The sequence below is a fragment of the Pyrgilauda ruficollis genome, unplaced genomic scaffold (genome assembly GCF_017590135.1).
Source record: "Pyrgilauda ruficollis isolate IOZ18807 unplaced genomic scaffold, ASM1759013v1 scaffold55, whole genome shotgun sequence".
NCBI classification, from domain to species: Eukaryota; Metazoa; Chordata; class Aves; order Passeriformes; family Passeridae; genus Pyrgilauda; species Pyrgilauda ruficollis.
In genome coordinates, this window is record NW_024527155.1 from 7,993,909 (window position 1) to 8,065,997 (window position 72,089).

At 41.6% G+C, this 72,089-nt stretch overlaps 1 protein-coding gene across 1 annotated transcript; it reads right to left on the reverse strand.

Moving 5' to 3' along the window:
• Positions 1 to 620: 620 nt before the first annotated feature.
• LRRC56 (leucine rich repeat containing 56) lies at positions 621 to 58,559 on the reverse strand. The gene is made up of 14 exons (XM_041481287.1): positions 58,485 to 58,559; positions 57,030 to 57,168; positions 47,381 to 47,545; positions 38,696 to 38,783; positions 31,905 to 31,965; positions 14,746 to 14,842; positions 14,157 to 14,354; positions 10,060 to 10,237; positions 7,772 to 7,975; positions 6,408 to 6,472; positions 5,170 to 5,300; positions 4,315 to 4,478; positions 1,591 to 1,948; positions 621 to 873 (listed from the first exon to the last, which is right to left on the reverse strand). Exons 3-14 carry the CDS (start codon positions 47,534 to 47,536, stop codon positions 681 to 683), a joined length of 1,893 nt encoding a protein of 630 aa, XP_041337221.1. The 5' UTR covers positions 47,537 to 47,545; positions 57,030 to 57,168; positions 58,485 to 58,559; the 3' UTR covers positions 621 to 680.
• Positions 58,560 to 72,089: the final 13,530 nt, after the last annotated feature.

Here is a 72,089-nt window from a genome sequence, read left to right on the forward strand (position 1 = left end):
CAGTGGAAGTGAGACAAATCCTTCCAGGTAGCTATGGAGCAAACAAACATGTTAATATTGGGATAAGCCATTTGTTCAGCATTTGCTCCCATAGCAATGCATCCTACAAGAACTTCCAGTGCCTGTGAATAGGGTGAGCTCCTGTGAGGGCATAAACTCTCAAACCACCCAGCCTTTCTGGGCTTTTCCTCAGGCAACACACCCTTCCCTTAGAACCTGCTCTGGCCAGCACTTCCTCTCAAGCCCTTGGTTTTGGCCCTCGCATGTTTAACATCCAGGACTGCAAAAGACACATTGCTGGCTGCTGGTAGGTCACCTCCACCAGCCCACTCCACAGACAGCAGGCTCCATGCTCTGCTTTTTTTGGTGTCCCTGCCTGACTCACAGAGCTGGGCATGGTGTGGATGAGGGGAAATATGATAGGACTTGTTCTGTTTTAGTGTGTATAGGTTGCAAAAATAACCACATTTTTCTGTAATAAGACATTCATTAGCTCATTGGTTGATCAGTGGTTGCTCTTAAAATATTTCTGGACCAGCTGTATCCTGAATTGAGGCAAATCACATTAATTGTTTGAACTGCTCTGTGTTTAGCTTGCAGAAGAAGCTGCAAGACAGCATTGATCCTTCATGGCTGCACTGTGTACATGGCTCCAACACATGCTGGCAACTGGGTACCTTCTAGGACTGAGGACTTCTGTTCTGAGATGTTTTTGTGGCAGTGGATTTGTGTGGCAATGACTGCAGAATGGACCTGGCAGTCAGGGGCCAAGCAGAATTCATTGGCCTAAACCTCTGTGAGGCTTTTGTGGATGAGTAGGCAGCTGGGTACTGGTGGTTGATCTCTTTAGAAGGGCTCTCATCCATGATGGGCCTGAGGAAAAGAGGAAAACACTGTGAGGTGAGGCTGCACACTGGATTTGAATACCTGCATTCTCCTCAGCAGCTCTGAAAACTGAACCAAAAGCTGCCAGGCCTGGGAGAAGCCCCAGGCACACGAGCTTCCCTCACAAGGCACATGCTCTCTGCCTGTGCTGACTCCAAAGTGACTACAGCAATTCAAACCCAAGCCATCATGTCACAAGCCCTCTGTTGTATTTCTTCAAAGAAGCAACAAGATGATGCTCAATTTACAGCAAACAGGTTCAGAAACAAACATGTTTTAGTGCATGTGGCACTTCTTTAATCACTATTTTCCAGAGCTCATTCTAACATGAATTTGTGTCATGGAAAAAACCCAAGTGGGATGTCAGGAACCCTTCCTGGAGTGCACTGGAGGAGAATTTTGAACAAGTGCCACAAGATCTTTGCAACTGACACAGCATTGGCTCTGGGTGGGGAACATGAGAATGGAGCAGTAAGAACACAGCAAAATTCTGGGCTATTATTCAAGAAAATACAAAATTTACAATACTCAAGCTATAAGGAACATGGGAAAATGTTTCATTAGCTTTAGACAGTCAAAGGTAAATGTCAGCACAAATAAAAGGAATTCTTTTTACAGAAGAAGCAGGAGACCCCAGAGACAACAGAGAAATCTGCCTTTTCCTGCCATGAAGTCCCTCCCCCAGATGCATTCCAGTGCACATACCTGATCCTTGGTAACCCAATAGCTGCTGCTCCTGGAATGGGCCTTGGCTGGCTGGTGCAGCCCACAGGCTGGCGCTGCCCTTGGGATCCAGAGGCAGCCACTGTGCTGTGCAGGCCCAGGAGAGCGGGCTCCTTGTCCTGAGGCTGGGCTGAATTCTCTTGATGAGCTTTGGACTGGCATTTCTGTGTACATTGTCTGTCCTCTTCTTGGCTGGGTATTTTTATACTCCTGTGGTTCCTTGTTTTCCAGGGTCTTGCAACATCCACTGCAGAGGCAGGTGAAGGGTTTTTTGGAGGGGATGGAATTAGATAACGTTTTGTGTTGGAGAACACTGCACCCTCCTGAGTCTGTGATGAACCTGAAACAGAGTGGAAAGCACAGTGATTTACCTGTTCATCTGACTGCTACATGACTAACCCAGGGAGTGAAAGGTTTTGGAGGTGCTGTGTGATGGAGCTGGGCGGGCAGATGTGTCGTGACGCTGGCCATGTTGAATTGCTTCCTCTGACAGTCGGTTTGGTTCACTGTCAGCCTCCCTGCCAGCACTGCTGGTGACGTGCCAAGCGTGGAGCAGCTCACAGGCAGAGCTCACGGGGCACACACGAGCTCACCTGCCCTCCTGTCCTCAGGCAGGATCACACCTGCATCATTCCCTGCCAGTGTTTGCACTGACTTGTTCTAAATACCTTAGGACTCCTTCCAGTGATCCGAAGTGCAAGGCAGAGGAATAATCACAGATGAGTGGATCCACTTTTTAAATCAGAGGCAGAGATCATGGAATCTCATAATAAGTGCCTGACTGCTGGGGAAAATATCGCACTGAATGCAGGACTACTTTCTGGCTGTTTGTGTTTCAGCCATGTAATTCTCTCCGTGCAATATGTGCAGCACAGGGAGAAGAAAAAACTTGTTGCTGACTTATAAATATAACCAGCATGCACACATGCTTAGAACCATTCTAAATATAGCAGGGATCTGATTGCTCTTGTCTATTGAAAGAACCAACCATTCTATAAATAGCAGGGATCCAATTGCTCTTGTCTATTAAAAGAACCAACTGTACCTAAGTGCCTGATGTGCAGGGTCCAGAGCAGGAACATAATCTAAAGAATGTGCCACCAAAACTCAGGCCCAGAAAGTTCATCTCTGTGGCTCCCAGTTGATGGGGATGTATTTTACTGACTAGGTAAAGCTGACAAAAAGTTTTCATGGAACAGTTTGTATCATACGATATGCTTTTAAAATGTCTAAACTTCATATTTGTTTTTAAGTAGAGGACTCTGAGAGACTGGTATGTCTGACTCAAGAGCCTGAAATAACATTCAACGCCTTCCAAAAAATGCAGTTTATATGGATCTGATGCTGCAAACATTTTTATGTAAGAATGGCTTTGCTCAGATGACTTGTCCTTTTCTGGTCAGAAGAATCGCTTCCAGCAACAAGTTCTTCTGTGAGAAACTCACACTGGACTGGACACACTTCTGAGTGTCATTAGGATCCTGGTCAGTCACCCCACCACCTTAAGACAATTCTAGATTTCAAACCGCTCCATCATCATCCAGCAGATGTAGTTAGAAGATGGACAGCTCTATGCCCAATCATTCACTTTCACAGTGCTATAGGGCATGGCACTGTTACACCGTGAGATGTTTGTGACGTTGTCTTGTCAATCTAGAACGATGATGAGACCATCATACTTAATGTAAAGAAATCATATAAAATCTGAAAAAGATCAGATTAAATCTAAGATTGAGACCATGAGATCATAATCCAAGACTTCTGTGGCCACTGGCCAATAGGCCATTCCTTTAATTCTTCCAAACAGCTTTTATTCTTGTTATGGAGATACTGTTTACAGTACTGTTAATACACATAGAGGCTTTGAATAATTTAATGATATTTCCAGGTTTTTTTCAAAATATACTGTATTTTTCTAAATTTTAGTAGATCCATTTTTGCCCTTGAAAGAAATGTAAAATGAAAACTCACATGCTTTTACTTATGGAGAAAAAAAGAGTTGTTTTTTATTAACAATAGAAAAAATATTGAAGTTGTAATTATATATGGTCCTCTATTTGATACATGTTTGGAATAACCATTATTGATGTTTTTAATCTTAAAGACAATATTCAACAGGTTGTGAAGAGTGGGAATTCTGCTTTCATTCACGTAAATGCAATTTCAGAGAAGCCTTTGGCTTTATTCCTGAGTAGAAGAGCATGTTCCATTTTTAAACCTTTTATTGAATGCATCCTTTTGGTTGCATGTCTTTCCAGAATTCCCAGTTGCTCAGTTAAACATTAATCATTAGCTCAGTCATTATTTACATCATTGCCAACTGGGTTCAAATACAGCTCAGTAGGAATGACGATATTTTAGACTCACCGGGCACTGTCATAAATTAATGACACAAGGTGAAAGACAGAGACCTGTCCTTCTACTACACGTGATGCTAAGCTAGTATGAAATCACCTTTGCTCCTCCTAATTCCACATATTCATGCTGAAATATATCAACTGATGGTCAACACAGCTGGCCACAATGTCCTGCTTAAAAACTGGAATGGATTGCTTCGGGTCTGGCTCTGCAATGGCATTTTCCAATTGCTGCTCTGGAGCACAGATGCCAGATCCCATAAAACACTGGGATTTCCCATGCACCTATCTACAAACAGCGTGTGTTTGGACTGATGCCAACCCTTCTCCAGGGGCTTAGGTCCAGTACCTGAGGAGGAGTGGGAAGAAGGGTCAAGTGAAATCCTTTCAATGAGGTCCTCATCACAGGCCTCCCTCAACTCATTTTCTAAGATGTCAGCCAGGCTCCAGTCTTCGCCTTTATTCACCTTCAGTGCTTGGCTGGCTTGTTCTTGCTGACCTGTTTGCAGGCACCTGGACAACATCAAGTATCACACCTTTAATTAGATTTTGAGTGTGTTTATGCAGCTGGTCAAATGCAGACACTCAGGCAAACACCCTGGCAGTGGATTTAGTCACCCACTGTTACTTCACACCTTCCAGGAGATATGAAAAATAATTTTAATTGGATCAACCATCTAAGATGCCTGTGTCTGATTATCTCAAGCATCTTAAAGTTAATCAGGTGAAGTGGGGCAGATTTAAAATACTACCCAGTGAAGTAAGCTCAGAGAAATAAAACCATTTTTACTTCCAAAATACCATTACCTGTCTGTGAGATCTATGGGATCTCAGCAAGGTGGTATTTGTCTTTCAGCCTTTTGTTTGCTTAGGCCAATGTGCTGCTTGCAGAAAAGCTCATCCCCTTATTAGACACTGTCAGGGCCAAGAACAGCTCACAGTTATGAAAAGTCATTTCTTTGCTCTTGCTAAGGAAGTGAGCCCATGCTGCCTGTGCTCCAGCGAGAAGGAAGAGAGTCTTCCTCCTTGCCATCCCGCAGATGCTCCGGGCGGGAGGACTGCTGCCCAAAGCAGGGACAGGAAGGCAGGAGGCCGAGACCATCCCTCGAAACCACCACCAGGTGGCCAAAGCGCCGATTTTATTTTTGCAGCAGAAAATTAATGCCCAGTTTCTTGCATGGCAACATTTCCCCGGCGGTCTCACCCCTTGTGCTGCTCCGTCCATACTCCCAGGTCAGAGGACACCTTTTCCTGGTGCAGATATCTTCCTCCTCCAGAGCCACAAAAGTTTTCTGTCATCAGACCAGACGGTTTCAAAGGGCTCACAGCAGGTGGCTGTGGAAATGGCAGAAGTTATCTAGATATCCCTGGGAACTCTTCCCAGCTCCATTTCTAGATGTGGATTTTAGAATACATCAAAGCCCACTGTTGTTTCTGAGTTTTTAGATCATCCCTCATCATTTTCTAACTCCTCAGTTTTAAGAAGCCCCACTCCCCAGTCATGTACTATTACAGCCTGAGAAACCCAGGGTAGCAGGGACAAAATTGTTGATTTATATTTCACTGGATATAAGCCTATAGCACCTAAACCAATAAGCATATTAAGACCAGTACCACAGAAACTGCATCACTCAGTATATGACCACAGTTCGATTCCACATCCCAGTTCTTAGCACACAATAATTCACTAAAATGTTCAAATTTGTTTCAGAAAAGCTTCCTATGCTGAAGCTGTAGTAGCAGAAAGACATGGGCAGTACAAATATTTCTGTGCAGTTCTTTAACATCTGTTGTGAGCATTAAGTCTGTGTCCTGTGCATCTCCCTGATTTACCCCAGCCTGTTTAAATCTACTCACGTGTAGCTGTGATGTGTTGAACCTCAGGGCCACAAAAGCTGACCATGACAAGCCTGGCTGCTCCCCTTTACACACATGGGTATCCTCTCACTGAATTACTGCCAAAATGAGCAGGCTGACCCACAGGGCAGGGGCACCACCCCACTGCCAAGAGGAACAAACTTTGGCTTTGTGTTTGTTTAGCCAATAGGAGCGACCTTGCAGTATTAGCAAGCTGACTGTTCACACCAACATCAAACAAACACTGCTGAAAAAAGTCTTTTTCTTTATAGCTGTTGTAGAAATACTATCAAATTTTGCAATCCTGTACTTTGGTCATTGCAGGAGGATGGGAAGTCTGCCCCCAGAAGCTGATATGTGACTTTCATGTGCTCCCTTGCAGCTGATGGTCCACTGCTGCTAACACATGGGCACGTGCAACATGATGGCAGGGGACCCTCTGTCCTCCTCAAAGGCAACTGCATCTTGGGGGTTCTTGGGCTACAGAAGAGAGTGGGCTGCAACAAGCCACAGTGGGAGTTCAGTTTGTCCCAGGAGTTATGGGGGTGACCATGCAGGAATATGAAGTATACAAGAAAAACATACACCTAGCTTTTGCCTCCTCACATGGAGGGCCTTGGCAGGGTTCCCACATATGACTTGACGGAGTCCTAAGAAAAACAGGAGAATAGAAAACATTTGACTCCAGCATTTAACAAATGGTGCTGTTGTTGAAGTCAGCCAATATAATTTCCCATAGACGGGAAGTTGTAATAGTGTTTCATGGTGTAAGTTCACGGTGTCAGCTGGCATGGCCTGACACTGCTGCTAAGAGGCAGTTTCTCTGCTTCCGCCAGAATCTGTCTCCTTCTGCTCCTGCCCTGCCTCCTTGGTTGTGCTGGTGCAAATATTTGTGTGGACACGTGGTCAGTCAGATCAGGGAACAAATTCAGATTTTAAAAAAATATGATTTTTTGGGTTCTTTTCTGTTTGTTCTGCTGGATTATTTTTTCAGCTGGATCTTGATCAAAATCAGGTCAACAAGAGATAAGGCAACAAAGGGTCAGAAGAAGCAGTGAACATTGGGTGAAACTGTCTCTATCAGTAGTATTAGCTGCCTGAAATTGTGTGTAAAATTATGGTCTCATTCCCTGACAAGCTCTACTTGGTTTCCATGTACATTTCCAAATGTGCACTCAGCTGTTGACTCTGCATTGCTTTGTCTAATCCATCATCCTGGGTCCTACCCATAGGCAGAGAACTGAGGAGAGACTGGCATCTGAGAAAAGCAGCCCACAATGCCTGGAAACAAATGCCATCTTCCTATCTAATCTGCAGTCTGTGGGCTGGTGCAGTTACACTGTCACGGTGTTTCCAGGAGTCAGGGAAGGATGGGTGGTACTTCAAAGTGACTAGGGCAAGAAGGGCAGTGGTAGACCTGTGTTTTGGGCTAGCTTGTAGGGATGTGAAGTCAAGGAACTGCCTCCTCTTGCTGAGGGACCAACCTCTGGAAACCCAAACCCAAGTGTTCATTGCCAGCAGCGATGCTGTGGTAGTGTGAGACTGCAGGACACACAGTCTGAGCCCATGATCCAGGGGGGAGTGAATGTGCATCACCACACCTCTCTAAAGGACTACCTTGGACCACATTCCCGTGGCTGAACCTTGCCATGGCCTGATGTTACTCAAGCAGGACTGTTGGTATGGGCTGTGAAAAGGGACAGCAGCACATGGTGCATGGTGGGGGGGCTGAGGAGTGGGCAGCCCAGGTGACTCGCACCTTCTGCTGCAGGGGAAAGAAAGGAAAGCCTACACTATAGCAGGTGAGTCTCGTGGAAGACAACATATGCTAAACCTGATTAACAGTGGCAGGGGTGAGTGGTATTCAAAGCACCCTGGCTTTCATCAGTAATAACATTCAGAAGGAGGTGGAGGTGTGGGAAAAACAGGATTAAAAAAACATACATTACCATGTGTCAAATCACTGGAGTCATCTTTTGTGAACAGCTTATCAGGAAAAACAGTGGGATCTGGAAGAGGACAGCCACCGGCCAAGAGGCTGGCATCACTACAAATCCCTACATTAGCAGAACACTGTGCATTTCCAGGTCTGGAAGTTGTTGGGGGTTTTGGGCTGCATCCAGACTGCTTTGCTACTTCCCCAAGATATGGATCTAGAAGAGAGATTTCATTAGTGCAAGCACAGTTATGCAAGGCTTCAAACCACACCATCACTGTACCTTGCCAGTATGGTGACTGCTGCTGCGCACCTGGAGCTATAGAGGACAGAAAAATATGTAACTGCAGCTACAAGAAACATGATGGAATGGGTCCAGCTGAAGGAAAGAGGTCTTCCAGTGCTGCACAGTCATGGCAGAATCTGGGGATCTCTAATTAAACTGATATCCCTTCCCACCCTTCTTCTGCTCCTGGGCACCAAAGACAGACTGCTGGGGTTATGGGTCAGGAACTGCTCTGTGCTCACCAGCCACCCCTGGCTGCCAGGTGAGCCTGGACAATCCAGAGCTCTGCTGCTTTCCTGCCTGCATGCCCAGGATAACTGTAAGCTGCCTCTCATTTGCTGCCCACCTGCTCACAGGGGAACCATCCCAGACTTGCTGCAGGCACAGCCCAGGCCCCAGTTCTAAAATACATTGCTTAAATGCCCTGGAACAATGCAGATGGTGATGACACCTTACCAGAGCCACCAGTCAAACAGGGGAAACTGTACCAGGAGCTACAGAAATCTGGGAACGGCAGTGATAGATTTTTCCAGTACTGCCTCAGAGACAGATAGCTCTCTACCACAGAAAGAAAGGTGAAAACTGTTTTTGCAATGCTACAGGACAGGAAGGATTATATAAAAACTTGCAAAGGCAGACAGTCCTCTTACCCGCTCAGCTGCTGGCTGTTCTGGGAGCACAGCACAGCTCTAAGAGCAGCATATGCAGCCAACAACCCATGGGAGAGAGAATTTCATTCCAGTGCCCAAATGAATAATGTGCTTTTTAAAGTGTTGAGCACCTCCAAACTGAGGCATCAGCTCTGTGATAATATGGCCATATCCTTAAGAGTTGAGTGTTAGGGACTTTTAATGTATCTTGGGCACAGCTGTTAATATGAACCCATGAAACACACCATGTGAAAAGTACCCAAATTAACATTGCTACTGGAAAGAAAAAAGTACTGGGATGTCTGAACCTGACCTAAGGAACTTACTGGTTTATAGCTGCCAGCAAGAATATAAGTCTGGTTACACCAGGACACACCTGGTTACACCAGGAAATTGCATGAATTCACAATTTTGTGCTCTACCCCTACTGCTTCTGTCAGCAAACTTTGTTAACTAGTTTTCTGAACCTCAGGTGATGTTGCCAAGGCACAATTATTGAGATCAGATTTTAATGGATTTTTTCTCTACCATGACTACTATTACAACTAATGATTTGGACCCATAGGGATTCAATAAATGACAAATGTATGTACTTATTCCAAAACAAACTAAATTTTTAATGGAATACAGTTGGCAGGCAAACCACAACCTGGGGAGGGGGCTGGGAAGCAAACTGCATTGCCCACACTAATGGGAAGCAACATGAGCAGTTATAGGAAATACTTTGCAATATTTAATAGTATGTGATAAAGTGCATGTAGCATGACACGTAAAAAGATGGACATCTGAACTATTACCAAGGCTGCAGGCAAGGGGACAACAGATTTACTTTCAAACCATTTATTCTCTACTAATGAATGTAATGAACTTAATCTAATAACAAAGAAAGTGGAACAGATTTCTTACAAGACCATGCAATCTTCCTGGGATGTTGCTGCCACAGAAGGGTGGTAACCAGACTGCCTTTCCTATCATGAAACTGGAATAGGAAATCCTACCACATCCATGCTACAGGGGATTGACTGTTACCATGGAAAGAGCTGTGAACAGCTGTTGTTGAAACATTCCATTCCAAGCTTTGCTTCTTCCCATCATGCAGAACAAGCCCTAAGTACAGAGTCCCAGCTACTGCTATATTTGCTTGATGCTCTAGAAGTTGTCTGCATTTTTGATCTTGATGCCCAGCTTAGGACAACTTCCATTTAAATGTGCACTCTTATCTGCTGAATTCCAGCTTTCTTACTTCCCAGGTTAAGAAAACAACATCCTTTGTCCCTTCACTAAAAGAGGTCACCTTGCTCTTCATCTTTCTTTTTTTACACATCAAAACTTGAAAAATGAACCCCAACAGGAAGCCTGTCATACCTAATGATGAAATGTCTTTGGCTAAACCACCTTCCTTGATGGATTCCTTGATGATTAGAGAATCTTCATGCATCTTCTTGGAAGGAAGGAGAGTAGTCTGGCTTGCTGGTATTCCGTCCAAATACTTCAAGTGGGGAATGAGTTTTTTTACTTCTGCTCTGTAATTGTAGTCTGGGTCCTGGAGAAATTGAGAAAGGGGATAGTTTATTTAACAGTCTGTGGACTTCCAGTAACACAATACTGTTCAATTTCTATGACTGCCATACAATTTGCTCCTCACATAATTTCTACTTGAATTGATCATGAAAATGCCCTGAGGACTGCAAAGACACAGCCTTCACCCAAAGGCTCCTTTGCTGTTTACCCACTGATGACTTTGCCATTTGTCTTTGTTATATTATGTGTAATGTGCAAAAGCACAGAAGGCCACTGATGCCCACAGAAAGCCTGGGCTCCCTCAGCATTCAGCAAATCTGTCTCGCTGCTTTTGTGATTCCCTGGTGTTTGCCTCAATACTCAGGTGATAGAAAGGCTTGAAAACATGTTGTGAGTGTTGCTATACCTGCTGATGGAGAAAGCAAGAGCACTTCCATGGATTGTGTTTTTAGGCATACAGTAAAAAAAGTATAAGGCAAGAGTGGCACTGATAGTGGCAGAATACAAATGGACAGCTACCCATCAATCAATTGCTTCACCCACGCAAATCTTATGCTTTTCAGGACATTGCATGAAATATTAGAAACCTCCTCAAAGCCAAGTCCTCATTCAATGCAGAGTGGTCATAAACAGAAATCTTTCTGTGGGGCCTGGCTGCTTGGATGCTCCCTCTCTCTGCATCATGCAGCACTGACGTTGGCAGAGGGAGCTCACCAAATAAAATGTGTTAGCTGTTGTTAAGAGGCAGACACTAATTTTCTGAAACAAAGTCTTTAATCTTAATTTAGAAATTGAGTCAACCATTCTCAGCTACAGCCAATTCCCAGCCATGTCCTGTTGGAGTGAAGAATCATGTTACACTCATGTTACATTACAGCTACAGAGGCTGCAGAATGTATCATCAAGTTGTTGCTCTTGGTTTAGATAACAGGGGAAGATGAGCTCATCTGAAAATCAAATTACAGGGAGCAAACAGGCCATCTGAAGAAAGAGCAGTAAATTTAGCTGGACCATTCTGTAGATTAAAAGTAAATAAATAGGAGAGCTTTTACAGACCTTTAGCAAGGGCCAGACGACAAGAAGGAGCTTGAGGAATTAGAGCTGGCCATCAAGGGCACACCAAAGTAAGCCCACATATACTCTTTTCTAAATGGCTTTTCTATAAACTAAAAAAAAATGCAAATATCCATTGAAATCAAGAAAGCAACAAAGTCCATGGAGAAGCTCTCAGCAGCGAAGGGCAGGCCTCACTTTGTGACCACCTGAGAGCAGAGCATCTTCCCAACACAGAAGATGCGTCCCACCCAACACCGGGTGGGAGACTGCAGCGAACTCACAGTCTGCCTCTGCTACAGCTCAGTGTGAAATACACCATTGTGCCGATTCCCGGGACAAATTTGCATCTGCAAGCACCCAGATATTCCCCTGTGGATACCTGGAACTGGGACTGTAGATAAGGTAAAGGTGGTACTATTGTCTGGGTGTTATCTCACACTTAGGGGGAGGTTAACAAAGTGGGGAAGAATGTATCACTGATAATGGAAACAAAAAAAAAAAAAAAAAAGCAGAATGCAGAATTTACAGGCTACAAGGAAAGACAAATCAGCAACTCTGCTGAAATCAGTTCCCACTGGCTAAAAGGTAATTTTGACAGGGGAACATCATGATCATTGGCTCAAAAGAAAAGAAAGACGAAGCATGTGGACCAGTTAGCATTAGACAAAAGAGACAATCATTTAATTAACAGCATAAGATAACCGAATAGCCAATTAATGCTTAATTCCTTTGTATGCCAAAATTTGTAAAGAATGAAAAGTTTTGAATGACATTGGGACCCTACCACCAAGAAATCCAGGCTGAAGAATGATCAACAGGGACGCCACTGCATCCATGGATGGTGACAATATTCTTCTCTCTCTTCTGTTTTCTTTCTTTTTATTTCTCTACCTCACATTTACTGTTAAATAAAATCTGTATCGCTGACTTTGGCATAAGGTTTGCACTGTAATTCGGGCAGAAGCATCTCTCACTGATCAGATCCTAGCACCTGCTTGCACAGGAGTAGAGACAGTCATTCTGCACGGGGAAGAGCAGGAGGGCACACCACCACATACCACTGCTCGTTGTACTTGCATTACGGGACAACATGCAGAGCATCCCAAGGACTCATTTCACCTGAACAAACCAAGGGAAATCTGACATTTCTCCGTTACAAGTACGCTTAATGACTGAAGATGCCAAATCCTCCAAAAATCCCACTTCCATGGGATTGAAGGAATTACAAGAGAGTAGAATCAGACCTTCTGTGCTGTTAGGATACACTGCACCATTTCCATGGTAGGAAGCTATGATATGAAGTGTCAGTAGCTGCATTTATCTCCATGGGAGTAGAAAGAGTAAGCAGGCATGTCTTGTCCATCACAAGCAGGCAGTGCTTCCTTACTGCAGGAATATGTTTTTCCTCTCATGATTGCATATTCCATAAGGGAGAAATGTTCCAAAATGGAGAAATCATTTTGGTTACAAGCAGTTACAGTGTGGTCCCTTAAGGATAATTCCACCAGTTTAAACTAGAAAGGAAAGTATATAATATTTTCTTTTGAATGCCAGAGAGGAAAACTATGAAAGCTAAAGAGCTACCTTCCATGGCCCCTTTTACTGAACAACAAGCTCAAGCCAACAATTACATCTGAAAAATGCTATTAACTCATATATTTAAGAAGTGCCAAGATTTAAAATATATGTCTATTGCATGATTGAGTTTTAGTGTTAGCACCTGTTTTCAAGTCTAAGCCCAGGAAAAATACCAAACCCAACCTTTTAGGCAAATTAACAGCATCAACATAACTTCTTTAAAATACACAGAAAAGCTATGGAATATGTCACAGTGGGACAGCATCAGCTCTGATTGTGAACCTACATTATCAGCTGTTTCTGGTGCCATTGGGAACTGCACCATCCTTATTGAGACCTGTGTTTTACATAACTCTGTGTGTGTCCACAGACCTTCCAAAAGACCTGGATGGCAATATGTTGGTGTTTTAATATCCCAAGAATGCTTTTTACGAAGCAGGAGAAAGTCAAAGAGAGTAATACAGCTCTGAGGCTGTTCATGTAGAATTAGATCTCCCTTGCTTTGCTTGTTGAGTGTGCTGAAACCCAAATCAGATCACGTACTACTGTGTTCTCATCTTTGTGACACAGAGGCTCTTTCATGCCTTCAACAAAATACCTCAGCAGAAACTGTTCCATCATTTTAGTATGTAAGAGGTGAATCACTCTATTTTGCATCTTCAGCTTTTTCTGACGGTCTTTTTGGTCATTTGATTTTAAGCTTTCAGGGGAAAGGGTAACAAGCAGTTCCAACATTATAGCTTGTCCTAGTTACCTCAAGCACTATTTTTCTGAGGGCTTAACATCTGAGCATGGTGGCATTGGAGAACTTGCTTTTGGACTGGAGAGCCTCCAAAAGAAATGCCAACCCCTCAAAAACTGGTGTCTCACCACAGAATCACTGAATGGTTGGGGTGGGAAATGACTTCCTAAGATCACCCAGTCCAGTCCCTCTGCTAAAGCAGGTTCACCTGGAGCAGGCTGCATAGGATCACATCCAGATGGGTTTTGAGTATCTCCAGAGGAGGAGACTCCACAGCCTCTCTGGGACACCTGTTCCAGTGCTCATACCCCAAGAGAAAAAGTTTTTCCTCATATTGCTGGGAAACAGGCCTGAGTCTTTACTAGCAATCTTGTATTTCACTTGTAGTTATCTTGGAGGCCACACTGATGAGACCACAAAATCAACAGAAATTAAAGGTGGGAAATGCATCCCATGTCAGAATAAACATTGTTGAGAATGATGCAATAGGAAGATGCAGAAACATTTCTTATTTCCAACTCACAGCTAGAAAGTACTGACAAAAAATAACACAATATGTCCTCACCTCTGCAGATTCTGCATTTGGCTTCAGGCAAATAAGGTTGCCCTCCACTGTCAGATGGCTTAGCTTGCAACAAAGTCGCAGGTACTGCACCTGGTTGATGTCCTCAATATTGTTCCCTTCCAGGTCCAAAACCTCCAGGTGATCCAGCCAGGTCAGCTGGCTCAGGTCAGAGATATTGTTATAAGCAATGTAGAGTTCCTCAGCAGAAGTAAACAGAATAAACATGTAAACCATGGGCTTGCACAAGTAACATTGAAGCTTTGCAAAATCTTTTCTGATACTTGAAATACTAAATGTCACAGGATGAAACTAGCAAGGTAGTGAACATTTTATGGAGTGTGGCTGCTGGAGCCCTAAATAAGAGCTAATTTAGCCATATACTGCTTTAGGCGAATGCAGGATCAGACCTGAATGTTACACCTCATTTGAAAAATGTATATTGTAGCATCTTTTAAACCAACTCATGCAATTCAAGGCATCAAACCAAAGCCAGTCTCAAAAGCAAGAGGTGAGGAGAATGAAGTCTAAAAGTAAAGAATATCAACTGAAGATAGATCTGAGATTGTCATTTGGACACATCTATACTTACTTTTAGAGAGCTGCAGGAAGAGATCCCATCTAAATCTGAGAGCCCACACCGAGCCATCCACAGGACACGGAGATGGGACAATGACGTTCCAAGATCCCTTATAAAAAACAATTCAAGCTCTATTTGAATGAATGCAAAAATTCAAGACTTGCTTTCTTTTTTCCTAAGACTAGGAAACTGCTACTTCCTTCAAATCTCACATTGTTTACAAGATACTCCATTAAAAATGTTCACCCTTGAAGGTGGGGAATAAAATGATACCCCTCTTTACTTATCCCACTGTCATCTTTGTTCTTGTATGACAACATGTCACCCCAGTCCTGTTTGATTAAGATTATTCCAAGAGCTACATCATGGTAATTCTGCCATAAATCACAGGCAATTGTTAAGAATTAAGCAGGGTTTTCTTATGCTGGCATCACTGGCTGTACTCATACAACCCAAATTAACATATCTGAGCTCACTGCATGGTCAGTCTCACTCTGTCCCTCTTACAGAGTTATCGCTCTTCTGATTTTGCAGTTGAAAGGAATAACACTTCTGTGAAATAACATTTTTTGAATCAGCAGAAAATTATAATCTTTTCCATCCTATTTTCCCACCCTTTGGGTGTAGGAAAATATCAATAAGGTATCATTTATGTGAACTTTAAACTTTCTGGTCATAACCCAGAAAACCACACACTGAGCTGCTTGAGTCCACACACATGTACCCACTGACATTACAGTGCCGCACAATACAAAGATAACACAAAAAGGTGACAAATCAAACTTGGGGCCTTAATCACCTGCCATCTTTGGTAACATTAAGTTGCATAAAGCCACTAGTCTAACATAAACTAAATACAACATTTTATCAAATCCCAAACCAACAAAAGCTCAGAAATTTTCGACTGTAGCCTGATATTAGAGTATCTGAATAATAAAGAATGAAACAGTGGGTAATTAAATTCAAAGAGTTTATCAGAGGAGGTAGAGACTAGCATGGAGTCCACAGAAACACAGTAATGGCTGAGTTTGAAGGAAGGTCATCTTGTCCAACATCCATACTCAAGCCTGGCAAGTTTCTCAGGACCACATAAAAAGCTAAAATAGTTCTTAAATAGCTATTATTGGACCTCAAAATTTTGGATTAGCTATCTCTCACAATATTCATTCTTATAATACAGACAGTAGTAAGTTTTCGACAGAAAATTGCAGAAGATAGAAGTCATGGGGGTCCTTGTAATCTTGAAATATCAAGGTAAGAGTTGTACTCATGTCTTCTCTTTGTGGATCAAGACCAGCTTTGTGGAACAAGACCAGCTTTGCATTGCCCTCTGAGAGCCTCATGCAGCTTTGATACAGCTTTGCAGCAACCCCCTGTAGTCAAGCTACCTGCTTCAGGGATACTGGGCATCCAGACAGTCCCAGAGGTCAGGAAGGAGTGCTTTTATGAGTGGGGATAGACATATTCTTATCTGTATTTTTTTGTTATTTTTCTACCACTTGAATACTTGGGAAGGGCCTTATCTGGAGAAAGGAGCCTGTGCAAGCCTGAATAATGGGTAAGTGCAAGGAAAAATATCCCGAGGTGCCTCTCGTCTGTGAGGGGCCAAATACAGGGTTGAACGGGAGTTTGTAGGTGAAACTGGGGGCTTTCACCCCTCTGCCTCCTAGGGACTGGTATGTCCATGGGCATCATTCAGACCTATCTGACTTCATCCATCCTCTACCACTGCAGGGGCTGCAGGCACTGGGTGTCTACGTACCCCTTCCCTGGATGCTGCCCATTTAAATAAGCTCACAATGGATACACCACACAATGTGTTCATGTAACATTTTACAGCTTTTGAGGTACAAACACTGCAGCTGACTCAATGGCCAGAAGTAAGCAAAAAAGAAAAATCTCAGTCTCACTGAACATCTCTTTCCATTGAAGGCTACTCTTCCCTTGAGGAGAAAATCCTCAACTGATATGAACCACAACACCTGTGAATTTGTGCATCCAGTGAATTTTGTGCATCCAGGAGGCTTGCCTCTAGTGACATAAGGATAAATAAGGATAAAGAAAGCCAAATTCATATCACCACATCCCTGGCCTTGCACGAGATCTTCCAAGGTCTATTTACATTGTGTATATTTTCTAAATAAAACAAAAACTGGTTCTAAGGCTTCCTTAAGGAACAGATGCCTCCCAAAGTAATATTTACTGAAAATTTATTATTAGATTTGCAAGCTGCATGCCTATAATAAGAAAGAAATTAAATTAAATTACAAAACCAGAACCTACCATGAAGCAAGGCCAACACACCCTTAAACACAAATATGGCATTAGGAATAATGTGAAAGGATTGCACTGCTCATTTCATGACCCTCTTCAAGCATTGATTAGATTTTCAAATTTTGGGCTAATTTAGGTGCAGAATTTTCTCTTCTGTAAACTAGTGAACAGAGATAAAGGGAAGTAGTCACTCATTTTTGTGTCATTGAAACAGTGTTTCTGACAGATGCTCTGTTTATTACGCCAGCAAAACTGAAGACAATCCTAATCTGATTACTCTACATATGGTAGAGTAAGATATGGTGAATGGACTTTATTTCCATTTTTAATTTGTCTTGAATTTTTAACTGAAGGGTTTTTTCCACAGAAGGAGATTGCAGCAATATGCTTGTTCCTAATGTTTCTCTGTCAATATAAAGAATGCCAAAGCAAAGCAGAGGATTAATTCCCAAGCAATTTTGACACAGGTCCCCAAGAACAAACAGTTATTCCCTCAAAGTCCTTGATCACTCCATGCATTTGTGGAAGCAGTTCCCTGCTCACACTCAGAAGTCTAGGACTTCCAGAGTTAAATCCTATTTCTCTTTGTTTGTCAGAGTTTTCTGTTCCAGAGCTGGCTGTAGTTAAACCCAGTGCACACAGACAGGGTCAATCCCTACTCACAGTGTGTGCCAGTTCATGCATGGAACTCACTAGGAATTGTCAGCTAACAAGTCCTTAAAGCATTCTCCTGCTGTGCACACCATCAGAAGACCCTAACTGAAATGACTTCTAAAGCCTACTTACCTTACTCTTCACAATTTGTGCTACTAAGTTTAGTCTCAAATACATTCCAGTTTCATTCATGGGTTGCAGCTCTGACTCTCCTACAGCTAACTGGCATGAGTCAGGGGTAGCACTTTCAAGGTTAATACTAATCAAAGTTGATGAGGATTTGTATTCCAGACGAAGGAATTAGGTTGTACATCCCATGTCTTGGGTACTTGCAGAAGGCAGAACCACTGATGTTTGCAATGCAACCCAGTGTCTGATAACAGGGTCTTGTTATTTAAAAAATGCTTAAAACAGACACTTCAGAATAGAAAAAAATATGGAAGCTAATAGGAAGTGGTTTCTTACAAGGCTGAAATTGGGTGTCCCAAAGCTCATCTTTAACTCAATAAACAAAATACTAAGAAAGCATGAACTTTGTTGCACTGTTTGGTATGACTTGGCCCAGTTTTGCTGTCTTGTTTCAGGGAAGAGACTTAGCAGCCCAAGATATCTCTTCTCCTGCCCCTCAAGAAGGGCACTCCAGCTCTTACAAAGAGCAAAGGACTGCCACCTATCCTTCCCTGCTAATATAGAGGCAGTGAGGAGAAGAGGCAAAAGGACTTTTTCCCCTTTGGGCTCTACTGCAGAACCAAATTCCTCTTGCTGACACTGGGGTCATGCTAGCTGCTAGAGGAGCCTAAAATTCTGGATCATGCAGTCACATTTTGGCCCTGCAGATCTTTACTCCTGCATCTGTAATGAGTCATCCCCAGTCAGAGATGTTATCACAGCAAAGTACATCTGCAAACATTTTATTCAGTAACTAACAAACTAATCTTTTGGAAGCTGCATGACTCATGCTGCAGCATCAGAGAAAATTCCCTTGTTAATTACTATAGAGATAATTGCCCTTGAGAGCATGGCTGCTGTAAGGTGAAACAGCCATGTAGCTCAAAGCAAGCTGATCCTCACAACTGCACACACCTGCGTTTCTGAAAATTCTTCTGAAATATTTTGGCTGGTGAGATGAGAACTTAAGAGCTTGCAAGAGATGGGAGTGTCTCCTCTGGGACCAGCTCTAGAGCATCTGGCACATCCACCTTGGAGGGGGTGAGAGCAAAGTGAGGAGTTGTTTGAGCACACATGACCACCATGGGTGTGCAAGTGTACACACAGGCATGTTTTCATTTGTGTTAAGTGCAGAGGGTGAGATCAGCCCAAACTGGGGAGATACAACTATTGACTTTTATTGAAATGGAATTAATGGGAATTTGCACTCTGAAAATGATTTACTAGGGTAGACTATTTTAATGTAATAATAACCTCTTGATAACAATTTATCAGGGTAGTAAGAGAGAAAATCCACTATAATTATATCTGCAGTGTAACAAAACACTCCCCCCAAAAAAATCATTGCCCAAGGCTCAAATTAATGAGACATGTGTCACAGATGAGGATTCTCCTGCATTGGGCATGATATAAACATACAGAAAATTACAGCACCTATTCCAAAACCAGAAAGTAGAATTGAAAAGTTTGATGGCTGAAAGGAAAAAGATGAGACTGTACAAGGCTGGTGGCAGTTGGTCATAAGATGCAGCACAGGAGTGCTCCAGTGATGTGCAAACAACAAAGAGCTTATAGAAGGAAAGAGAAGACAGTGTAGAGGAAACATAGCTCCCATTAATACAATGAATAATCCCAATCCAGTGGAAAAGTGTCCTGTCCCAAGTGATGTGGCAGCTGGGAACTTCACAGGAAAGGCATAGAATTAATAAGCAAAGCCATTATATATCCTGCTCACCACTGCTATGATTCATTCAAGACAGGTATGAGGCAAAGAGATGGGGCATGGGGTGGGGATGTATATATCATAACCTTTGATTGTGATAAACAGAGGACTACAGCCCCTGAAGCTGCCAAACCAGAGTCCTCCTGAGTAATTACTCCACATGTGCTCCTACACACACACTTGCCTGCAAAACACACACTGAATATCAGATCATGTTTTTAGGATCCCAAAGTGCCAAGAAATAACATAGACTCCCCTAGTTTCACTTTTAACCCCAAAATTTGCATTTATAATTGATTTTGAGGAAATAATATTAATAAACCAAAGGGTTTGAACCCTGGGTTCCAACTATCTCAAAATAACTGCTGCAGGGATGGGAACTCATCAAACAGCCCAGTGCTTCTGTGAGGGTCTTGGCAACACACTTCCATCTTGTGCACAACCATTTAGTATTTTTTCCCATGAAATCTGATGCTCCCATCTTGTCATCACTCCCCCAGGCTGGGGAGAGAGCAGAGGGGCAATGAACAGTTTGGCTCACAGCACCTAATAACAAGTTTGAGAAATAATGTGTTCTTCCATTAATCCAACATCCTTGTTCTTCAGGGACTGATTTGATCCAGCCAAATTTTTACTGGATGAATATCAGACCTAGAGAGCCAAATCCTGCTCTTGGTTTCACGACAATAAATCCTGAATTGCTCCACTGAGCTCAAGCTACCCAGTAAACACTACAGCAAAACCCTGAGCACATTTGTCAGTTTGAGCCCTGTCGTTTGTTCAAAAGTCAGTTTTGAATCTTTTAGTGAGAAATAAAGCACTAAATCCATGGAACTTGCAAGAAGTATCTCAAAGCACACCTGCATCAGTGGAATAAATCTTCAGAAGCAATATATCTAAAATAGGCATTGATGCAGATTTTATTTATTTTAAAGATGGCTCTGTAAATGAATGCACTGGTAAATAGAGAAATTTAGATTGTAAGAGAGTGACCAAACTACAGTCTTACAAAATAAAGGAATAAAAGAATCCCATCTCTGATCTACAAAAATCAAATGGAATTTATCAAGCCACACTGTGATAACATTTATATGGTCAATGTCAGCACACAATGGTTTGGTTGTACAGATAATTCTGACATCTGAGACAAAAACTTTTAAAGCCTGAATGTTGTTTAAATCAGTAACACATGCTCTAATAGGAAGCTTACATAAAAGTTTCATTGTGTTCACAAATAGCTGTACTCAAAATTGTAAAAGTGATTGTATGCACGTGTTCCTCGTACTTGATCAAATCCACGACACAGCCCCCAACTCTGCAAGCAGTGCTGAGGCCATGTCCTTATTGTCCCTGCAGTGTCCTTTCACAGCTGAACAAATGTCCTGTGAATGTGGTGACCTGCCTTGCTTTGCTGTATTGCAGTCTTTGTATTCACTCTTCCAAATTCAAGCAGCAATATGCTGAGAACTGTTGGCTTGGTTCTCCTCTGTCCCACGTCTTACACCTCCATGACACACAGGTTGCCTTCAGCACCTTATGCTCCCTTGTGCCAGAGTGAACCACGGCCCAAGGTGCAAGATAACAAGGGTCTTGCCTCATCTTTTGCAGCCAGAAGGCCACTTTTAGGCTGAAATACCATGGAAATGTAGTATCTAATAATCTGGTCTCATTCTGCCTTCTGAACTGTGAAAATTCTCAGTAGAAGGAGCTCCTATTCCTGTTGAGACACGTTGTTGGAGACTTCAAAAAACAAGCAAAAAGCGAGTTTGCTAGGTAATTCTTAAATACATCAGAGGAAGGCTAGCTTGTTTTAGGCTGAACAGAAAGCATGCATTTACCAAATGTCTTCTTAAATAAAAATTGTGTCTGTGAAATTCTGTTTTCATAACTCCCTTTTACATGCAAATGAAGAATTTCTGAATGAACAAAAAGTTATTGTTGCCAAAGGCCTTTGCAGTAGCATGTCTCTGTTGTCCCAAATTTTTGAGGCAACCTTACTATGAATAAGAAGCTGTTTTCAAAATGGACTGCAGTGGTAATGTCCCTGGCAGTATTTCTCCCAACAAACAAATTTCACTATTTAATTCTAGGGTTGTGGGGGTTTCTTTTGTTTGTTGGTTGCTTGTGTGTTGAGTTCCAAGTTTGGAAATGGTCAAAGATCTTGTGTATTGTTATTTTTAGCTGTGGATCTCTGCTGAACACTTCACTGACAGCAGAATGGGTGTCTGGGAGGAAATGCAACTGCCTGGTGCTGCACCAGGGGTAAATAGATCTGGGAGAACATTCAAGGTGTCACACTTCATCCAGCCTGTAACTCTGCTTTTTCATCTTTGTTATGCCAAAGGGAGAGACACCTGCCACAGCTTTTGTGGGCCTACTAAGAAAAATTCCACTTACCAAGGAGCACGTGCTTTTGGCTGGCACTTTCACTGAAGCAAAAGCCTGGAAACAAGGACAAGAGACTACCTGGCTACAGCAGCCAAAACCACAAACTATCCAAGGCAGTTTGGCTGTTTTCCAGGACAGGAGCCCACAACCACTCTGATGGTCCTGATAAGAGTACTTGAGCTCTGCCATGGACACATCTGTGGCCGTGCTTCAACCAGAGACACTGCACAGAAATCCTCGTTGCTCTAACACCAGTGCCCACCACCCCTGCCTCCACCACTGCCAGGCAAGGATGGCATCTGGATACAGGAGATGACAACAGATGAAAAACCCAAACCCAATGAGCTACATCTCTGGGCTATTCCTGATTTATAACTTTTTCACTTGTCATTGTTGCTTCTCATTGCCTCATTGAAACCACTGTAGCAACTGCAATATTACATCAAGCGCTATATTACTTGCAAGAACTTTCTTTTCCATGTCAGATTATATCTCATTTAAACAAAAAGTGCTTTGTGAGACCAACAGGAGAGAGACATTTAGAAGTGGGAATGCTGATACATACACTTCTGTAGATCATCATACTTGTGCCTAAGGTAACCGAGATGCTTACTTCTGTTAAAGTTAATACACATGAAATGTAGCTTTAATTTCAAGTGCTCTCATTTTTAGTTGCTGTCAAAAAAAAAAACCTAGAGCAGAATAATGGGCTTGATCAATGCTGATGGAATCAGGAACAGCAATTCCTTAACACATGAATATACAGCATATCTGGGAAGGATAATGTAATTTTGTGTTAATTTTCTTTTGATCATTAAAACTGCTTGTCAGCTTAGTTACTGCTGTAGCATTCTCACAACGAAAGAGCAGTTGCTTTAACTCAGCTCCCACAATTTGAAAGGAATAGAGATTGCCAAAGTGTGCTCCTGTTGAACAAGACTTGCCCTTGACTACATTTTTTCCACCCTACTCCAGCTCCCACCCTTGGCATAAAGCTGCACCCCAGAGAAACTGTAGAGACCCAACACACCGTGGCTGCCTCCCAATGGGTGCACTACGTCTTCCACAAGACCAAGTGGATTTTCAAATAGGAATAAGTTGAGACACACAGTAAATACAACTCTCACACCCACAGATCCACTGCCCCTCAGTTTAACCCCAGAACTACTGACAGTTCCTATAGCTTTGGCAATTGCTCATTCTCACTGTTGGAAGCTTACACATAAAAAAAAATAAAGGATAATGAAACTGTGGTTACAGAATGAGTTACTTACATTGAACAATTGAATCCCACAGTACTTTGAAATTTCCTGCATAAATGATTTTCAGTCTCCCACATGTTGCATGCCTGTTTCAGAGTATGTCCCAGGTCTGAGCTTTGGCAGAGTAAGACAGACATATTCCAACTTTGCTTTAATATAGACCTCATCCTTCAAAATCAACACTTAAAAACTTCTAATGCTTCAGGGTAAGCAGAAGGAAAATTCTGTAAAAAATTCAAATCGTCTGACAGACTCAGTGGTGTTAAGACACATACCATCAAAAAAAGGAAAAAAAAAGGAAAAAGTCCCTGAAACATCTTTTTCTGTGTATCAGAAAAACTGGAGTTGTAGATTAATTGACCACACACAACTACAGAATTGGATCAGCTTGGAGTAGCTATTCAATTTTTTGCCATGGTAATGGCTATAGTTTCCACTGTAAAAAAATACTTGACATATTACAGAAGTGGGTTGATATGAAAACCTAGAGAGAAAATGTAATTTAAAGTGATTCAGGCTGAATATACAATGGTGGAAATGCAGGTTCTTGAGATCCTTTAGATCAGGCACATTTGCACTAACGATTTCCTTTTGGGGCTGATGGCCATTTCTTCTTTGTAACTTTTCCTTTCTTTCTTTTTTTTTTATCTGTGTATAGATCTAATGTGAAAAAAAAAAAAAAGAAGCTTGCAAGAAACAGATACAGGTACAACTTGGACCTGTCAATGGCAATTGATTTCCTCCAAATTTCTTTCCTCTCTAAGCCTCTAATGTTCACTACAGATCTTGACAGACTTGTCAACATGTGTCCCGTGTCAAGACTTCTTCCTTAAATAACAGCTTCAAGTGAGATTTTCTCTGCTTGTACTGGCCTCCAGATGTTATTTCACAACAAGCAAACAAGATGCAGAGCTTGGGGGACCTCAAAGCCCATCACAGGATTACTGAGACAGACAGAGCCTTATAGATTTCCATACTGAGGCTGCTACTACAAAAGGCAGAGACAGCATTTCCTTCACAGCACAACAGCAGACATCCCAAATCTGGTGCAGGTGTGTTAATTGGATGTAGATCATCTTGACCTTGCTCTTGAGGCAACTGTAGCTGCAACACTAAGCAGAGTAAACCAAACCTCTCTAAATTCTTGCCTATGGTGAGATAAAACAGTAGAAAGTGGAGTGGTAGGATTGTGAGGCTGATGAAGTTCAAACCAGGAGATGCCACAAATGGTCTTTCAAACACATAATCTTTCATAGAACTTCTGTTACCAAAAGTGTGGGTGGCAGGTCTCATTATCAGACCTTTGTGTTCACACAAGAAGAGCACACAGTGCAGCTTATGGCAAAGGGTGAAGAATGTGCAAGCATTACACCTGCTGATGAAACCACAACTTCACCTCCGAAAACACAATGGTATTTCAGTATTTATTTCTTGCAGCTATTGATCCAGCCTTGGATGCATCTGGGAGATCTCGTGCATCCTTTAAAGATCTCATGATAGAAGGATAAAATTCTGCCACACGGCAAATGAGGAACATAGCTAGAGAAAAAGATGAGTGAATGTATTTTAGGGGAAAAATAGCAACAAGGCCCTTTGAGTGCAGCAATGTGTCTGCAGAAAATAAGAACAACTAAATCAACTCCTCTGTGGAGAATATTCTATAGAAATTAAATAATGACACTGATTGTACACTGAAACTCTATCTATTTATTCATTTTTATTCCTCTCATTTGGCAGTTACAACTGACAAATACAACCATTAGCATAATTTTCCCTCCAACCTGATTCCTTTCTTTTCTAAAATCAGCATTTATCTTGCATTCCAAGAAAGTATTTTCCCACTGAACGTAATTACTTTCAATTAAAAAAAATAAAAAATCAAACAAGTTGCGGAGAAGCAATTCCCTTGTAGGAGAGAATCAAAACAACCTACAAACCCATTAAACTAGTGCTGATTATTTTCTTATTGCCACAAAGTCTTTCCACAAAGACAATCTTTTCACAGCTGGATACTGCTCAGGAAGGAGGCACCCAGCTTAAGCTGTTTTTGTGTCATTGTGCCACAATTAAATTCCTCTAAGGATCCAAACATCTGGGACTCTGCTGTGGGAAACCCAGGGTTGAACCAGTAAGGAAACCCTGTCTGACTGTGTGGGTGTGGGGTGTGCAGAAGCCAAGAGGGGCACTACTGGGGTCACTGGAACTGCTCACTCTGAAGGGGCCTCAATGGCAGCAGTGACAATTTCGGGTGGTGTGAGTGTTTCTGCCAGAGTGACTCCTGGATGGTCAGATAGGAAAGCTTCCTTAACAGTTCCACTGGCAATGAGCTAATTACTGTTGCTTCCCACCCCTGTTCTTTGGTGTTTGTCACACCATGATTATTACAATTTTTTTTCTCATCACTGGATAAAATTAATATTTAGGTGTAAATTTTCATATGTGAACCCTGACACTGACAGCTGAAACAGAGCAGCTGCAAACTGCCTAATAGCCAGGCACATAAGTACTTATTTGCTGGCAGAAATCTGCTACTTACTACTGACAGTTTTATTTATCATATCCATCCAGAGCATATAAGCAAGAGCATGATACCATTGGGCAAAGCCTTATACACAACTCATTCATAAGACTGTATCTGCTCAGGATAAAATAAGCAACTGAGATGGAAAATACAGCATATTTACACAGCTAACCCAGGATGCTGCAGAAACAACAGCTAAGCCAGGAGCTGAGCTGTACTTCTTTTTAAGACCTGGTTCAGCTGGATAGGTGCAAGGCATGAGAAAACATCCTGAAAGCAAAGCCACTTTTTACCAAATAAACTCAGAGTGGAGTGCCTGTTCAGATGGTGGGCAAAGAAGGAGTACAATTATGGGCTTGTCTTACCTTGCAGGAGTTCACTGGCAGCCTTCCTGCACACATTAGCTATTATTTATTTACTTTGCTTTCTCACTAGCCATGTTCACAATGCACAAAATGTTGCTGTGGTCTATGGTGATCCTCTGATGCTTTTTATGCCCTGCATTGTATGGCAGTCACAAAATAGAAACATGATAGAGGTGTCCTGGGGGAAGAAACCTGCTGCCATGGAACTGTTCAGATGACAATGAGAGCAGATCCTCTCTGCTCTGTGAGGAGAGAGATGCGCTGCACCCTCCTCACCAACCCTGCCACAGTCAGGAGACTCAAACCTGGAGCTGCAAGGGCAGGCCCTGCCTCATCATCGCCTTCCTTACAGGGACTCCCTGTACCTGGCAGAATGAAACAGAAGGCAGGAGAATTTCAGCTGGGGAAGGCTTCAGGAAATGGGGTGCTGATGCTGCGAACCATAGAAAGACACTGCAAGGCCACAGACTTGCTTTGGTGTCCTCTGTGCTTGCTGCAGAATGGAGCCTGAGCTCCATTTGTGCATTTGTACAGAAAAAGTTCAGCTTTCCTTGCTGGGGAATCAGCCTGTCAGATTCCCTGATATCTAAGCTCACAAAGACACATTTTCTTCTTTGGGTACCTCACCTGGTGAAATTAAACCAGAGGTCTACCCAGGACAGATGAAATTAAACCAGAGGTCTACCCAGGACAGATGAGTGGTCAAAGCAATCAGATTTCCCTAGGGCTGAAGGCAGACAGGCTGATTGTGTTTTTCTGAAAATAATCCACTCAACTAAAAGATGCTGTATTTCTGTCCCAAAATCATTACTTTTTATCAATAATATGAATATCCTTAAAAACATCAATGCTAAATAAAACTTGAGGTCACAGCAATTTTGCCCAGGTTTGTAATACTCCCAGGGATCTGCAGGCACTAATACAGAGAAGACTCATTAATACAGAGATTAAAATTCAATTTAAATGCCTTCCTAGCTCCTGGAAAGCACTCAATGTCCTCAAAGAACATGTTCTTAAGATAGCAGTTTTAACTGCTGAAGGACTTTCAGTCCATCTACGCGAAAGAATTAACAGGAACACTTCCCACAGAAACTACCCTGAATGTGAAAGTAAATGCTTTTCCAATCCTGAAATATGAATATGAAAGTAAACAGTGATGTTCTGGGTGCTGAAACAAGGATATGAAGGGATTCACCCCAGCCAAATCAGAGCAGTGGTCCTCTGACTGCATGGGTAAGAACAACCAAGAGCAAGAGCACCCTGATTCCTTGCTAGACACAGTAAGAAACTGCTATAACACAAATACATCATTTGTTGACAAACATTTGCACCTGTAATGCAAACTGAACTGGTTTTAATGATTTTTTAATGCAAACTGAACTATCCAGAAGATAGATGGTGCCTAGACATACTATCAACAGTACACCAAATTTTGGGGTGATCAGTGTCATGTCTCAGTCCCATACAATGTAGTGTAACTTGATCCAGATCCAGCAAAGCAATTGGAACAATGTTTAATTTTCAGCTTGTGAGCAATGCCACTGAAGGCAAACTACTTGTGGCTTTAAAAGCAGAAGATATTTTATTTCCTTAAACTCTTTCTTGGGTAAAAAGGAGGTTTATTGCTAAGTTAAAATACCTAAAGATCCTGACTGAAGTCTCAAAAATACTTTTAAACATGACCTTAGAACCCTTACCCTGAATTAAGAAAGAATTAGTTTGGCTCTGGTTTCTTAAAGTCATAAAATGATCAGCAAAATCTTTACTCAAATCACTTGGCTCATATTTACAGTTATTTTTTTCACAGCCAAGAGGGCTCAAAACATTTCAAAATGTGAATACAGAGACTCCTGTATTGCTAGTCTTGTCTCTGGGAGATGGTGTTAAAAAAACAAACCAAAAACCTAAGACTCATAAAAGCATAAGAATTGTTGATTTTGAATGTACTCTGCACCTTGTTCATTTAAACCTCCTGAGGATTCTACTGACTGAAACAGACCAGGATTACTTCTCTCTTGTTCTGGGAGATGCTTCTGCAATAGTGTAAGGCCAGTTAGAGAACAGCAGCAGTGAAATGTTAACTCAATCTGGATGAAGAAAATCTGCTGTCCTTTCCCTATATCCTCCATACTCACTTTTGTCCCCACACTTTGCAGTCTCTGCATTTCATCTCACTTAAAACATGACAGCCTCTCTCTGTCAGAAGCAGTTGCTTGAGAAGCCCTGAGAGTAGATCAGTCTCCTGCTGGCTACAATGTGTGGTGCTGAATGGGAGGAAATGAACTTCAGCTGCTGAAACAGCTTCTTCTGGAAACTTATGGGAACCAGGTCTCAGGATTCCCCTATCTGATTTAAAAGCCCTTTCGTAAAGATATCTATCTAAACACTTTTAAACAGATCTTTTCATTCATCCCTGAATTTAGAATAAAACCAATCTGATAAAAAATACATAGGCTACATGCCAAAGCAGAAGTAGTAATTCATTGGCCTTGGAATATAGCTCTTTTTCTGGGAGCATTTCAAAAATGAACACCATGGCCATCACAAAAAACCAAAAAAACCCCAAACAAACAAAAAACCAAAAACCCCCAACCAAACAAAAAAAAACCCCAAACCCAACAAACAAAAACCAGAACCAAAACAAAAACCCAAAACCAACCAAATAAAAAGCAAAAAAAACCCCAATCAAACAAACAAACCCCCACCCCCCCAAAAAAAAAAACCAAAATCAGCATATTTTAGCAGGCACTCTTCAGAACAGGCTTGACTTTTCATCCTCAGTTATCAGTTCAAAAATCTAGAATTTTTCAGTTGCTAGCAAATGTGTGAAGGTCACCAAACAAGGACATAATGAAGCTATTGCGATGTAGAAAATTAACAACAATATGAACTATTTTATTTCACAGTACCCTGGATTTTCCAGAGATGCTCCCTTTAGCAAAGGACCAGTAGAAAACCAAAACCCAGAAACAGCCAAGAAAGAAATTTCCTTTCAACTGTTGAGATCAATTATCTGCAAATAAACTTGGATATATTTTCCTTTTGGATTAAATTAAATAGTTAATAATGGTATCCTTTCAAAGTTTCAAGTACTCAAAAGTAATGCAAGCTTTAGGAGGATTGGGGATGGATCATGAATTTACAAGTAAGGTAGCTCAAACACATACCACATCAAAGGAGTCACAACTTCTTGAGGGACTACCAGGAGAAGCCAATATCCAATCTCGCTGACCTAGCAAGCCTTGCACTCCCATAGAAAACGGTAATAGAATAACACCTTCATTCCTCACTGCCAGAACATGACTCCTTTGATTTCCATTGAGTGCGTGGCAATGCACACCTCAGCATCCTCACAACTTAAGTTCCTATGTGAGGTTGATAAGAATAAATGCCTCAAAAAAAATCAGTAACTAAAGTCAGTATGATAAACGTTCATTTTGACACCTACCAAACCAATTCTTCCATTTTCAAAATGAAAAAAAAAAAAAGTTTTAGTTCCATTTAGTTCCAAAATAATTAGGTAATCCTACTCCGCAAGACATGATGAAACAAAAATAAAGTGACAAAGCACGAAGTCTCCCATCTTATTACCCACTCATGCATGCACACTGACAGCCTTTTCTTCATAATGATTCACCAGAATATGCTTTTATAACATAAAATAGAATTAAAATAATGTCTGCTTTTAGCATCCCAAGTATATACAAAACACCCTCTATTTTTTTTTCTGCTTTTCTATTCCTGCCTTCTTTTCAGTAAATAAAACCAATCTTCCAGTTGGATCTTACAAGACATTGCCTATTATCTGCTGAAATTTCATTTTCAAATTACAACCACAATGATTCTGATCTTATGGCTGGCAAAATCTGTGGGAATTACTTTCAGTAAGAAGGAAGAATAATTTTTTGTGTCATCCTCAATAGCCCCATTTGCAAGAGTTTGGTTGAATAAAACAAAATAATCACTTTTTGGACAGAATTCAAATATCAAGAAGATTAATTCAGAAATAAGATTCTGAATTTTGGAATAAATGGCAGCAGCCTCTGGAATGGGAGCAGCTATGTTACAATAGGCATAGCAGGCATCACCACTGCTGTGGCAGCAATGCTGCTCTAATGGGCATTAAATTGACATGATGCAGACATCGAAAAATGAAGTTCAGGTACAAGGCTGTGCTTGCGTGGGATGTGCCCTTAAATGATCTGTGTTCATCAATGACAGATTGTCAAAGATGGGAATTAATAAAGCAAAGCTACTGCTGTAACCATACAGTCTGAGTTCATCTCTGGGAGAGCCAAAAAAATCTTCCTCCTTTCCCTATTCCCTGACAGCTGCATTTAACTGCCACACAGAAGGAGCAGCAGGCAGCTTCTCCTGGGCTGGAGTGCCAGGGAATCATCACAGTATTAGACCTGATATCCAAGCCCAAACATATTTACATTAGAGTAGATCAAATCAAATCTCGAGACCAAGCATTCCCCGCATCAAGGTCCACAAGGGTGTCAGGTCAGAGAAAATGGTTTGCCAGAACTTTTCATGACAGAAATTAGTCTCAGAATACAGAGGTGCAAAGCCTGCTAAAACCATGAGTCAAGCAGTTTAGTTTTCCTGAACAGCATTCTTATATTCAGTACCAACAGAGATGATCAAAAGGTTTTCTGTTGACACATTTTAAGAGAATATGGAATTTTGATCAAATCAAAACCCACTTTTTATATTTTTTTCTTTTTAATAGAATACCTCTTAATATTGTCGAAATTTAAATTTTTTCACCCACTACTTACTCCTCCACTGCAATAATGGAGCAATTTCATGCTTATAACAACTGTTGGTTGCTATTAAAATAATTGCAGCAATGTAGAATCACAACTTTTACATGTTATGGATTAGAAGACAAAAAAACCCAAAATTTAGACTGCAGATACTTCATCTCATCACCAGAACAAGGGTAAATAAAATCAAAGTGTAGCAACTGAAGTTCATTAGATATTTTAGAGAGACCAAGAAGAATTTATTGCCATTTCTTATGACAGCACCTGTTCTCTTAAAAAGAATTGGCAAACCCACTACTTTTTATCCCATGAGTTTAGTAGATACCCATACAAAGCCAGAGGGCAGTGCTATTTAAAACAGGGCCTTTTACACAGCCCTTTTCTGATATGAACTGTATTTTTCTACTTTGCATTAATTAGCAAGGGTCATACAGATATCAGCACAGGAGAGAGAAGACAGCTCTGCCTCCTCATTGTGATGGTTTTCACTTCTACCTTTCCAACCAACCACCTTCCCCCAGCTGTCTGGGAGAAAACGTGATGTTTTCCTGCAGCTCAGCCAGCCAGGGAGATGCAGGCTTCACAGCAGCTCTCATAAACCTGATTGCATTGACTTCAGTAAAGCCAAAGTGATTTTCATCAGCTGAGGAACTGGTCTGACCTGTACAGAACAGGCTACTGTGCACAGTAAAAGCCCAAAGGCTGAAACATTGAAATCCAAGCACCTAGACACAGATAAGAGGGGAACTTTTAGCTCCTTTCAAATGTGCAACAAATTTCCATGGACTTCAGCATAGCAGGAACTTCCCTGGTGGCAAACTAGGGCTAATTCATTGGCACCATTTCAGCTACACTGATTTATTCCAGATCAGGTCCCGTCCTTAAACTTCTGTGGTAGTGGAGCATATATTCATAACCTAATCTATTATCACAGCAAGGAGAAATGGAAGGAATGAAAGCAGCGCAAATGAAGATTTTATCACTTAAATAAAATTGAGAGCTGTTATTCTTTATATTTATTTCATAGAATCATTCATTTCTTACCTCACAGATACAAGCAAGCTATTGTTCAACTTCAGTTCTCTCAGATTAGGCAGATGCACACCTGTGAGAACAGAATAAAGAATCACTTTGCTGATCTGGGATTAGAGTAAAGGAAAATTACAATAATTACAAGTTGAAGCATCTAATTTTACAAGTATTTCTTAGCTGTTTCTGGCAGGCCTGTGCTGGACTTCTAAGAAAATCAATGAGATTATTTAACTCAAAAACTATTTCATCCTTTGCATTTTTGAAACATATATGTATTGTCTGCATGACTACCCAATTACAATTTTTGAACCCCTCATTGGAAATTCTGATATGGCACCTTGCCGGATAGACAAGAAACTGGCTTGATGTGTGACTGTTTTCTTTGGTCTGATTCCCCATCCTGATTGACTTTTAACTGAGTGATAGTCTGCAGAGCTAAGGGATACTTTAGAGTATAGCATTCCATGACCTACTTAATGGCAAGTAGTGATGTACTTACTGGATACACAGCCAAGAAACACTTCTTCAAAATATAACTTTGAATCAAACAGCAAACACATAATGATCCATAGTCACATCATCATCTTTTATAGTACACAGGTCCCCCAAATGCTACATTTTACAAAGCATTGCTTTCTTCCTTTAATTTTCTGCATACAATTATTTACCATTGTTACCATTGAATTGTACAAGTTCCATACCTATAAAACCCTCAGTATTCTGTTGTTATTACTTTAACTAATGTGCTTTTTTTTGCTTTTTTCACTCTAAAGGTATCTCTGAACCAAAATCACACACCAAATCCCTCCAAGCTACAGAATAATTTAGACATAAGCACCATTTCTTATGGACAGTAGCAAATGTTTACCCATTCCCACCAGCAGCGTTTACTCAAGGTTGGTGAGCATCTCCCAGCATAACATGCAACCATGTAGAAGTAATACCAACTTTAGACAAATTGGATCATTGCTGAAACATTAAAATGTGTTCTCAGCAAATATTTTTATGAGTTCTCTGAGTAATCACTGTCTGGCAAGGGTGATTTACCAATGTCCAGAAGGACACCAGTTGAGTGCTTTGCAAAGGATAAAAAAAGAAGAAAGGGGAGTGGGATCTCAAAAGCAAACAAAGGAGGTCATGTTGTTCATTCCCTGAAGAGAACAACAGCATTTATGTCAAAAACATTTTAATAAATCATGTTTTAATAGAAGCATTATCCACATCTCATGTTATTTTGGAGTGATCATAATGCACATATTGATCTTCATGCTGTACTGCAAGTATTTAAGTTCATGTCTTTGCAAAGCACTTTTGAAAATACAAAAAATTCAAAACACACTGTGCAATTTTTTAACCTTGTTTTTCAAGCATTTTCCACAATCCACAAAAATTAAGAACAAATTAGAACACACAGTCCTCGTTCTGCAGGGTATGCTTTCTCATGTCAAACAAGTTATATGTTTATATGGCATATATGGCAACAAGATAATTTGGAGTCCTGGCAGAGGAAATATTAGGATCTCTGTTAATTACTCACAGCAGTCATACTAATTACTGAGCAAAGACTCCCTCAGATATAAATCATGGCCTAAGAAATTCCCCCCTGAAAAAAACCCCAAAAAACTAGACTCTAAAAAATTTCTATCCTGATCTGACAAGGACTGAGAGATTAAATGTGTTCCCCTGAAGTGTTAAAGGAAAAAATGAGAGGGATGCAGTAGCCTCCCCAGTCCCAGCTCAAAACTGAGCTATAGTGCCATGGATTCAGTCAGAGATGTAAAAGGGTTACCAAGCAAAGGCTGATGCAAAGCATTGCAAAGCAAAGGAGTTTTAAGGACTAGTGTTAAGCAGAAGATTTGAATGAGGAGTCAAGAGAAATGGAGAGACTTGCCCAAGAAAAAGCTTTTCACTGAATGCATTTAGGGCTGGCTCAGGAAAGAAGCAACCATTAAAGGATCCAAAGAGGCCAAGTGACAGGCTGATAATACAATTTTCACATCTGGTTAGTTCATTATTGTAACTTGATCCTCCATCTCAGATTTTTTTTGCACTTTGGTGCAATCTACCCCTGGGAAGTTGTACAGTGTTACACTTTAATGTGTGGTTTACGAGCTTGAAATAGAAGTATACAATGTGTGGTGGTGCAAAATTCTGCCAGCAATATTCTTCAATGTATTCCTGCAAGTCTGCAGGTTCTTCCTTGTAAGTTTTATATCAATATGTAATTGTTCTTTGGTGCTAAGAATTCATTGTTCCATTGATTTTGCTGGTTTTAGAGTCCCAAATACTTATAAATAGATTAGAGGCCAGAAGTATAAATTAGGAAGAGAAAATTGTAAAATGAAGGTGACAAGATACTTATTCCAATGTAACAGTGTATTTCTAATTTTCTTAATTTTAACCCTCATGGCTTCTTTCCTCAGAGCAAGGACACATGATACTAACATACAAAAATACTCTAAAATACAATAGTATTTATTTGTAATATTAATTTTAGAAGTACACGCGGTAGAGTCCTTATCCTGAAACTGCCTTCCTTTGTGTAGTTTTGATTTTTAAAAACAAGAATGGTCCACAGAAATGCTGATGATTGCAGGGCAAGGCTGACAATTCAGAATGACGAGCAGTGTAATCTCATCTGTCTACGATTCCCTTTCACTAAGGACTGGTTTTGTTACATGGCTCTGAAATTACTAACCAACAACAATGTACTAGTCTTAAACCATTCTACTCTACCAGTGGAACAAAACTAAATGAAAGGGCAGAAAGAAACCAAAGTGCAAGTGAGGTGAACAAAAGTGATAGACACATGCACTCAACAACAAAGCCTGAAGTGCTGCACTTCACAGGCAGGGTGGCAGTGTAAATGTCTTTCCAAGGTGCCTTGGTACAGCTGGTGACATTCAGAAAACTGAGTGGGAGCAAAGAGAACGCGGCCCAAATGCTGGTTTTATGATATTCTACAAGTTACAATACTTCTAACACTTGCTGTTAACATTATGAAGTATTCTTTAAGTAGCATCATATATCTTTGTTTTTCTATTGTTAACAAAAAATCATCATGGCTTGACTTGTGTCTTTTGGAATATGGACTAGTGAAAAACAAACAAAAGAAACTACTGACACCTGCTTGCATTGGCACCAGGCAACCATCGTGCTTTGTTGATCCTACAAGACAAAACAGGCATATCAAAACAGGCTGTACTCTTCCAGCAAGAGCAACCTGAGATGCAAATTAAAGAGTCTGTTTAGTTCACTTGAGCTGCGTTTGATCAAGTAAGATACATCACTTTGATGCTATTTCTACACATACATTTTTTTGCACATTCCTGAGGTGAACTGGGCAGTACAACTGCAGGTGAGACCACAGCCCTTTCAGGCACACCCAAGGCAGCTGCAGTTGAGCTCCCTGAGATGGGGATCTCACAGAAAACACATCAGCGCAGGGTTTCACATAATCACACTGCCCCAGTCCGTACTTGTGACTCCTGGAGACCCTGCCCAAGCCCTGCTGTAGGGCCTGTCCAAGCCTTGCTCAGCGAGTTTGTCAGCACCAGCTAAGCCAAGACCATCCTGGGCAGGAACACTGTGCCAGACTCGCTCCTCCAGCCTCTGTGCTGCTCCCTGGCCGTGCAAGCGCCTGCTGCTGCCATGCTGGCTGCCAGCACAGGTGTCCCAGCTCTGCACCCAGACTGCCAACAAGCAGGACAAGAGGAAAGAGAGATGATGACCCTGCATGAGAAATAGCACATAGCTACTCCTGAACCCTTGGCAGAGCTTTGCCTTGATAAAGTGCCTGCAAGGGAAGTGGCAATCTCCAGACACGTAATCAACTTAGTCTGCCACCAGCAGGCAACAATTCAATAAGGACCAGCGAACAGCACTGTGGGTAACTTGATTTGGAGCTATTAAAATTACTTAGAAAGAAGAGGACTATGTAGTGTCTTAAACGACTCTATCCCACCGTTATTTTCAACAGGAATTTCTATGAGCTGGTCATAAATGAAATTCCATACCTGTCAGCAATCAAAACTGAAGGGATCAGCTAATGAAAAGGAAATAGTCCCTCTGAACATAAACTGAGGTCTGCATGCAGCTGAGAAGCACAGAAATCAACTCCAACATATGCAAAGCTGGATACAAGACTTGCCAGGGCGTTCAGGGTTTCATCTGTCACTCAGCAAGGTGCACTGAAAACAGCTAGAGAATTCAGCAATTACCCCAAGCCCTGCAAAGATTCAGATTTAAGCTCTGGCATGAAGCCTTAATTTTAAGACTATCACATGAAAATATTTCAATATCAGTCTTTTCATGTTTTAGTGCACACCTTGTCCCTAAGAAAAGTAACTCGTCCTCCCCACCATGTTGTGCCATTTTGTAGAGGCAGACTTGACAAACTAGATAAGGTTAACAGGATGGTGATTTAAAGTTTAGCCCATCCCAAAGTGGAATGGTCTCAAGAAAAATATCAAGCAACAAGTTTTAAATCACTCTGGAAATCTTTAGGCCCTGAGTGTTTGTGTTACAGTCTGTAGCACAGGCTGTGAACTTTGAAATGTTTCTCAAGTGAAAACTGTGGTGTAAATTTGGGATTTGAGTGCTGCAAGGTTCCAGGTGACTCAGAGTTATGTGCAGTCTTTAACACTTTCACCTGGCCATTTAAGACCTTGCCTGGCCTATTTTATCTTTACACATAAAACCAGTTAAAACAATATTGTTTACTGAGTGTGGACTGATCATCCAAAAAATTTGCTGATGATGAAGGTGCTCTTACCCACCTTCCACAGCTAAGGAATACAGTGAGAACAAGGTGAAGTGGTTTCATATGTGTAAAAAGAAAGCTTATTAGCCAGGTTTGAAATTCAAAAGAAATACCAAATTACAGAGCAGTCCAGGCTGGAGGGAACAGTTGGAGGCCTCAAGCCCAGCATCCTGCTCAGAGCCAGGTTGTCTGTGAATCAGGGTGCTCAGGTCTTCACCCACTTGAAAACCTACCAGGATGAAGTCTCCAAACCTCTCTGGATATTCCTGTTGCTTGACTGTCCTAATAGGGGAAAAACTTTACATCCTGTCACTCTAGAATGCTTGTGATTTTAGCTGGTCTGCTTCTTACCCTACTGTTTTCCTCAGGCTATTTCTCCAGACCCCTGTGCCCACAGACCAGGTCAGCAGCAGAGTTCCAGGGGCAGGCAGCCAGCAGGGTGCAAGCAATGAGCCCAACATCTTCAACAGCAGTCTTGCTTGCAGCATTCACAGTGGAGGTGCAAACTGCTCTGCAAAACCCCTAAACATTTAGGCCCTACTCCATGTGCCTAAAAATCATCTGCCATGTGAAAAAAATTGAAAGACACTAAAGTAAACTTTCTGCCCTAGCCACCTGCTGACATTTGCAAAGAGATTTTCACAGGAAGAAAACTCAGAAACGCACCTTAAAAAGAACAGAAGGAAATTCAGAATGGTCTTGATGTTCTGTTATTCTCAAAAGCAGTGGGGACCTGCAGGTGCTGGTTTTTATGGCCCTCAAGGGCCAACTCTTGGTGTGAACAGTGGGAGATAAACAAGATGGAAATTATTTGCGTCATGGACATAGTGTTCTGTATTTTGTATTCTGTAAAGGTTGCAAAAGTCTAACCACGGGTAGGATAAGGGATTTATTCCAGTAATGGAAAGGAAAGGGAAGTAGAGAGTGATGAAGATGAAACATTTTGCTAGCCTGCCACAGCTAATGGAAAATGGCATAGGAATGGGAGCACCACTTTTGGGCATTATAGAAATGGCATAATGAGATTTCCTTATCAACTGGATTAGTTGAAACATGATTGAATAGATTATGATCTCTGAAAGAAATGGATGGAACTTACCTTAAATTATCAAGTGCCTATGAGAAAGAGACTTATTCATGAAATAAATAGAATAACCAGTACAAAGGGGCTATATGTACAAAAGACCCCTTCACTGTTCTTGCTCAACAATTCTTGACAAATAGACATCAAAAGACCCATTAAAGCTAATCAGCTTTACATTAGTCATTTGCATATGAAAAATTAACTGGTTGTCTGAAAGTACTGGTACACAGTTTTGGGCATGGGGCTCCTTTTTAGCACAGAAAATATTACCCTGCACTAGTTACTCAGCTTCAATGTAGCAGAAGATAGACTTGGGTGTGGTAGGAATCCACATGATAGAAAATGATTGCTGGTGCTGGAAAACAAAAGTAAGGCTTTATATTCTCAGTATTAACTCTGATATAGAGGGAATTCCTTTGGTACTTCTCACTTCCCTGGTTCAGTGATGATGACATAAAAATGAATGACAAGTGTTAGGGCTGCTTGGGGCTCATCAAAATGATGTATCTGCAGGACCTGCCTCCAGCTCATTTTCCAGCACAGCTCAGTGAGGCTGGGTGCAAAGACAAGCTGCTGGAAGCAAAAGCCACCTGATACCACTGGTAATTCCTCAGTCACAGGGAAATCTCACAGTGGAGAGAGGCTGACCTTTGGCTCCTGTTTCACTAAAGACAAGAGTAAATGCTCATTTAGGGCCTACCACATCATACAAGAAAAATCTGTACAAACTAATTGGCTTTAGACAGAAGTCATGTCACTCATTGCCAGAGTTTCCAGTACTATTCAGAGCCTCACAAAGAAGACAGAGATTAAAAAGTGTGAGGTATGAGGAAATCCTGTTTCAAGAGCTCTTGAGAAGGACAGTACTTTTCACTGGCCATTGTTTAGTGAATCCCCAGTCAAGACACCATAAAGGAAAACTCAAGATGATGAACAGAAAATAAAGCGTTTTCTTACCAAAGTTCCCCAAGCTGATCTCTCTGGTGTCTACTCGCATCTCTAGGGCCTTCACTTGCTGCAGATCATCTACCCCTGCCAAAATTTTCTGTAAAGATAAGCACAAATATATGTGTACTCTTATGCAATAAACCAGATATCACAGCAGCAAAAAGGTGTAGAAAGAATTTCAAACAGTGTTTTGTCAGCATGGCTAGATGTGCAATCACATTGAAATGAATGCAATATTCAAAGATCTTTCTTCCTTGTAGCCCCAAAATACTCTAGTCTCCAAAAACTTATACATTGCTTAAAGAGTCAAGGCTCAGGGTTAGATTTAAGCTGCAAGCTAACAACAGACCTACATGCCAGCTAGTTTCATTTAAACAGTATGCCCATGCTTTAAGATTTGCACAAGTCTTGCACTAATCCTCAGCAGACAGAAAGTGTTAACTTTAAACATCACCTGTAATTCAACAGGTGCTGGTAGTAAAACTAACAAAACACACTGTTCACCCTTTAACCAAAAAAATAAAAAGAAACATGCTTTCAGCTCAAGCCACTCACCTTTCTGACAGAAGACTACACTAATTACAAGAATTATTAATTTATTTGAAAGTATCTAGGCAATGCAAATAGAGGCCTTCCAAGTCCTTCATTATTTTTACAAAATTGTAGTAATTGGATGAACCATTGCATTTAAGCAAGGATGTGTGTGTGAATGCAGACTCTTTCCTAACCTTTCCTAACATCCTGAAGTCTGTGTTGATACATACACGTATATTTTGCAGTGGACAGGTAAGCAGAAGGAACAAAACAAGCAGAAGCTATACACAGAGGAGAGAGGGAAGCTTGAGGACTGTCAGTGAAAACCACAGCAAGGCTGTGAAATCTTAAGACGCCAGGCTGCAACTCCACAAGGAGCTGAATCAACCTCACATTACCACTGCTCTTATCCCCTATTTCATCCTGCTATGATCCAGCTTCTCTCCCCAGTTTCCCTCATTCACAGTGCATATCCCACCACCTCCTTTGCATCAGCCTAGTTGCAAGAATTCAACAAAGCACACCAGAAGAATCATATCCTTTGTTCCTCATGGGTTAGTCTGAAACAATCCTTGAGAAATGAGAAGCAAGGTTTATTTGTCATGCTAACTGCCTGAAATTTTTGATGCTATAGTGGTGAAACTTCTAATTTTCACCTTTCTGTGTCAAAAGAGTTAGGATGTGGGTCTGAACACGTCCACTTCAAAGAAATGTCTGACCCTGGCATCAGAGTTTCCTCCTCAATGATGCAACCAAGAGCAGGGGTTGAAAGTATTGTCACCAACCTTTTGGGCCATTACTTAAGGTGAAGGCAGAAAGTCATTCAGTAACCACCACACACAGGAGACAAATTTTCTCATTATTGAAAAGCTATAACATTCTTTAGGTTTTTTTAATAAGGGAGAACTTACTCATTAGAAGGGAATGTGTAGGATGACCTCTGCTCATGAGTTTTGGGAAGAAAAAAAAAACCCACAAGAATATCCAGTTAATTTTGCAAGGAAAAAATGGTGGTTGCAACATTCCTGCTCATTAGGTAACATTTTTACTGTGCACAAGTGACTGCAACTTCCGCTGATGTTCCACATCCTCTTACAAAGGACTAAAGCCAGCGTGAGTGTAACTGAGATGGCAATTCAAAAGGACATGGTTTCCAGAAAACGCTGAGCATTCCTTCTTGAAAAGCTGTCCCACTTTATAAGCTCTTAATTTGTACTCCTAAGAAACAGAATTATCCAATATCTTCAACTGCTTTTGAACTATTTTTAAAACATTATGTTTAAAATTACTTTTTGATCTTATTTAAAAAAAATTTTTAACTGTGATTTTAAACCGGCTGAACATAAGAAAGGTTCTAAGGCTCCATCCCCACATGCAGCCACCACAAAATGTGTTTTGCTCTTGCAAAGGCAGCAAACTTAACAGCTACAGACAGCTTTCTCCCTCCAAGTGAGCACAAGATCCCTCATGGCAAGGCACATTTTGCAGTAACCCTTTTCAGCAGATGACACTGTCTGTCACAGAGCACGAGTTTATGTGTGAAACGAGAGCTAGCTGATGTCCTGGCATAAAACCATGCACTCAGATTGCTGGATTTGGATGCAAGCTCACTGTCATTAAAGGAAGAAGCTTCTGAAAAATACCTCCCTGCTTGGCATCAAAATAGTTTAAAGAGCCTATATCAGAACAGGAAGAAGTTTCAGAACAAGTAATAAGCTTAGGGTCACACACTTTGTCAGTTGAGTAGCAACAGGTCCTGATACCCCAAGGATTCTCTGCTCCTTTTTTTGTCCTTTCCTCCTTTGCTGTCTGCAAGTTCCCTGCATGCTGTCCTTCCCCTGCTGTATTCCAGACAGCCTCCCTTCACAGTTCTGCTATCTGATATTTTTTTTTTTTTTTTCAAAATCCAAGTATAAAACCCGCATGAAGTTATATGCTCTCCTTGTCTAGGCCTTTTTCTCATACCAGGGATTACCAGTGTCACTCCTTGCCCTCCTTTTCCTCTTCCTGATCCACTATTTGTACCTTTGCCACTGTCTGAGAGAGGAGCTGCTTAGTGCACCCGTGTTCTGTACTGCAAAAGGCAGAACTGTGACTCCAGTGCTGGAAAGGGTTATTGGCTGTCAGCACCAGCTCTTTGAACTATAGATAGCTGCCTTGAAGCATGTGCTAACCAGATGAGACAAACTCCATATATCCTCAGTGCCCACCTCCCTGTTCTGCATTTCCAAGAGTCTCTGTGACAATCACTGTCCTTCCATCTGCTGATGGTGAGGAGATGCTGGGACAGCTTGAAACCAATTTGCTGTGGGATGCACAAGATAGTGTAGTACATGAAGGAAATGGGAAATGCTCTTGGGTGGAGGATATGAGCTCATTTAAAGGCACTAAAGCACTGAGACCCCAGATGCTGACTGCAAGTGAGTCAGCAAGCAAAGGACAGAGCAGCAGTTCAAGAGGAGGATCCATGGGGAATGGTTCCAGTGGAAGACTGTTAGGACATTGCTACTCTCCAGACACCACTCCTGGCATGCTGGTGTACCTGCAAGTGTGATACTTCTCATGTCACAGCTAAAATTCTGACACCAGGGATCAGGGACGTTCAGGGAAGGACGTGGAAACATTTAAGCAAAGATTAAACCTATTTAGCAGGGTCTTCTATTTATGCTGCTGTTTAATGTCAAAGCATGGGAACCTCCATTAAAACTTTAGAGGAGGGATAATTTAGATGAATTTTGCTGTAAGAGAAAAGAACATGACCCATCACACTGAAGGGGTCATCAGCTTGGACAGAGAGATGTCTGATGTGAAGCGAAGTGATGCTCAATGCTCTGTCTCTCTTCATTCCTAGGGCCATCCTAGGTCTAGGACAGGCTCCTGCCCTAATTCAGAGGTGTCCCACTGTGGTTTCAGGCAATGACTGCCTGGTCATAGCTTAATGGGCTGTTCTGACAGCCAGAGACAGAATGTCTCTGCCTGTGCCCCAGGAATGCTTACAGACATGAAGGTGCTGTACATCTAGATGTTTCTTTGGCTGTTTCCAGCTGCTCAGCCTTCATGTAGAGCAAACAGAAAGGGATCAAGGATCTGTTCTAGGCAAAGAGTGAGATGTATTCACAGTTATTTCAGATCAAAAATATACCTTGAAAAAAAACAATATAATTCTAAGCTGAGTGCTGGTGTTCGGAGAAGACTGTGCTTGCCACCCATCTGCAGCCCTGCGAGGTAGGTATCAGTTAAACAGAGATGTTTTTTGAAAAATCAAACATCAAAATCTTTCTGGCACATCATGTTCAAGAAGGTGGCCTGAAAGGTTGATCCTGAGCAGCAATTTGACACTCCACTGTAAATTTGTTTATTTGAAAGGACACATTTCCATGGTAAAGCACTGCACAAATACTTGAATATACTTGGAATACAGGGTAAGTAAAACAAAGACAAATAAAGCTCACTTCACATTTTTTCACCTTCTTCAAAATAGGAGTAAAACTATTTTTCATGAAAAATCTATTGGTAGGTTATCTAATTTAGCCAGTATTTTAAGAAGCAAGTCCATGATGTTTCACAAGCCATTCCCACCCCGCAAAATGTCTGGCCAAATGGGGCCTGTGCACAGGCTTGGAAAGCTGTTTTTCTGACTGACAAGAAAAGCCAGTAAATATTCTGTAGAAAATTGCAAGTGAGAAATACTTCTGAGCTTGCAGAGCTTCCCAACTGGTGGAGCAGTCACCTGGGGATGCTGGGAAATCCAGTTCAAATCCCACTTGCAGCTATCTGTAAATTCCTTAATTGACAAATAATATCTGCTCAGTCAAAACTGGCACACACAACTGATGTCTTCTTTCTTCTCTAGATTTTTCACATACTCTAAGAAAAGTAGGCATGTTGCTGAAGAACGAGTTGCATGCAGCTGTCAGAGAAATATTTCCAGCTGTGCATTTATTTTGCTGATCCTGGTTAGTTTGGCTAAGACAGGAATTCCAGAGTGGTGAGCTTGTTCTCTTTGAATACTACACCTGTATGCAAATTCTAAATTCATGTCCATTCATGTGTTTATTGCTTTTTTTTTGGTCAAAGTATAATCCTTCCTCCACAGAAAAAAAAAAAAAAAATAGTTGCTAAAAGTATGACAAAATATTTCTTCCAAGAAGAAAAATATTGACAAATTAATAGGCCTTAAGTGATGCAATAAAAGGGAACAGAACTTCTCTGTGGCCCCACATGCAAACTTGCTTTCAAAAGGGATAAATGCTGCAGATGCCCATAACTAAAATATTTAGCGGTATTTCACTACTTTCAGCATATACATATAAATACATTCTTCTCTCAGCTCAGATGAAGAGATTCATCCATAATGAAGGATTCAACAGATCCAAATTCAGTCCAATTCAGTTCCTTCCATTCCCTTACTCTACCTAATTTATCAAGATTCTGCACATTCTTGATGTCCAGTTATTTTCCTCAAATCAATTTAACTTACAGCTGTGAGGAAAACTTTCTGCAAAAGAAAAAAGGAAACAATTGAGCCACTTCAGCAAGAATCCAATCTGTTGTTCCAGGACCCTCCAGCATTTTCTTTTTCCCTTGAGGATGAGTGCATACCACATGAAATACACCCTAATGTCCTGAGCAACAAAACTAAACACCACATCCGAACACGTGTTCCTAAGTTTGGAAAACATGATTAGTTGGAGCAGGATCAATAAAAAGCAAAATTAGAGAATACTTCCTTTCTTCTCTAAAGATCACACATGAACGTGATTGGGTTTTATAATGTGACAATGTCTGGAAGATCATTTGACCTTGTAAAATGAGTTTCTTCTGAGAAGTGGAATGCTTTTAGTGGAAGTCAGGAAAAGACCCTTTGCAAACAGCACGGAGAGGATGGAGGTTGATAGAACAAAATAAAGATGTGATTAAAGACAGGTGGCGCCCTTAATTTCAGTTTCTCCACATTTAATGAAAAATCAGTGTCACAGCCCTAACAGCATTAAAAATTAATTGCCCATTGTTAGCCAGTTTTCAGAACAAAGTGAGAATTTGCTCACCCTGGTATTCTACAATATCTGACAACCATGCATAAGGATGGGCAGAGCAGGAAATAATAGGAAAATAACTAGGAAAATATAGAGCTGAAAATATTAATAGGACAGGTACAAATGCAAAAGCAAGAATGCCTATTCATATCGTGGAAGATTAAAGAGTTCACCAGAAAATTGATATTGATACTAGCAGAAAGAATAAAAATGACATCTAATGATACCAAGCCTTGCATCAAAAGCTTTTACCCTGTATCTTGGATGAAGGACATTCAAATATAAAAAGATGTTACACAACAGTGCAGCAAGAGAGCTGGCAGCAAGAAGAAATTAGAAGATGTGGTTAAGATAATAGAAATATGGAATCATACAGGATTTGAAGTGAACATTATGCTGAAACAAGACTACATAAGACTACAAACTCTGTGGTGAATGAGCATAAAGTCTAAATGAGGGGATGCACAATGGAGAGGAAGAAAATGTGTAATGGTCCAATGGTTTTGTAGAAGTTGTGTTTTCTTTTACATGGTCCAAGAAGGCAAAAAAAGAAAGGGAAAAAAAATCAGTCTAAGCCAAACTTTCCTCTCTTTGGAGGAAAACAATGCAGCAAGTGGATAAAAAGTGAAGGAACACAAGCATCACAAGTTTTAGAGAGTTCTTAATTCAGACTGCTAATGGTTTCACTACAAAATAGACAGCCATACCTCTGGAAAAAGGGCAAAATGACTCAAATGTGCAGGCAGAAATCAGGCTGCAGTTCAAGGTGCCAAATCTACACAGAGTCTGCACAATTAGACTTTGCAGCTTCCCCAAACTCAAACCAAACTGGTGCAAGACAGACCATTGTGAGGACAAGGAGTAAAGCTGAGTATGTGCCTCAGGAAAAAAACCTTCCTCAGGAACATCCATAAGGTGTCCAAATATTTGCCTACACAACACTTCAGAAGTGTGGCCCATGCCCTTATTTGAATGTAAAATAATTTTACTCTAATGACCTGTATTTTAAAAGTCTATTAGTTTCTTCCTCAGAGCACTTCAACAGATATAATCAAAAACTCCTAAAATATACACATCAATAAAACAATCAAAAAGATACAAAATCATAATAATCAAAATTTCAAGCAATTTTATTGATTGAAGCAAGACAACCTTTCAAACCATTTGACTGTCAATGGCATGTGGGTCCTTAAAGAATTATGCATCTGAAAACTTGTTTTGTATTAAATGTTTGAACATTCTGAACATTTGCAAATCCAGGGGAAGTAAATTTATGGCATCAGTGGTTTCCATTTGATCAACACAAAGGTCAGAGAATAGATAGATGGGGTATGTTATTAAAACAAGCTATAAACACTGTAAATGTTTCCTTGACAATGTCATGTAGTTTTTCCTCTGAGCAGGAAGTATCCCAGCTATGCCAACACAAATGCTGGGTTCCAGGACAGGAAATGACTGTCCAGAAAAATTAGCAGGACAGTGTACTTCATTTAAAAGAATCTTTGAAATGAGATTCCCTACAAATGTTAAAACCCACAATCACAAAAAAATGCAAAACTCCATTATTTAACCTCTTATCTGCATTTTTTTAAAAGTTTCAGAGTAATAAACAGCAACTTCATGGGATGTAAGTAGCACTGCCTTACATACACTTTTCTGCTTATAGTTTGCTGTGAACTAAAAGCAGCAGAGGTTCAGAAAGAGAACTTGATGCCAATGAAAGAACTTCATAAGGGTTTCATTCAGAGTTGATTGGATCAGAGGGCAGCTGTTTTGGTTACTCTAGTGTGCTTTGGTTCATGCCCTAACAATACAGGCTAATCTGAGAGGCTCCCATCAGATTTATACAGGCTGTTGTAGGCCACAAACACATTAGACTGGGCCAATTCTATGCCAGGTTTTAAAAAAAGACCAAGAAGTGGTCAGAGGGTCTCAAGAGCCCAAGGAAAGTGAATGGCACAGACCATACAACCATGCAGTAAATTTTCTCCAGAATGCTTAAAATATCCACTCTGCAGAAAGGGGGTTTTGCACCTTCAGCCATTTTATAAACACTAAAAGACTTGTTTAATTAGTGAACAATAGTTCTGTCTAATCTACAGCACATGGTCAAAATGGTGTCTGGAATGTGGCTGGGGAGTGGCTAGGGAGTGGTGCAAACCCACAGCTGGAACATGCTCCTGTGGAAGCTCGTGTCTCTCAGTGGTGCAGTGCATACACAGGGGATTACGGATGCTTGCAGTCACCAGCCTGGCTGCTGGGAGCACCTGAACCACGGCCTTGGCAGCCCCATCTGTCTTTCACAAAGGCTCCCCAGCAGAAGAGAGGTTCTTCTGTTAGGTCTGGAACACAGAAAGACTCTCTCTTCAAGTTCTGCTCTCAACTCTCCCTTCCTTTAGTGTGGAAAAGTGATGTTGTTTGGTCAGCTCGTACACATCCCACAGGATTTCACCCTTAATTAGTCCTGAGCAAGTACAATACAGCATGCAACCAAGTATTCTTTCACAAATATTTCACAAAGTGAATTCCTTCATGAAGATTTCAGCATGTGACTCTCTTTCAACAGGCTGCATAGCAAAATGACTTCCCCCAGTCTAAAAGGAACATGACTTTCAAATATGCTTTGAAATTCCTCCCACTTCGACATGTACAGAAAGTACTTCTGTCATTTGCAGAATATTTTAATTGGCTTCTTTGCAGGACAGAGGATTTCACTAACTCACAGGAAAAAAATCTTGTGCTTTTAAAGTTACATTTCTAATCTCTAGAACAAGATTAATGAAAATTCCTTTTCTAATGCTACGATTCAACGTACTCCAGATGGCATTAATGAGATTTGCATAGACTATAATTATGCTACCTGTACTTTTCTTCACGCTGCTTCAAGAACCCTGGCAATAAACACAGCCACAATCATGCTGGGAATACTTTTCATAGGAAACAAGGTGAAAGGAGGACAAACATCTGATATACTTTCATAAGACAGAATCTACTTTACACAGAAATCTAAATGTCAGAGAGGCAACAATCCACAATCAGTACAATAGCAGTTGGAAGGTTAATACAGCTCTGTATATGCCAGTTTGCCTCTTCCACTTCATTAAAAAGTTGGATGTCTACTCACCAGTTTCCTGGGGGAAAGATGTTCATCCATAAGCAGCTCTCCATCATCTTTAATCAGCAGACTGGGATTTGGGTTGCCTTGCCAATTCACATCAGTTTCCTGGTCTTCAGATGAGCCTGGATGAGACACTCTGTCAGGATTCCACTTCAGGTCCATCTCAACATGCTTTGAACAGAAGGATAACAAGCAGTTGGATTTTTCTACCTGTATTTATTATTTTCCTGTCAGCAAAACCTATTTTAACTCCTATTGCAAGACAGAAAATGCCCATGGAGATACAGTTTTCTTTAATCAGCACGATCCCAAAGCTATGCATTATATAACATTGTTCTTCCTTTTCTTCACCCTCAAGAGTGAAGAGTCCCCACACCTCATTCAGCTTTGAGTGTAAGCTTTCATAGCAAACTATTGTTTGCAGGTACACAAGAAGCTGGGCATGCCTACAGCTCTGTACAAAGAAAGCTAAGAACAGACAACTCTGGACACCTTTCCAGCTTTCTCACTACTCCACTCATCCTTCTCCAGTGTTAGTGAGCTTCCCATCCACACAGGTTCCCTGCCTACCCATTTCCTCTTGAGAAACATGAACAACACCCAGCAAAACTCTGCTGGACTCCAGACTGCAAGTGCCAGTACCAAAGCACAACACCACCTCAAGCATTTTGAGCTCTGCCTGCAGGTAGCATGGACAAAACTTGTCTGTGTTTGCTGCCCTAAATCAAACATCCCAGCACTGTTACTGACTCTAGGTCAGGCAGGCAATGGCTACTGACTTCTAGTTCTAAAGACAGTTTCTTGGAGAAAATGTGTTTGCTTCAAGTGAAGAATTAAATACAAAGTTTGAAGATGAAACACTTCAAATGTGGTCATTCTTCAATTCCCAAAGATATCACTTTCACACAAATATTAACAACTAACTTTGAAATATGAGAGTAAGCATATGTACACCCGTTAGAGTAAAAAAGCAATCAGCTGTACCCAAATGGTACAAGCATTACTGTGATTTATACAGCTATTTACTACTACTTGGCAACAAGGAAGTATCACAGCTGGAAACGCTGCTGTAACAACAAAAGACTAGACTAGAGAAAAGCTGTCTTGCTCTGCTGAAGGGACACCTGCAGTTTTGTTCTGCTCTCCACTGCGAAGCAATATTTATTCTTAGTGCTGGAAAAGTAATTAAATGATCAAGCTAATCATAACTGGCTGACAAAGCATCAGTGGTGGCCAAGACCTGAGAATTACCACTTTCCTTCCTCCTCATACTAATAAACAGCTACACAGAGGAGTAACTTCTGTTAGGACAAATAGGAGCTCTGTCTGTTCAGCTGGTCATCTCTGCTTGAGAGGACTGAGTGGGTACAAGGTGAAAAAGCTTTGGATCAAAAAGACTTCTTCTTTTGACTGCTCAAGTCCAGTCAAAATTCTTCACTTGCACAAGAAATTCAGAGGACTCTGTACTGTCAGAAAAACACAGCAGCCCTCGCCCAAACAAAAACACCAACAAAAAACTGATGATACACCAAACGTCACCCTGCAGAATCTATTACACTCTGAAGGGAGGAACCAAACCCTCAGATTCCTAAGTGCTCCCTCTGTGCACTCATCAGGGCAGGAGAAGCCCAGAGAAAGCAAACCCTACTTTTCCCAGGTCACTGCACCTACCTGGCAAGCACTCCTACAGGAGAAGCTGACTGCTCAAATGTGCTACACCTAAGCCACAGCAACATTCAATGCCTGAAAAACATGCTCAGGAACAAATTCTTCAGAGTCACAGAACTCCTTTCAATCTTTCTTACTGGCTTATAAAATAACTACCATAAAGTGAATTGGGTAGTGATATTTGCAGCTAAATTTGCAGCTGATATTTGTAGCTCTGTAAAACCTCAGTATGCCCATAGTAGTGTAAGAACAACTTTCATACTTCAGCTGATTAGGAGGGAAAAGAGACCTCAAAAACACTGTGTCATGCATTGTAGAAGAGAAGTTACAATACATAAATTCCTATTACTGTTTCTTTTTCTAAAGAATTCTAGAATTTCTCAGACTTTTTCCCTCTACTTTCTTTAGAACAGGTCAGTATGATTTAGTCAGTATAGATTTGCAAGAGTCATTAGTTGTCCAAGAAAATGAAAGAATCTTCTGTGATATGAAGACCTTCTGATGTTGTCATTATTTTCCTAAGAAGGAATTATTTTGGTCAATAACTGATTTGGAGTACAATATTCTTGTCACATAAATTCTGAAATCCTTTGCCAATTGCACAAGACTTGTGTTGGATTGTGTGCAAGTACTGGTGGTTCTTTCTAATTCAAATGAGGATTGTTATAATCCAGAGATAATCTTGCACATTATCAGAGCCAAGTGGAGCAGTAGTCAGAGAACACTGATGTAATGTGTGATGTAAAATGAGACACAGCAGGATTTTGTAGATGCAGGCTGAAAAGAGTTAACACATTCATGTAAAACAAATTACTGTTCTCACTCTGTTGGGCCATCACCATCACATTTCAGAACATCCTCAAATCTTTGAAACATGTTGATACAGCATTTACTTTAGGATGACAAGAAGGAGATCAATTTGTGGCTTAATATCTGAAGTAATACTTTGTTTTATATTTCCTGCTATTGATCTGCTCTTGTAATTATTGTAACATTGGATTAGTGAGGAGAAAAGCATTTTCATTACAAATTGTTTGGGATCAAGTTGAATTATCGTTAGCAAGCAAAAAAAATTTTTTTACATGTTTCTATCACTTCAAAGCTTTCTCCAGAGACTAAAGAATCACCTTCTGAACATGGATCAAAAGAACATGTTCAAAATGAGATTGTAGAAAAATTAAGAGTGCAGAAATCCTAGTGGTGAGGTTAACATGTCCAAAATGAGATTGTAGAAAAATTAAGAGTGCAGAAATCCTAGTGGTGAGGCGCCAATATTTAATAAAATCCATGAACCTCTGAAATATCCAGCACGGTGTAGGAGCAAGAAGGGGGCCTGGCACAACCTTTGTCCTCCCAGAGACACAGGAGTCACATTGCTCATTTTTATCAGGTCCATCTGATGAACCCACAGCTCTGCCAAATGCACAGGACAAGCCAACACTGACCCAAACTAGTGTTAGCCTCAGTGGGACAGTTTACAGGGACTGCAAAGACTTGTGTGTCACTAAAGAGGTCTGAAAAGCCGAACCTGAAGATTTCCTTCACGAACAAGGTGGTTTCAGTGGATGCACGTTGGATCCACGTGCTGAACAGAACCATTCCCACAGTGCTTCGTGGGACACGAAGGACGGAAGCTAACTGCACCTAGCACAAACCTGCAGTGAATCCAGTGGGACAGCACAGCAGTATTGATAAGCACATGAATGTGTCAGGGGAAGAGAAAATGGCTGGAAAATAATGGGATTTTGTACTGCACGTGAACACTGAGAAGAATAAAAGATGGAAAGAAACCAAAAAATTAGTTTTTACAGATTTGCATCAAAAGTCTTAACTTGGCAGGCTCTTACTTGTGTGGATAACTAGAAGGAAACAGTCATTGAGTGCAGGAGAAAGCAATGACCAGAGCAGTAAGATGGAAGATTTTGAATTCTACAAAGAGTTAATCTGCTAACCTCCTCAATGCTGCCACTCTCCTTACCCAAGTGAGTGTGTGCAATCATGGTAAGTTATTCAATTCACAGACATGTTGTGACAGTTCATTAAAAACTGCAGGACACTTTCAACATATATAAATACCAGTAATAAAAACCATTATTAAAATTAAATGATCCTTGGAACAACATGTTATTTAAAATCCCCTCAGAATACTGTAATTTGCTAGGAAGAAATTGGCAGAGAATAGTTATTTGATGTTCTTAGGGTCTGACAGTCTGGTAAGATTCCAAGATTTTATTTTCCTGCTACAAGATATATCGAAGAGTCAGTGATAGGATGGCATATTCTTCATTAAATATATATTAATACACATTTCAAATTCAGCAATTGCCAGAAATGTTTGACTCAATATTAATTACAGCTTCTTAAGACTGGGAAAGAACCTCTGAACTGTGTGACTAGGCATGATAATTTCTAATGCAGCCTTCATGACATTACCTAAACAGCTTGTCCAAGCAATTATGTTACCATTTAAAAACAAAACAACCCCCCACAAACAGCAGTAATTAATCAAAAAATCACTCCAGGAAAGGCATATACCTCTATACATTAACAACCCATACAAAAAGGAATCTCTTCTGCCTCAGGCCAGCATTCTCTCCTGCTCTGTGGCTACTCATGCCTTCACTGGACACAAAGTGTGCCATTTCAGTGGGGGCACTGCAGTCTCTGGGCCCTTATCTATATTTTTGGTCACCAGCCAAAACATTCTCTAGGAAAAAAAGTCATTTGAGAACCATTGTGCTATCTATCCCTTCATGACAGGAAGCTTGTACTGCAGACTTCCATTTCTCTTGACTTGCATAATATAATTTTTGTCTGTTTAATTCAGAACCACAAATTACAGTAGTGCCCATACTGTTACCACTGACACAGAATGAAAACAAAGAATTCTGTATTTACTATGGATTTGACAAAAGGTTTGGTTTACAAGTCCCAAGAGAATTATGAGTTCCCTTTCTAAGTGTAATTTTGCACAAGTGCACTGCAGATAACCTCTTCTGGAAAATAACTGTTTAGGCAGCTGGAATTTACTATGATGTCATCAGGAAACTACTGTTACAATAATCCACCCATAATGGCAAAAACAGTTCCTGCAACATTCATGAAATATAAAGCATCCTGCAACACATCAGTCTATTTTAGCAGGTGCAGCTTCTAAAAAGCTGAAAAATAAGACATCTGTCCTGTTATTAATATGACTTTTTTTTTTCCTTTGTGAATGACTAAACAATCTGATTTCAATCTTCTGGTTTTTTAAGGAGAACAAGGTAACAACTACTTCAGTAATGCTACTTTAATATTAAGGGATCATGCAAACACTACAAAGAGCATTCATAAATATTCCCCTTCTGTGCTCCACTAAAGAAAAAAAAGCATTTAAGGGAAAGCTGAAATATTAAGATAACAATATCCCATTTAATATAATTAAAAATCCACTGACTTTATTGACACTGAATGACTCAAATGCTTACAATGATATTTTTGTGTAACTGTTCAGTCAATTTGAGGCCTTGGTTCAAGCATCCAAATGTGCATATAAAGCAAGTGTACTGATTTATCTCATTTGTTTACCTTCCTTATTTATGGGTTTAAAAGCTATAAGAGTGTTCTGACACTTCTTTGCTATTAAATAAAAATCCTGCTCTACAATTACCACAACCATGGCAGGTAAGCCTTGGGATTTATGTCCCACAGACTCCTCAGGGAAGCCTCTTGGGAGCTTTGTGGACATTGTAACACTCCCATGCATGGAGCTGAGATCATCCTCTGCTGTCACTCAAAGCAGCAGTGATCCCAGAGAAGAAAATGCACGCTACAACCCAGACACAGCTGAGATAAAAGATGCCTAATATTCTTCAAAAAGTAAGTAACAATAAAAAGGCAATGCCTTTAAGTGTCACAAATTTCTCCTTTATATATCTACAGATTCCATGTAGATATATTAAAAAAAATAATTTCATCATTACAATTGCATAGATAATACTCTTCCCCTGAGATCCTGCTGAGCAGGGTGATGAGAAATGTTTTATCATATGAGCTGGCAGTGCCCCCATATTACACAATTCTGGAGCTAGCTTGCCAAATTTTTAAGGAAACTTCCCTGTATGACCATACAGGAGCCACTCTGGCATTCACATTCCCACTACCCCACACTTTCACTACTGGGACCAAAGTCCCTTCACAGTGGGTGGCTCCAGTGACCCCAGGGGTGCCCCTCTTGGTCCCTGCACACCCCACACTCACACAGTCAGACAAGGTTTGGCTCAGCCCAGGGTTTCCCATGGCAGAGTCCCAGATGTCTGGAACCCTAAAGCAATTTCACAGAAACAGCTCGAGCTGCTGCATCTGGGGAGGGACCCCCAACAAAGGAACCCCCAGGTTTTGTATCCTCCAAGCCTGTGATAGTCTGGGGTCTTCCTGCTGAGCCCTCGGCTCCTGCTGTGTCCCGGTGTCCGGTCACCTGGCCACTGCCACAGGTCCCCGTGTCCTCTGCTGTGCAAAGCACTGTGTCCCCCACCCAGGGCACAAACCGTCAGCTCCCACTGCAGCTGCACACCCAGCTACCTGCTCTAAGTGTATTCCTCAACAAAATGTCCTCATAGCAGGATATAAAAGCAGATCACTCTCTATTATATGTTCTATTACATTAAAAAAATATATAAACTGAAGTCCAATCAATTGGTTTTAGTTTTTAGAGTCCTGTGGTGGAAGGTGGTCAGTGGTAACTTCTGGCTGGCTACAAATGTTCATTGATTCTCTCTGTACTGCCAGTCTCCAGACAGTGGATAATATGGATTATCTAAACCCTTAGATACTGCAAGATGCTACAGATTGAGGGTTTTCTTCATATATAGGTGAACTTCCTAATGTAAGAAAATGTCTCTAGACTCTCTTCTGCTATCTGTCCCCACAATGAGCCCTAGAAAAGCAAAGCAGAGAGCAGGATGTGGGGATAGCTGGTGAACAGAAGGGTTATGGAAAAACAGAGCTCCAAGGTACCAACACCTTCACTCAGAAGGTTTCCAAATGCACTTAAATTGTTTCAGTGGACTAGATAACAGTAAGTCCCTCACCATTTTATCAAGGTAGCCAGGGATCAGGAAACCAAATTTGACCCTTCATGGCCATAAGCTTTTATCCAACAGTGTCCAGATGTTAAATAAGGGAGAAATTAGGCTGGTCTAGTTAAAATCCTCTTGTCCTTATGAAGAGGTCCTGTTATGGATAGCTAATGACAAGGTACACAGCAATCAACATATCTGTGCTTGTCACACACACAGATCCTGCCTTAAATGTACACGTCACTGGAAGATGTACTTACCTTCCTTGCATTTAAAAGGCATAATTCAGCAATTACTTAAAAGTTCAGATGCTAGGCATGCTGTTAGACGTACTAAAAAAGGACATAAGCAAAGCAAGGTTTTGCAGAATCAGTACCTGTTCAAGATGAAAAAATATATTCTAACCCATGGACTCAGAACGGAGTGACAGTCCAAAGCTGCAGCTTGGAAGAAAAACTCTATGGTTTTGGTCTTCATGGCAGCTTTAAGTATCCACCATTTATAAGAACTTCCAGATTCCAGCTGAGAAAACAGACCTTTTTTTTCCCCCCAGCTACTATTGCATTGCTTTCATGAGCCTTTTGAAACATAAACTTATGTGCAGGATGAAAATGCATCATATATGGCATTTCTGAGTTTCAACATACTCTGGTTGTCCTCAAACAATTTTCAGTCCATTTTGTTTGGTAATCAAGCTATTTAAAGCAAGACATTCCTTCCTGGCCTGCAAAGCTGATTGAGGAGTGGCTGGGAAGTTTCTGATTTCCAATGTGTTGCTCACATGGGACAGATTGTATAAAGAGATAGATTCTAGATTAACTTGTAGAAAAACACTACACTAGTGTTAACACTAGTGGGAGGTGCCACAGGAGCTTATTTAGTAAAAGACATTGCCAAAATTTTAGCAAGGGCAGAAGACTCATAGAGGAAAGGAACCTTGAGAAATCAGTTTGGGCTACTGATGAAGTGGCATTATAACTGTCCTGCTGGGCCAAGGCAACTACTGTAGTCAGAAACAGATCCTTTAAAACCACTATCAGAAGCAGAGACAATCCAAAGTGGTCCTTTCCCCTGCATACTGCTGTAATTTCTGGCAATCAGTATCTTCCCAGTCCAAAAAGTGAGTAGTGTTCAACAGCTGGGGAGGTGTACGGGAAACAATTGTGTGTCATGTCTCAGAACATGACAAATAGCCATCCAATGACTAAAGAAGACACAGAAATTTCATCAGGAAGCAGTTTTAAAAACGGAGAAAGTATATTTTTGCATTGTATTTATTTAAATTGTGGAAGACAGGCATAGGTTGCTTGGAGGCAAAATTAGAAATTAGGTCAAGAGCAGTTAGAACTATGGAGGATACATCCAACTGTCCATGCCATTCATTAAATTATAGCTTTCTTTTGCATCACCTCATTTCATTTCCCCTTCTCTCCAAAGCACTTCATGGAAGGAGTTTCAGTTCTGCCATTTACCCTCCAGGATGATCAGCTTTGCACATCAAATTCAAGATATGGCCGTAGAGACAGTACATGAACCTCCACTGTTTTCAACCCTCATTCTCAGAAGTTTTAACACTGTTTGTCTGTTTGACCAGCTGTAAGATTATATTTTCAGATAACAAACACAATAGCTAAATGCCCTTTCCCAAGTATCAATAGTTTACTTAAGCCCCTTCATTCTAAATATGTTTCTTTCCCCCGCTTCAAACTTGGGTGGGTACTCCATTAAAAAAAAAGCAAAAACATGCCAAATTGTCACATAGGAACATTAAAAAATGAAAACCGAGGTAGTTTTAGAACTCCATTCCAAAAAAAGTTTAAAACTAAAGACGTAAAACATGCAAGATAAACAGCCAGCTTGCTATACTTTGAATATTGCTTCCAGATGTGAGAAGCTGTCATCAAAGAAAGGTGTGCTCTCTAATTTTTTTTTTTTTAAATATGAGATAATGTTTCTGTGAACTAGCCAGAGTTCAAAATCTTTTCCCTTTAATACAGACACGTTAGTATTTATTGCATCTGCCATGGCAAATCTGGTCTTCTGATTTTTATTATAACAAGTACTTGTGGCCCTACTGATATAAAATAGGTTTTGCTTCCAATTTTTTTTCAAGCCCACATGTGACTCCATAGAAAGTATAAAAACACTAACCACTAGAATAGCAAACTAAAATTATGCAGATATCTCTAAATAATTAATTTCTGTGAAAAGGTCATTAATTTTCCTATTTTAAAAAATAACCTCTTCATAGTTCCTCACAAATAAATATTAATCCATTCCCATTAGAGACAAATGTAGCAATCACAAATTTATTATATGTTACATAATGTTACTATTTTGCAGCACTTTTATACTACTTCAAACATTGAGGATAAATTATTTCTTTAATGGTGTCCCCTAAAGAACTTCAGTCAGAAAAGCACCTGCATCATCACCAACAATATAATTCCAGTCCAATGCTAAACTCACATCTGGTTTCACACGGAATCTGCATCCTGCTTTATATGGGATCATGTCCCTTGAATTGTGGGAGAACAGGCTGATGGCATCCCAGGCCGTGGGCAGAGCCTGTTCTTTTACTGACAGCAGTGTACAACTAACAAAATGAGCTTTCCTCAGGTAGATGTACCCATCTATCAATCCCTGGAGAGGTCAGACCTACAGGAGCACAGTCATTCTCAGTGTTAAAGCCAAGAGAGAGAGCACAAAGTCCAGAAAAAAAATCACCACAACCTCCACAACAAAACCTGTTAATGCCAGCAGCTCTGAGATCTGACATGCCTGAACACTGTACATTTAATCCATTATTTTAGGCAAGCTGAAACCAGACAAAATAGCATGAAGAAAGGTAATACCATTAAATGGGAGAGTAATTTTAAAAGGTTCTAAAATATTTTCAGTAATTTGTACATTTTAAATTACTTTACCTTTTCTTCCAATGCCACTGCTGTTCTGCATCATTTCCCATTCCTCTCCTACAGAGATTTTAATTTAGTAGTCACAGCTGTTTATCTTCATTTATCTTGACTGACAGGTGCTCATAGTGTTATTTAATTGTACCATGTCCTGCTAAAACAACAGTAAGAACACAATCTTCAAGAGAACAAAAAACAAAACAACAAAACAAACCCAAGAGATTCTGAGTACTTAGCAATTAATAAAGAGAAGTACTTTATTCACTGTAGCAGCAGAAGTCCACGCTAATAGAGCTTAAAAGTGGAACAGGACACAAAGCAGTAGAGCCTAGAAGAGCTTAATGAAAGTGTAACTCCTTAGAGTTCCCAAAGAGACCATGAGAAGGTGAAGGACTTGATAGAGAAGGATCTACATAGTTGGGGAAAAAGAAGTTTTTTACTGAACAAAAGGAACACTGATTTTCTGGTAGGAGTAAGTTGACTCTGTGTTAGAGAAAACATCGCCATTGGGGTAGCATGGGATAAGAGGTTAATGTCAATATTTAGCATACTTTCACTGTATCAGTTGTCAGAAAACACTGCCATGTAAAAGCAGTCAAAATGGAAAATAATAGGTGAGAAGGAATATTTCTATCAGGAATCAATAGCTATAGAAGACAGGTGCAGAGCCAGAGAGCACAGGCCTCACAGACAAGACAAAGGCAGAGCTGAAGGTGTCCAGTTAACTAATTACTGACTGCTAAAAACTGTGAGGGGGTAAAGAGAGTTTCTTGCTGACAGAAACCATTTTCCATGACACAGAGGGGTCATGAGCAGGGCAGGGACCACACCTGAGCCCTTTCTGCAAGAAGCTGAAGGAACCTTAAACCTTTATGTTTGGCACTGGCAAGTCCCTTCAGCCCTTCAAGAGAAGCCGAGGAGGCACCATGGAGGAGCAGGTTCTCTCAGTGTGAAACACCTGGGGATACTTCTACAAATTACACCTGCCCGGGATTGTTTATCCATTGACTTCACTCTCCTCAGGGCTCCACCAAAACATGCAACTTAAACACGCTGTTACATCTACCAGAACATAAACAGAGACTTTCAGCCTCAGACCTCAGGCGCTTTCCACACCTACATAGGCTGGATTGCTACAGTGACGCACATGCTTTGGTGGGGTTTTCAAACTCTGGGAAGCATTGGAGGTGTCCCACACCAGGCAGTGTGTCCCACTCCAGCCTGCGTGTCCCAGCCCGGGCAGTGTGTCCCACTCCAGCCTGCGTGTCCCAGCCCGGGCAGTGTGTCCCACTCCAGCCTGCGTGTCCCAGCCCGACACCGCGGCCCCCACAACGGCCTTTTCCCAACGCCGCTTAACCGCGGTGCACAAGCCCTGGGAGAGGAGAGGAGCCCAGCCCCACGCCCACCCCACACACGCACACAGACACCTCCGGGCTCCCTCCTCTCCCCCCACGGGCCGGTTCCTACCTGCCGGCCGTGCCGGGGCCGCGGGGAGAACGGGAGAGCAGCGGGGAGGGAGCGACAGCGGCCGCCCGTCGCCCGGCAACGCCGCGGCCCCGGCACCTGGAGCGGCCCCCGGGCCCGCCCAGCCAGGCATCCAGCCAGGCATCCAGCCAGCCAGCCAGGCATCCTCCCATGGCAGCGGCCCCGCCCGCTGCCCGCGCCGGGAGAAGCCCTGGGAGAGTCTGGAGAGCCTCCCGAGGCAGGAAGGGCTCGCGGCTGGGAGTAGCAGAGCTTGCAGTGGGAAAGGCGGCAAGGCAAATGGGGGGAACAGGGTGGGCACGGAACTGAGGACAGGAACGGGACGGGAAAGGCAGCAGGACCTGTGTGGGATTTGGGTGACAGGTGATCGCGCGGCTGAAGGAGGGGTTGGGGACATCTCTGCTCCACACGGCATCCTAAACCTTTGCCGGCCCATGGAAAACTAAGGACATCATCATTCACAAAGGTGATCACACACGCCTGCAGTGCGTACAAAAAAATGCAGCTTGTGGCAGATAACAAGGCTGGTTTCACCAAGTGATTTTACGTCAAAAACAAAACAAAACAAAACAAAAAAAAAACCCCAAAACAACAACAACAACAACAAAAACAAACAAAAAAAAACCCCAAAAAACCAACAAAGAAAAGCCCTAAAACAAACAACTAAAACCCAAACAGATTCAAAGAATAAATTTCCAGACCAGAATTGTCAAAAGATCAGACATGTAAGAATGAAGTTTGTAATAATCTGGATCCAACAGATGTGGTTCAACTTTTGTTGGTGACATCATTAAACACCTCAGTGCAAGAGGGCAGCTCTTACCATTTTCACTCACAGAAGATATCTACATTTCCACATTTCAATACAGGATTCGTAAATCAGGCACCTAGTAAGATGTGATTCCTATCACAACCTCCTAGGTGCTCAGTGTTCCCACACGAAAAGCTGCTGTTTCAGGGGTTTACCTTCAGGATGGTCCCCAGCGTTTTCTGGGGAGCAGCCCTTAGCAGTGTTTCTCTCAGAGGCAGGAAGGCAGAGTCCTGCCCGCCATGTAGAAGCGGCTGGGGTTTTGACTGCACTGCTTGCTGCAGCTCACCCCCTCACACCTTTGTGAGGATGTGGGAGAGCAGCAGCTGCTGGTGGATTGCATCAGCGTTTCCTCTGTAACTACATTCAATTTACTCTAGGGTTTGGAAAACACTTAGACCATAGGTCAGGAAATGTGTTGACTCCCCTCTTGCAGGGTCTGACGGTCAATTAACATCAGGGAGAATCACCAGGGGCCGGATTTTCCAAGGTGATGAGCACACTCAGCTCCACCTGCTGTCATTGCAATCCAGCTGCCCATCTTCACAGGAAGGAAGGCAATGGGCCTTGACGTGCTCCAGGAAGGTAGTGTGATTCAGTGAAAACAATACTGAATCAAGCATCTGCCCCTGGAATTTTATTCCCAGTTCTGCCGTTCTTTTTTCCCCCAGGTAACTAGCTCAAATCACCTTGACTCAGTTTTCCAACATGCACCTTCTTGGGACACGCTTCCCAAAAGTTATCTGTGGAGCACATGTATTGTGTATGCACGCATCTGCATGGCAATTTTCTTCTTTTCCTTACTTTGCTGGAAATAATCTACTTATGGCCAATGCAGTCTGAACTATGTGAAACCAATCGAAGAAATGCATCTTTCCATCACTGTGGAAGAGAAAATCCTGGCACAGCTTCAGGGTAGATACAGAAGCTTTATGTCTCTTTATTCAGAGTTACTGTAATTGTGCTGGCACCATTCCCAGAGCTGAGCTAAGGTCAGTGAGAAATCCGTAAATTAATAACTGTGGAGCTGATGTGATGTATATCCAGGAATCATGTTGTACATTCATGAAGCTTTATAGGAAATAAAAGTAATGTTTCAGTTTATCCAAGAAAGTTTTAGAATCCTAGTATTGACAATTAACATACCTTGGACCTAACTGGAGACAGTGGACCTGATTCTGATCTCACCTTCACAGGAACCCCAAAAAATGTGTTACTCTGGATTAATTCCATTGGTGGAATTAATGAACAGGAATTGGGTGAAGTCTCTCTGAAAGCCAAGCCTAGATAAGCATGCTTTTCCTTTGGAGTCTTATTTTACAAGAAGAGATTTGTCTGTTCTTCTGGTTTTATTCAGTCACAAGCAACATCCAATCAATCCAGTCTATAATTAATGTTATTGATCAATAGATAGTTGCTGTTGCTACTTGCATAATTAACATTTAAGAATTTCATTGTCCTACAACTCAGAAACACAGAACCAGAGGGGACTTTGTAGTCAGAGGAAAGTTTTCTGCTAGTGCACATAACTCATCAGACTCATTTAGATATGTATCAGTATCTCCCCCTTTCTGAAAGATTGTTCAAAGTGTCTCTCTGAAGATAGTTCCCCTTGCAGCCTGATCTCTTACCCTCATTAGTAAGCCCTGTAATCACCTTTTTTTCTTGTGAGAATCCCCTTTTTAGCACAGCTAACAATTTAATAGAATCATAGAATAGTTTGAGTTGGAAGGGACCTTTTAAAGGTCATCTGGTTCAAGTAGGTTATACAGAACAAGGATATTCATCTCCATTTTATACAAAAAGACAAAAACCAAAATTAATCTGAGATTAAGTGGAGAGCTCATCCTATGGTACTGTCGCCCCCACCCAGACTGCAATTCTTCTAGAAAATTTTCCCATCTTCTTCTATTGCATGATAAGCAGAACACTGACAACTTTGGTAATTCTTCTGTTGGTTAAGAACTAGCAGCTACTGTAGCATTTAAAAAATAAAAAAAAAACAGCTCAGGTCTGCAGAAACAGCTTTGAAGTCTCGACTGTGGCATTAACCTCATGATTTCATGTGATTGAAGTCACTGTGTTCAGGAGATGATGTAAGAACAGTTTCGACCACAGCAGGTGTTTAGAAGTTCATTCTCAGAAGCAATGAATGAGGCTGAGAGACTGATCCAAAGATCCAGAGGATGACAGGAGTCTGCAAATTGAATTTATTTTTCTGTTACTGCACCTGGCATGAAAAGAAAGGGCAATGAGAGAATCCAGTTAATAAAACATCTTCTCTGATTCAATGAATCTGGGCATTTGTTTTTGCTCCTTTTCACAGGCTTATGTGAATTCATAAACTGCAATCAGAAAGGAAAGCTTCATCAGGAAACATTTGGCATTTTATACAAAGCTGTATCTTTTCAAACTGAACTAGACCTGGGAAAACATTTGATCACAGTTTTTATAGAGTATTTTAACTCACACTGAAAGATGGGCATTCATAGTTTTATGTTGCCCTTGCTTCTTTAAACAAGTGAACCAAACTACTGATGTCACCGAAGTCACGCAGAGTGACAGAACATGTCTCCTCTCTCTGCTGCATGCTCGCTCAAGGAAAGTAAACACCCTCCTTGGTTTGGTAAATTTTTGGGCTACTAGAAGGCAATAAAAACAGCAAATGGTACCTTGTCATGGTGCAGGGTCTCTTAGGGAAAAAGTGAGCTCAAGACAGGCTTCAATTGTGTTGGGATATCTCTTTAGCTTAAACCCTGACTCAGCTCTGCTGGGAGGAAAGAACCCTGGCAGAATCCCACTTACTTTAAAGCAATACCCAGTGCAGATGCCACACCAGAGGGATCTTTCCTTCCTTTGTGCTATTGCTTTAGAAAAGCAGATTCTGGTTCATGACCAAGAGATTCTACTCAGAAGTACTTGCATTACTGTGCAGTCAAGATGATTGATTGGGATGAAAACATGGGGTAGCAAAGGTGAGACAGGGCAATGTATTAATATTTGAGCCACTGAGCCAGGACTACCTAATTCCAGAAGGGCTTATTTCCTATTTCTGCCTTAATTATACTGAAAAGTTGTAAATAAATAAATTAGTAAATGTAATATTTTTCTCCCTTTACATTTTTATGAGAAAAAGGAAATAAAAGCTTATGTGAAAAAAATACTGAGAGCCAGAAAAGTAGGCTTATACTCCCTTGTTTATATAATTCTGACTCCAGATGAATAAATGGTAACTTGAAATGCCTGTGTATAAATTATTATTGTTTTGTGCCTCTGTTCAAGGCCCTCTACCTTTCTCAGTTTCTTTTGGGTCAAACTATTTCCTGGTTTTGGAAAGCTCAAGGATGCTGTCTGCACACATATGCTTTTCCAGTGTATGGTATCCTGTCCCATGGTATGGGACAAGTCCAGAATTTCTCTGCAAACTTCCAGATGGTAATTTTTATCCAAGAATTGGTAGGTATAAACTCCAATGTTGTTACAACTGTAGTACCACTATAGGGCTTCATTCAGTTTAGGTGTATCACTGTGCTTGTTGTGGTAGGAATCCTCTGCAAGAGAAAGTTTTGCTGAGAAGCCTTAAAAATGGCAGGCTTAAAATCAGAATATAAAAGGAAGAGCACTGGCTGCAGGATTAATGCCCCTGGGACACAGAATGTCTCTTCCTGATGATATTTATAATCCACACCTGGACCACATTGTTGGTGGTCCTTGCATGGGATGAATTCCATGGTCAATGATTGAGTTACAACTTCGTTTTCAACATTAAACTAAGGGGAAAATGAATTGATGTTGGAAAGGAGTTATGGTCAGTGACTCTTTCTCCACAGTTTTTCTGGAGCAATGTTTGTTCTTTTTCATCGCTTGCTGCAGTGTAAAGGAACCTGTGGCCTCACTGCGCTTTTTAGGTTTGTTTTTCCAAGCAGGATTTAGCTGTGAAATTCATCTAGCTGTCTTCAGACAGGGGAAGCAGCAGCTTTTCATTGTGTACTTGCTTTTTGTGCCAATGCAAAGCCACCATAAAATGTTACCAAATCACAAAGGGATTGCTAATTTCACCTCCCATCAGTGTGACAACATATAATGTGAAGGAGTGGAGAAATTGGGGCTTTAAAAAAATGTAATCAGGTCAAAGCACCAGTTTGCATTCCATTACACCACTAGTTTGCATGCACTTTGCACAGTTCAAAGCTTACTCTGAATGCAACTCATGTACACCGGGGCTTTCAGCCATCACAGCAACAGCACCGCTGCGAGCCACGCTACTGACAACAGCTCTGGCAAAAGTCCTCAACAAATCCCTGTCCTGCAGGGAGGGAAATAAGGTGGCTGGAGTGCAGTCTGCAGATGAGGAGGGAGGAGATCAGCAGGTAGATAAATGGGGCCAGGCAGTTCTGCAGACTGGAACAAACACTGTATTCCCTGTGCATCCCTGTGCTCACCCATGTAATCCTAGGGCCAGCACCTGTAGCCTGAAGACACTGTCCTGGAGCCTAAAGGCTCCCTGTCCTAACATTCTAAGAGCAAAGTCCTCCTTTTGCCTCAAGTGCCCTGCCCATCCCCAGGATTGTTTCAGCTCCACAGTATAGGAGGCGATTTGTGCTTCCTTCTGGCTCAGCATCAGTGAATGAACTGAGCAAAGGCAAAAATGGTCCTCTCTGCTCTGTCAAAGGAACCTTTGACCCTACACATCTGCTTCTACTGCAGGCAGCCTGGAGTCAAGTTCAGCAAATACTACACAGGAATGAAAAGTGATGCAACACACCACCATACCATACTGGCATTTTCCCTAGAATTTAAGCAGCTCAGGTTGCCTTTTCCATGGATAGCCTCTTTGGAAAGCCTTGGGATTCATCTCTATTTGGGTCATTGCCATGTATAACTTCCTCTAGACTACTAGAAGGAATCCCATCCTCATGGAGAATGAAGAATGTTTCCCTGTCCCCAAAATGACAGGAGAGACCTGATTTCCAGGCACTCTTTTTACAACCTTGGCTCTGATTCTACATAATGTGTGCTTAGAAAAAGGACTGAGTACTTACATTCCAGCAGCTAAGTTAGATTAGTGATGAGAAAAGATGTATTATTGGTATGCTTCTGTATGTTTTATGCACTGTCTAAAAGTTTCAGTAAAAATTCAGCTTCATTACCTAACTCAGCATGCTGGCTGAGACCCAGACAGATGTTCAGGTAGTGTTTCCAAGTACTGAAAGCCGTAAAACACATCCCAGTCCACAGAAATCTCACACCTACCTCAAAAGCCTTGCTTAACAGCCTTTTCAGGGCTGGAATTGTCTGGTGACAGTACATGGCAGTGAACATGGCATGTCGTCTGCCACAGGGGACTCCAGTCATGTAGACCAGCTCTTTGGCCATGAAAACCTGCATTTATCACTGCTCTTTGGCCTGAATTCCTGCCCTTTTGGCTAAGCACTCCATCCTCTTTTCTTGAAACACCTTAGAAGAGACTGTGGGTTAACCCTTATATTGGTTGAACAGAAATTCCTAGTGCCTGAGCTGGGTGGTGGGCATATGCCTGAGCATTTCCTTTCAGAAAAAGACAGAAATTCAGAACAGGAATCCTCCCATGTCCACAAACTACTGCTACTTGTAGGAGCCATGAAGCTCCTACAGTACTGTGACTCACCTTCATTCACTTCCTTCACAGTCCGAGCAAAGACCTTTCATTCCTAGATTTTCCCACTGTTAGAAATGGAGATGAACTTTTGACAAAGTGAGAAGTGTATCCCCCAACAACTCCTGACACATCACCACTGACAGAACCTATATTCCTTGGAATACACACAAGCTTCCCCTGTCCTGCCTTACACTGGTCACTTCCTATGCCATGCTGTGGTTGTACTAACACAGACACATTCCAAGTAACCTTGTGTATCAACCATTGGCAGCTGGCTAATATCCAAGTTATCACTTGATTTCCCTGCATTGCAGATCAAGTTACAAGTTGAGCTGCTGTTAAAAATACATTTCCTTCTCATTCTCCTTAAAAGCCAGTGGGAACACAAGTGTCTAGGACACAACTATATATTCATTGTTTACTGGTTAACTCCTGGCTTTTGGAAGCAGATTTTCCAGGCGTAGATCACAGTTTCCTCTTCTAGAGAATTGGGCAGCTGGACATATGCCTACAGCTGTTTGCACAGGTCACTTCTTTCTTCTTTGAGATACTCACTTCACAACACATGAGCAACACACAGAGCCCTTGGCAACCTGGAGAGTGAAATACAGAGACCTGGGGGGCGTGGGGGTGAAGGGGAGGGAAATAAATAACCCCACCATGGGTGTGATGTCAAATCTATTGAAGTTAAAGGAAGTGATTTCAACATGCACCATCTACTCTGCAAAGAGGTGCCAAAATAATTCTAAGCTATTGGGCTTTCCAAAACCTCCACAAAGGCCATGTTTATAAATTGCTGTTGTGTTGATGACAACCATTGTGATAACTCCTGGTCAGTAATCATTAAATAAGATCCTTGTTCCAGCAGTGTGCTTGGCTGCAGCAAGAGCTGTATGTAGGTAGCAGGGACTAGGGGTAATAACAAAGCTCTGTCTGGATAGAGAGAAAAAGGAGAGACAATACATAAAGGAATTAGCCTGAGAAATATTTCAACCATGGTTCTGTAAACATCACAGGTAAGGAAAGATCTTAAAGTAGGAATTGTCTCCAATTCGGACATAGCAATATCTGAGTACTTTTCATCCAGCAAATTTGTAACACTGTTTATGATGGAACTTTATATAATTTTTCCTGCTGCAGCAGGAAATGTTGCTTAAGCCCACCATTTTAAAATGCCTCTGCCATGTGGAGATGAGCAGGTGACTCAGGACAAACAAGCAGACCTCATCTTGGCCCTTGGATAGGTGCTGTCATATCACAGTACATTTGTGAAATCAACAGCCGCAATATGCTTCTGGATAAAAGCATGCCAGCCAGACGGCAGATCTGCTTGCTCAGTCAGTGCACCTGGCATTACAGCCTGTGCTGCACTGCACACCATCTATAGATACCAACCATCCATGAAGGGAGCAGCTCAAGGAGCTGGGACATCCCTCAGGATGGGCTCAGGATGGGACGTGCTGCTTGCTGCTGTACCAAAGCCAGCTGAATGACGTCTCAGAACAAGGTGCAATTTTTGTGTCAACAATAGAATCATTAATACATGTGTCTGCAGGCTTCAGACCAAATCCCTTGGAACAATGCAAAGGGAGTTAAAGGGGTATTTTTTGTTGAACCTAAGGCTGAGCTCCCCTGCTCCAGACTGCAGCACACAGACAGTGGGAAGTGCGTGTGGACAGACAGGACTTTGCTCTCTAAACCAGGCTGGCTCCTTGCCCAAGCCTCAAATGCAGCCTGTGAGGATTTGACTCCAGACAATTTGATGGATACTGTGTGGGTGCTGGAGGCAAGAGAAGCCAAGAAAATGAAATATCTGTCTGTCAGTTGCTCTGTTTCCTGAGATACTTAATACAAATCCTTCACTTCTGTAAATATACTCTGCATGCTGCTATAGGTAAGCTGTGGTTCTAAGTGTGCTACTATGAGAAAAGCACACAATACATAAACCAAAACTGAGAGTGTTTCATCTACAGGCATAATTCCTTACAAGTGGCAATATCATCCACGTGATAAATTAATTTATTTCTGCAAAAAGGTCATAAATTATATGTCTGCACAGTAATCCCCATTTATCCCATTCTTTGACCTCCTCTGCAATATGCCTATTGAGTCTTTTCTACCTGCACTGCTTTTAACTTTACCAAGTGCCTTAAGCCTTCTGAATTTTGATCACTGATTGCCAACAACTGCAGTGATTAAACTGAAGCCTGAACCATCCCCATTACTAAAAACTCACCACTTGCCTTTTCTGCAAATCCTATTTCACCAGCATTCCTCTTCTCTTCCCCCTTGTCTGGGTCTGAATGAAAAAAATATGTGGGACCATTTCCCAGGGTTAATTTTTAATAGTATCCTCACTGCTGCAGCAGATGAAGTCATTTATTATCCAGCAGGCAGCATGCTAACATGCTAGGCAGTGGCAAATGCTGAAGGAGGTGACTCAGGCATAAGCAATGAGGCAGAGTTGTGCATTCCCACCTGCCGGATGGCTCAGCACACAGAGCCCAGCACGGCATTTTAGTTTACCCTACACATGCATCTTCATCCAAGGGACACCTGGATTCCAGCCAGGCAGCCAGTGAGGTTTATGTGCTTCACAGCCATGTGCAAAGCACGTACATAAACAGAGACCAGCCCTCCCTCTGCCTGGGCACTCTTTTCCTCTAAGAAAAGTGGTCATCCCTGCTGCAGGAATGTGTCAGACCAGGCAGTTTGGCCCTAAATAACACTTTGTGATCTCAGGCTGACTGGAGCTCAGCCTACCCACCTGTAAAACAGGTTTAATGGTAGTTAGCTTTTTTAATAGAAAAGCTGGGAGGATTACTTCATGTCTGAGATCTCTAGATGAGAATTGCTTAGTGGCAGAGAGCAGTTTAAAAGAACAGCTCAAAATTAGGGCCAGAGCAGGCTAGCAGCCCAGTGAGCAGGTAGAAATGACTATAGAAGCTGCACTCTTCTTGTCTCATTACCCAAGAGCCTCAGAAAGTCTGGGGATGCAGATGATTCACAAACCAGAAAGTGCTTTTGAATTACTTATTAAGTAGGATTCATGTTGCTTTTACTGCTCTGGGATGCACAAGGCTGGGCTGCAAGGATCCCTTTTGCCATCTCCTCAGAGTGAAATGTGGTGGTAATGTAGGGTTCACTCACCCATGCACCTATCACAGTTGTATTTTTGCCTCCACAGAGTAGACCAAAGGCCACTGAAGAAGTACATGAATCTTCCCTGTATCTGCAGTAAGCTTTGGATCAGACCTCAGTAAGCCAACAAGGACGTGCAGCTAAACATGCTACAACAAGTTCACTGGCATGTGCTGATCTGCAGGAGAGCCAGTCTGAGTGTGCTCCTGAAAATCAGGAAGATCTTGACTAAGAAGGCAGCAGCTTCCTGCTTAGTCCTCACTGGAGCACACCAGGGCTGCTTAAAAGGGGAAACGGAGCAGCTCTGAACCCATTCCCTCCCCTGTGCACTGTCCCAGAGATGCCAGAGGGAGGGTACTGCAGAATTTTACTCTAAATTCTCTTTGTGATCACGTAGGTCCCCCAAATCCCACTGCCAGTAAGCTCCAAGGATTAAACAGCTCACTGAAGAGAAAGTACAGCTAACACCTTCTACCCCTATCAAAGCATATTGCTAATGAGAACTGGGAAATCGCTCAGTGTTAATACAACATCAGGAGATTAACACAAGCTATGATAGTCAATGGCTGAAATTCCATCGGTCACTTGGATTCATGTAACATTTGTGATCAGTGTTTTCATATGTTAACTTCACTATTTCCCCAACTGAAGTCTGCTGACTGAAAGTGGGAAACACAAAGTTATGAATCTGAAACCAGAGAAGAAATTTGCAATATGTTGCTTTGGCCATTTCAGATTAGGAACCTTGCAGGAGGTCTGACTTCTGAAATGTTTAGTGTTGGCCCCTGAAAGCCCTCAGAGAGTACCTGGGTGATTTGCAGACACACACACATGCAGAGTCACACCACCGCTGAGCTCATGAACATCTGCCTGAAAACTTACCTAGAAACATGCAATGGACCTGCACCAGTCCTGCAAGATGCAAGTGACTGCAGGTCCTCTTCTGCTTTTCACCTTCCCTGATGGAGAAGCAGAAGAGGAAAGGGGATGACCAAACTGCAGACAAAAACCCCAAGATGCTGTGGTCAACTTTGTGGCTTCAGTGTGGGAAAGTTCTGTAATAAGGAAAGGGGTAACTGCCAGCAAGAAGAGAATCTGTGTGAAATGGGTGTAGAAATACCCTGGAGAGGTCAACTATGTCATGTATGACTGAAGGGATGATTTCTAACCCTGTGCTGCTCTTGAAGGCATTTGTGTGGGAGGGCTATGCCCTCACCTTTACTAGGGATCTCTCCTTGGATATCTCCAAGGATAGCCTAGACAGGATAGTGACAAAAGAGCAGAGCCTCACTGCCAAAGAAACCTTTCAATATCTAGCCTGGACCTCACTTGATGTGGGAATACTGCTACCACCATAAGCTCCCAGGGAGCTCTGTAACTCAGGATCTTTAGCTCTGACAATGAGCAGCTGCACTGCAGGACAGTGTCTGCTTCTGCTATAAATAATGTCAAGGCTGAGGTCACCTATGGACTTGGTTACTGCAGCAGCATGTATTTGAGGTAATCACAGAGAGGGATGGAGGGGGAACTGGAAACTCTGCACAAGGGCATCAGGAAGAGGCTGCCACAGAGGAAAACAGCTGTCCATAATGGAAAAGGACCAGATAAGCAAGCTTTTCTAAGGTTGGGTAGGAATAGAGCATACACTGGTGTGTTAAGAGCACTAAGAAGCAGAGAGATGCTGGGAGGGCTGGATTCTATCCTCCTCTCCAGTCTACACAGTGATTTTATTTTATGCATTGTATTGTATTGTATTTCTGCTTCACATCAGCTTTACTCGCTTGCATAGATAGGAACCAAGGCTCAGGGCATCTCCTCACAGTAGAAGGAAAACCAAAATTTAGTGAGGGGCTTAACAGAAGAGAAGAAAAGGCTCAGCAGCTTGAGCATGATGATGAGAAGGAGGGCTGCATGGCAGGGTTAGAGAGAGTGTGTGGCCAGTATATTAAAAAACAGTCAAAGGAAAAGGAACCAGTAGTTTAACTGGATAAACACAAATGTCTTTAATTCTATTTAGTTCTACCATGTGTGCATGCCTGAATCATGCTGTGCAACACTGCTTTGAAATTTCTGCAAGAAAGAGATGTAGTTAGCAATTGTTCTTTGATGCTGAGGGGAAGAAAATCAGCATTAGCTGATGAAGAAGAAGACTATTTTAAAAAGAATACCAATAATCTTAGTGTCTTCTCCAGGAGAACATGTGGGATGATTTCAGTACAAACTCATGTGGTAGAGAGAGGCCTTGAACTACACAGATAAATCTGTTGCACATCAGTGAATGCAGAAATGATATAGAGCACAAGACATCCCTTAGCAACTCATCCTGTTTCCACTCTGGAAATCTGGCAACTGACAGCAAAAGTGACAGATGACCCAGAGCATGGTAAGTGATCCAAACTGTCCCATAAAAAAACCTGGTAGCATATCAGTTGCAAAGAGTTCAAACTTTGTTGTAGAGTTTGAAAAAGAAAATCACATGGGGACTAAATATCACAAGGGCTTCTTAACAAAAAATAAGGCCTCCAGCTTCCAGAACTGAGTTATTGCTGTATGAAGACGAAGGCAAAAGCCCTCTCTCAGAGTGCAGTGATCTGAAGATCAGGCTCCAAGGGAATGATTGACATTCCATTCAGGCTGACAGCTAACAAAAGCTCCTGTACATATGCCAGCAAGCCACTGCCAGGAAAATCAGTGTGGCTCCCAACTTGCAGCTTTCTGCATTACCAGGCCTCCTGCTGTAGTTGACCCTTGCTGATCTACGCTGGCAGGCACAGCAGAGAGTGGAAGGAGACACAGGACCCTACCCACCCTGGCAACTTTTGATGAGGTGGGGGCTTTTCTTGAAAGAATCAGTGTCATTTCTGAGCATCTCAGGCTCCAGATTCACCACATGATCAGCTATAACTCCCTGGAAAAAAACACAAATAGCCAAAAAGGACATTTGTTGGGGGCTTAAGCAAACACCCACAGGAATAAACGGGACACTGCAGAGGGCAGTGTGCTTCAGATCAGACTGAAACTAGCAGGTACCTGTAGAAAGCCACACTGCTTCTAAATACCCAGAGATCAAACCTTTATCTCATTTCTCCCCCCTGCTCACCCCACACAGCAAAATCTGAAGTCCAACCATCCCATTATCCACTCAGGGGAGGGCCTCGTGTTACCAAGTATTGCATATCACATCTAGGGAGATGTGATAGCTGTTCATTCCCACAGTGTCTCTACAAGGAGGCTGACTGGGAAATGACCAGCCTCTGAATTATGTCTTGTGTGTGTGTGTGTGTGTTTGGGTTGTGGGGTTTTTAATAGCAAAAAAAGGAATCAGCAGCTGTCTGTATTTTTAAACTATGGAACACGAATCTCCTTCCACTTCCAAGCTCTGATTACAAAGTCTTTAATTTCTGTGATTCCAGAGCATCATCTCTACAAGTTTCTATTCTCAGTTCAAAAATTGACCAAATCCAACTGTTAGCAAAATTTATTTCAGTCAACAGGAATCTTTTCTCTCTCTAGTTTTTGTGGGGCTTGGGCCAGGCACTTGGCAAGATGCTGCCTTGCTTATTTCAAAAAGGAAATCATCATAAGAAAGATCTTGTCCTGTATCAGACAACCCCCCAGAAGTGACAGCTTTGCTCTGCTCAATGAGAATCTTCTGCAGCATTTCAAATGGTTTGGTTGAAAGAAGCCTGAGCACACGTATTTAGTAGAATTGAAATCCAGTATTAATGCCATTATTTTGGGGATTATAGACAAAGTGGTCCCACTCACTGCTTGAGTCATCTGAAGCAATGCCATGTCTTTGGAGACTATTTAAAGGAAGATTTTGTTGATTTATTGAGGATTGATTAATTAATTCAGTGTTTTCTTTTGTTAATTGATTATTCCAGGAGATTTTTCCAATTCAGTGTCAGCCTTAAAATACTTTGCAGCTGGACTGCTGCTTCCAAGTCTTAGGTATCTCCAAGATTCCCAGGCCCTTGAGATGACAGTACACACTTGTGGC

What these genes read in the sequence shown, in the direction of transcription:
- LRRC56 (XM_041481287.1), bottom strand. Translation starts at nt 47,536, where the DNA reads ATGGACCTGAAGTGGAATCCTGACAGAGTGTCTCATCCAGGCTCATCT. An exon ending in GATCAGCTTGGGGAACTTTG is followed by an intron (nt 31,966 to 38,695) that starts GTAAGAAAACGC and finishes CTGTTCTCACAG; the next exon opens with GTGTGCATCTGCCTAATCTG. An exon ending in AGCTTGCTTGTATCTGTGAG is followed by an intron (nt 14,843 to 31,904) that starts GTAAGAAATGAA and finishes GTTTTTTATAAG; the next exon opens with GGATCTTGGAACGTCATTGT.